At 40.9% G+C, this 72,089-nt stretch overlaps 1 long non-coding RNA gene across 1 annotated transcript; it reads right to left on the bottom strand.

Moving 5' to 3' along the window:
- Positions 1 to 22,041: 22,041 nt before the first annotated feature.
- LOC134356297 (uncharacterized) lies at positions 22,042 to 67,374 on the bottom strand. The gene is made up of 4 exons (XR_010020325.1): positions 67,239 to 67,374; positions 52,249 to 52,306; positions 32,382 to 32,418; positions 22,042 to 22,649 (listed from the first exon to the last, which is right to left on the bottom strand). It is a non-coding gene; the product is annotated as an uncharacterized LOC134356297 (long non-coding RNA).
- Between the last annotated feature and the right edge of the window lie 4,715 nt (positions 67,375 to 72,089).

Here is a 72,089-nt window from a genome sequence, read left to right as displayed (position 1 = left end):
CATTAAAGTAAAAATTAATGCATTTATTCCGTAATCCTGTGTTTTTCTTTCAGTTAGTTTATGGAGCTATAAAACATAATAATGGAGAATAAAGAAAGTAACACGTGTATTGCATATGAAAATCCTACTGAAGATATCTGTTATTCTTCTCCCACCACCAACCTCCCTGCAGTTTTAATCTCATTCTGAATACTGCTAAAGATCCTCAAACCAAAATGTGATCTCAGTTTCTCTTCCCACAGATGCTGCCTGACCTTCTGAGCATTTCCTGTCATGGTCCGGATTGGGGTCCCTTTAAATTTAGCTTGTTTATATTACAATCCGGGCTGTTGATTCTCTGTTTTCCCGTGTCCCTTGACTTTGGTGATTAGAGGCAATTAACACTCGGCTGAACCAGTAGTTTGTAGTCTCTGGCTTTCAGCCGTTCGGTGCGGGACCGTCTGCAAAGTCACGGCATGCCAATGTCATCTGGCCGGAGCAAGCCTTGTCTCCGCCCGAAGCGAGTGCCGGTAATTTGCCTTTCCTCACCGGAGCAACCCTGTCCAGTTACCTCGCCGAAGCGAGCCTGCAAAGTTTCCTCATCAAGGTGGGTCCGTCGGTTAACCCGCCGGAGAGAATCAAGAGCCGCTGTCTACTGTTCCCGGGCCGAGTTGAGAGCTTGGCACTACTCGGAGGTTCCAAGTACCATGTCCTGGCTCCGGCGGCATCCAAGTACCACGTCCACATCCTGGCTCCGGTGGCGTTCAAGTACCATGTCAAGTCCTGGTCCTGGCGGCGTTCAAGTACCATGTCAAGTCCTGACCCTGGAGGCTTCCAGTTCTGAGTCTAGTCCTGGCCCTAGCGGTCTGTGATTCCTGTCCTACCCCCTTGACTGAATCCCTCCTCTGCCCCTCTCGCCTCTAGCCCTCGTCTGCAGCCCCCGCCTGCACTTTGGTCTAGTTCCATCATCGGAGCTAGATAGGTACTGTTTGGTGTTCATTCGTGTTGGTCTTGTCTTGTCCTCACATCCGTGGGGTAAGTCAGGCCATCTTGCCATTGTTCCGCGGAGGGTCATGAGTCCCAGCCCTATGTCCTATGTCCTGTACCCAAGGTGGGGTCCCGGCTCTCTGTTCTATGTGTGAGTCCCGGCCCTATGTCCTGTACCCAAGGAGGCGTCCCGACTCTGTGTTCTGTGTACGTGTCCATGGTTCCATGTACCTGCTCTCCTGAGACCGAGGCTCTGTGTTCCCATGTTCCTCCTCCCTCTAGCCCATGTCATGTCCATGCCTGGTTCTGGGGTCCGAGCCTGAGGCAAGACCCAGGTACTGGGTTCTTGCCCAGTCTCGGGCTCGGAGTCCATACCCTAGCCTCTTCATGTCTCCTCTAGTTCTGGGAGCCGATTCCGAATCCAAGCCCAGACACTTGGTCCCAGCCTAGTCGTAGTTCTAAGTCCTTGTCCAGTTCGCTAATTCCTGCTCCTGCCTTGCTCTCCTGGTATCGAACAATAAACTAAATCTAAGGAACCTCACAAGATGTGTCTTGCACTTGGGTCCACTCTTGCTCCCAAAGCCCCCGCCATTGTGACATAATCAGCCTCTGCTAACAGTAGTGTGATCACTGGCTTACCCTTAATGGAGAATGCCTATGTGCGACTTTGTTTAACGTGGGGAGCCAATGGACGGGCAGTCATGGTACTTGTTACTGGTCCCTGTCCAGTGGCATGGAGAGTAAGACGACTGGGGACCATTCACTGTTGCAGCTTTCCTCTGCCTTCACTGCAGTTGTGATGTGCATTATCTTCCGCCAGCTCCACTGTTGAGAATTTGATTGGATTGATCTTTTTCTGGAACTGCTTCTTTGACCTTACCACCATGGGCGGCCCGATCAGGAGCTAAGCTCTAGACAGCATCGCTCTTGGGATCTCAGGAATTCACAAGCCTCTCCACCATGACAAGGTTATGATCCTTGGAAAGGATAACAGTAAATTACAAGGCAACGATGTCTAACTAGTCACCAAATCTTCTGTGCATTTGCCTCTGACAGAAGTTTGTTTACCATTCATTAACCCTTTTGCAAAACTAGAAAATTAAAGTTTCCAGTTCACTTATTGCTCAAGTTTGTCCACTTATAATGCCATGGGTTTTGCACTCCATTCCCTCCTGTTCCACCAGGATTTTTGTTTATTGTCTTCAGTTCGTCATTTAATATGATCATCCCTTGGAAGCGGGTGAGTATATTGTCCTCACTAGGTCTCACCACATCTCCCTGCAACTGGATCTTGTACTTCTTGACAGAAAGGCCACTATCAGTCTGTTAGTCTGTTGGCTGAAACATCTTTAGCTCCATCATTCTGAGCACCAGTGGCACCCTAGGGCTATATGCTCAGCCTGCTGCTGTTTACGCTGCTAGATCATGTTCAAACCAAATCATTAACAATATAACAGTGTTTGGCCTCATCAACAACAATGACAAGAAGGCTTAGAGAGCGGAGGTAGAGCGGTAGGTATAATGGTGCAAGCTCAAGAACTTGAATCTCTACGGAGATGACCAAAGAAGTGATTGTGGACTTTAGGAAAGTGCAGGCTGACAACTTCTCAGTACACATAAACAGCTCCTCCGTGGAGAGAGTTAGAAACACCAAGCTTCTGGGAGTGCACATAATGGACGATGTCCTTCAACACCACCTCTCTTGTCAAGAAAGCACAGCAGTGTCTGCACTTCCTGAAGAGATTGAGGTGAGCAAGGCCCTCCTTTTCCCCTCCCCCTGCCCCCCAATTCTAACCAATTTTGACAGTAACACCATTGACAGTGTCCAGTCCAGCTGCATCACTGACTGCTATGGAAATTGCAAGGCATCAGACAGCAATTCCCTGCAAATGACTGTGCAGACTGCTGAGAGGATTGTCAGGGTCCCTCTTCTGCACATCAGAGATATTTATCAGGAGTGCTGTTTATGCAGGGTCCTTAGCATTGCCAATGTTCCCTCCCATCTATCCAACAATCTCCAATCTATCCAATAATGCTGTAGCATTAGGACAAGGGCTGTTAGGATGGGAAACAGTTCTTTCCCCGGGCCGTAAGAAGAGTGAACTCCCTGCCACCACCCAGGTCTCATTATATATGAAGCACCAGTAGCATTATACCGTTTACTTGCTAAGTGTGTCATAAATGCACCAAATTATTTGTTAATTTATTTCAGATAATATTACTTTATGTGTTGGGTGCGTGAGTTATATACTCTGTGTTGTATGCCTTGGTCCAGAGGAACATTGTTATGTTTGGCGGTATACATATGTACTGTTGAATGACAATAAACTGAACTTGAACTTGAAGTTGAGTTAAAAGCCAAAAGGTGAATCCAATTCAAACGCAGGAGATTAGAAAGATGAAAGGAAGGCTTGATGATCATCAAGGAGGATCTATGAGGTTACATTTGGGAAACCATCAAATCAGTGAATAAGAGAAACCACTCAGCATGAGTTCAGCCTGCATTTCTGAGTACCGGATTGGGTTCAATTGGGAATAGTTTTGAAGAGGTAATGATGAGGCAGAAGGGTAGAGGAGAAGTTAAGAGACGTGATAATGGGAGGAGTTTGAGCAAGAACCAAAGTGTCAAGTGTCAGACCCAAGGAAACTGGCTGCGCTGTGTTGGGTTTAGTGGAAGCAACCTCGAAGAAACAAAATATTAAATAAGAAGCTACTTGAAAGAAGGTGGCTGCCTCGGGCTCCCCTGCAGCAGCTATGCTAAAGACCAAGTAACTTTTCACTAAAGGTGAAGCAGCCCCAGCTCTCAGGTTAAGTCCTGCTCAGTGTGAAAGACCTCTTGCATTCATGGCACTGTTTGAACAATATTGCACAAGTAAACTCAAAATTCCATTTGACACTCTGCACAACCCCTGTGATCTCTAGGGTTCTGCACTCATACAGAAGGAGGCCCACAACAAGAATGCAAATCAATAATTGAGATTTCAAGTGGACAAAACTTGCTGGATGTACCTGCCAGTCCTGAATGAAACTAACAGTGTTCAGCTAGTCAAACCCAAATAAATCTGAGACTTAGGTGAGCTTATTGTGAGCACACAACTCATAGATTGTACTACTTGGACAGTGACTATCTCACATTTCATATGGCATGACTTCAATACGTTTTTGCCTTGGCTTGTTGGTAATTCTGTTACTTTTATTCACTTTAGAATAATACAAAATTAATGCACCATAGACAAAGAATTGAAAGCCTTAAGTGGTTAAATCTGTTGCTGTTCCCTGACGTTGAATTTCTAATGGAGCCCAACATTTGAGTTCAGTCTCCCTGAGATTTTCCAGCACTACCCAATGAAAATAGCTTCTTAGATTCTGGCATTGTAGGTATTGTGGTGATATCACGTGTCACGTATAAGAACGTGATTGGACAGAGTTCGGAGCATGGGCAGAAATGAGAGAATGATCTAGAAACTTGTATGTTAAAAACGTGGTTCTGTTGCTGTTGTAAATAAAAGTTCTAGTTATAACTCTTCCAGAATATGGTTTGTTCTTAGTAACACACGGTACGTATAAAGAACACAACATGGTGTCAGAAGTCGGTCTGAAAGGATAATACGTTTCGCTAACACGGGAGAAGCGAAGATAATTGAAAAAAGAGTGCAAACTTTTTTGTTGTTTGCTAACAGCTTTAAAAATGGAAGTTTTGCAACCCCCATTGACACTTCAGCTGACCGGAAACGTAGCTGAAAACTGGAAAAGATTTAAACAGCATTTTGAAATTTACTTATCGGAGATCGGAGCAGATGAAAAATCGGAAGAAACAAAAGCTGCAATTCTACTCCACGTAATAGGTGATGACGCATTTGAGGTATATAACCATTTTACTTTTGAGAATGGAGAGAATTTAAATTTCAAAGCAATGATGGACAAATTTAACGCATTTTGTATACCAAATCGCAATGTGATGTATGAATGGTACAAATTTTTCAAATGTCAGCAGAGACCTGGTCAAATGATTGATCAATTTGTTACAGATTTGAGACACCACAGTAAATCTTGCACGTTTGCAGAACTCACAGACTCTCTCATTAAAGACAGAATTGTTTGTGGCATTTTGGATAATGGTCAGAGAGAAAGACTGTTTCGAGAGCAAGACATCGACTTGGAAAAAGCTTTGAGGCTGTGCAAAGCTTTGAGGCTGTGCAAAGCTTTGGAAACTGTGATGTCACAGGCAAAAGAGCTTTTTATTGAGAGCTGCATAGACGCTGTAAAGCGCAAACATATTAGAAAAAATAATGAAGCCACAACGAAACCAACAGAGAGCAAGATGTCATCTGAAAGAAAAAAAACTTTGTGATTGCTGTGGGCGGCAACATCATCTAAAGAAGTGTCCAGCATATTGGAAAATGTGCATCACCTGCAGTAAGAGTAATCATTTTTTGCGCTGTTGCAGAAGTAGAAAGGAAATAAAACATGTAAATGCAGTGCTTGAAAATGAATACGATGAGATTTATATAGATGTGCTTTGTGAAAACGAACAAAGTAAGAATGACTGGACTATTCCATTGCAAGTGAATTAAAACAATATTCTGTTTAAACTGGATACTGGAGCATAAGTAAATGTTCTTGCAGAATCTGAGTTTAATGCATTAAAGCCAAGACCAAAGTTACATCAGACAAATATAAAAGTGATTGGGTATTCAGGTGCAGACATTCCAGTTAAAGGAACATGTGTGGTAAAAGTATCACACAAAAATATAGTGCACACACTTTCATTTGTGGTCATGCCAAAAGATGTACAGGCAATACTGGGTTTACCTGCCTGTGAGAGACCAAATTTGGTGAAAAGAGCTATGTCCTGGATTGTGAAACAGAGTCAGAATACAGTGACTTATTGAGTGAGCAAGAGAGAACAGGACAAAGGCCAAACGTGCCTGTACAGTACAACACTGCCAAAGAGTGACAAGAATCAGGATCCAATTAAAGAAGTGAAAGCACAAGTGAGGGAATTGAGAAGTTTTAATAAAATGATAAAGTCTCAGCATAAAAAAGAGATTACATTGTTAATGAATGAATTCGATGAAGAAAACAAGATTCGTACTTCATTACAAATGGAAGTGGAAGGAATTAAGAAAGCTACAGCACTTGAAGAAGTACAACCCAGATCACACATGGTCCAAACAGAAGAAGGAACAGTGTTAAGAAGAGTCGCAAAGACCTCAAGAAAGAGCCAACTTCAGAGTTTCAATTAACTGATGCAGACCAGACAAAACAAGGAGATAACAATGAAACACAAGGACTGAGACTTAGAAGGTCTATTCATGTTTGTAATCCCCCAGAAAGGCTGATAGAAACATGTTGAATTATGCATTTGTTTTGATTAATGTTGCTAATTGTTTTTCTTTTTAAGGAAAGGAAGATGTGGTGATATCACGTGTCATGTGTAAGAACGTGATTGGACAGAGTTCGGAGCATACGCAGAAATGAGAGTATGATCTAGAAACTTGTATGTTAAAAACGTGGTTGCTGTTGCTGTTGTAAATAAAAGTTCTAGTTTTAATTCTTCCAGAATATGGTTTGTTCTTAGTAACCCACGGTACGTATAAAGAACACAACAACGATGTGCCCTTTATATCATATTCCCTGAGACCTGATCATTGCTTATTATTTGATTTGGAACTTGGAGAGAGTCTGCAAAGTACTCCCTTCAGAGCCAGTCCAGATAAATGGCAATCAGCGAAACTGGGTAGGGGAACTCATCTAGCATGATTTGACCCAATAAAATTCTATCAAATAATTGTGCTACATGATTATATTCAGATTCATTTATTTATAGCATGTACATTGAAAAGTATAATGCAATGTGTCACTTGTGTTAACGTCTAGCACAACCTAAGGATGTGTTAGGAACAGGCCACGAGTGTCACCGCCAACCATAGCATGCTCACAATGCTCGACAGAATACAACAAAGCAGAATACTACAAGCAATAAAACAACAGCAAAACAAGCTCTGTTCCTCTCTCCCTCCCACCCACCCATACACACGCACAGTCCTCCAAACACAGGACAGGCTGTCTCCTGTCTCCAGCCTCCTGTAGAATTGCCGATTCACAGACACTGGGCCTTTAACTTCCTTGGTAGGCTCTCAGGCTCAGGTCTCGGGCTATCCATTGGGCTCCGTGCTCTCGATCGACTTCCTTCTTCTTATGCACTGATATGGATTTTTCTATGAAGATTTTTTTTTGCTTTTGTTTGCTTATATCAGAAATTGTAAAGCGTTCCACACAACCTATCAATAACACCTGTTTGGTGGAAGGCAACTACGTACATGGTAATAATTGCATTACATTAATGAAAGCACTTTTATCTGCCTTTCCAATCAGGATTCAGTTTAGTTAACTTGAAAGCATATCAATGTTTTGAATAATGCATTAATTATACAGCAATAACACCAAGATATTATGACTGATGAATTAGAAGATTGCCCTTTTGTCTGTGTGTCAGTATTGTTAAGACAATAGAAAACAGGCACCATTTGAATAAGCTCCATCCCAGAAACAACATGGACCTAAAATTGAAATGAGCAGCAAAACACATTACTTTCATGACAGAAATTCAGTTCGGATCACAGTTGTTTCTGATGCTGGCCTCATGCCAAGTCAGAGCTGCCTGCTTTTAGACAGGTTGGCAGAATTCTGACAAGTCTCAGGCAGCATGATTGTGTAGGGGTTATTATAACACTATTATAACACCAGTTAACCTGGGTTCAAATCCGCTGTTGAATTGGTTCCCATTGGCATATTCATTCTTCCTCGCTTTCTCCCCTACCTCCTACACCTAATAAAGTGACACTAAGTGTATGTTTACCATTTGAATTTGAATTGACTCTATTACTTGCATCCTTCATATACATGAGGAGTAAAAATCTCTGCATTACGTCTCCGTCTAAATGTGCAATGTGCAATTTATAGTAATTTATAATAAATAGTATGTACAACAGGACAGTCAATATAACAGAAATACAGTTGTATCACCATGAATTAATCAGTCTGATGGCCTGGTGTTCTTCTGCTGCTGTAACCCATCATCTTCAAGGGTTGACGTGTTGTTTGTTCAGAGATGCTCTTCTGCACACCATAGTTGTAACATACGGTGATTTCAGCTACTGTTGCCTTCCTGTCATCTTGTAACAGTCTGGGCATTCTGCTCTGGCCTCTCTCATTAACAAGACATTTTCACCCACAGAACCAACTTGCATTGGATGCTTTTTTGCTATTTTGTTTTTCTCACCACTCTCTGTAAACTCTAGAGACAGGTGTGCGTGAAAATCTCCGGAGGTTCTCAAACTACCCTGTACGGCACCAACAATCATTCATGGTCAAAGTCACTTAAATCACAGTTCTTCCCCATTCTGATGCTTTGTCTAAACAATCAAACCTCTTGACCGTGCTTCCACGCTTTTGTGCATTGAGTTGCTGCCACAAGATAGGCTGATTCGATATTTGCATTAACGAGCAGGTGTACAGGTGTACCTAATAAAGTGGCCACTGAGTGTGTAAACACACATTAACATTTAATATGATGAAATCAGCAATTACGTACAACTCTTTAAAAAATTATGTTCATGCGCAAGTTGGTGTTGCAGAGGCGATGGATTGTGATGTTAATGGCATTTTGAGAATAGAGCTAAAGATGAGGTTGGTTGCAAGCTCAGGCCTTGCGATACATTTTAAATAATTCCAAATACCATTAACTCTAAGGATGATAGATGGAAAACATATGAATGACAACATTCTTTTTAATTCACCCTTGAAGTTTAGTCTGATTTTAACAACACTTTCTAATTGACTACCATCTGTTGGTTACACAAAGACGTTGGTAAATTGAATAATTCAAATCTTATATGGTAAGCGGAGCTGTTTTATTTTTCTTTTAATAAACACCCTGAGAAGAAAAAGTGACAACATCAATATGCTGCTGTCACATGTTGGCAGAATGTAAAATTTGTTTTGTTGCTTGTTACTTCAGTTCAGCTTCCGCTGTCTTCAAAGTATTGAATGTTGTTTCTTACACATTCAGTCATTCATGACGCATCCAGTGGCCTTCGGTGTGCACTGCAGGATATCCCTGTTGATTTGCAGTCTGTAGACTACTGGCTGCAAAATGATTGATGAGTACTCGTGAAGGCAATCTTGTATTACCATATGGCTTCATGAATGACGTGTCCACACTGGGACACATTTTCCAATATTGTGTGAGTTACACTTGAAAGTTGCCTGAATTCTGTCTGTGTTTTAGTACAGGACTATTAAAATTAAATCCTTTTGGTCTGGATTTTGCTAGGTTTTACTTGCAATCCTGTACATAATTGCTAGCATTTATAGATGTAATTACCAAAGAGTTCAGATCTCTGTATAAAACTGTAGGCCCAAGCGTTACTCACTGAATTCCGCCAGTGACTTACAGGTTGGGCTGGTTTCTGCACTGAGTCCCAAATGTACAGCAGGTGTTCGTTGGAATCCCCAGCATTTAATTTTAATTTATTTGGTTATTTTTTGAGTTTTTTTTTCTTGAATGGGTTTTAAGTAATTTTATGTTTTGATTTTTTTAATGTTTCTGAATGCTAGGGGTATTTAGAAGCATAAAAGGTCTTGAGCAACGAGCAAAGCCAGTTCATGGTTTTTATGTGGGACTTAAGGTGACTTATCATCTTGCAATTAATGATGGGTTTCAGGAAAATTTACTTTTATACTAGCTTTCTGCAACATATACAGGAGTGATCTCCTATGCATAAAATCCATTATTTTTCCATTTGCCGATGACTTAACCTCAAAATTCAAGATTATTTAAAATTATTTCCTTTATACAAGTGTGAAGGAGAATGAAACAATTGTTACTCTTGATCTGATGCACCACTAAAAACACAAAAGATAAAGAATATAATAGCACAATAAATAGACAGTAACAACATAACAACACACACAAAATACTGGTGGAACGCAGCAGGCCAGACAGCATCCATAGGAAGAAGCACAGTCGACGTTTCAGGCTGAGACCCTTCGTCAGGACTAACTGAAAGAAGAGATAGTAAGAGATTTGAAAGTGGGAGGGGGAAATCCGAAATGATAGGAGAAGACAGGAGGAGGAGGGATAGAGTTAAGATCGTAGCTGCTTTTTGGAGCTCCTGCTGATTACTGGCAATGTAAGCTCGGCGTTGCTCCCATGGAATTATTGATCCACGGTTTCTGGTTAAGGAAGACCCTGACCAACTTCTGGTGGGGGAAACAACATCGTCCATGCATTTCTGGATGAAGCACGTGACTCCATCCGTGAACTCGGAGACATCCTCATCATGGAAGACATTCCAGTCGACATCATCTAAGCTGTCCTGCAGCACGGAGCCTAATTGATTGAACCAACAGTGGATGATTTTAACTATGGCTGCCTCTTGTTTCAGCTTCTGCCTGTACGTCAGGAGAAGCAGGATTGAAGAGCGATCTGATTTTCCAAAAGCTGGATGGAGGAGCACATTGTAAGCATTGCGGAAGGGAGAGTAGCAGTGTGTCGAATGTGTTGTCTACCCAAGTGCTCACCTGGATTTGCTGACAAAACTTCGGAGAGACTCTCAGAATCAGAATCTGAATCAGGTTTATTATCACCGGCATGGGACATGAAATTTGTTAACTTAGCAGCAGCAGTTCAATGCAATACATAATCTAGCAGAGAGCGAGAAAAAAATAATAAATAAAATAAAACATAATAATAATAAATAAACAAGTAAATCAATTATGTTTATTGAATAGATTTTTTTAAAATATGCAAAAACAGAAATACTGTACAGTATATTAAAACAAAAGTGAGGTAAAGCTTCAATGTTCACTTAAGTATCAGGTGGCAGAGGTGAAGAAGCTGTTCCTGAATCACTGAGTGTGTGCCTGAAGACTTTGTGTGTCAATGCAAGGATCATTCATGACAAGGTGGATGAATTGAATGTGCAGATAATTATTAATAAATATGATATAGTTGGGATCACAGAGACATGGCTCCAGGGTGACCAAGGATGGGAGCTCAACATTCAGGGATATTCAGTGTTCAGGAGGGACATGAAAGAAAAAGAGGTGGGGTGGCATTGCTGGTTAGAGAGGAGATTAACGCAATAGAAAGGAATGACATTAGCCTGGAGGATGTGGAATCGATATGGATAGAGCTGCATAACACTAAGGGGCAGAAAACGCAGGTGGGAGTTGTGCACAGGCCACTTAACAGTAGTAGTGAGCTTGGGGACGGTATTAAACAGGAAATTAGAAATGGGTGCAATAAAGGAACAGCAGTTATAATGGGTGACTTCAATCTACATATAGATTGGGTGAACCAAATTGGTAAGGGTGCTGAGGAAGAGGATTTCTTAGAATGTATGCGGGATGGTTTTCTGAACCAACATGTCAAGGAACCAACTAGAGAGTAGGCCATTCTAGATTGGGTATTGAGCAATGAGGAAGGGTTAGTTAGCAATCTTGTTGTGTGAGGCCCCTTGGGTAAGAGTGACCATAATATGGTGGAATTCTTCATTAAGATGGAGAGTGACATAATTAATTCAGAAACAAAGGTTCTGAACTTAAAGAAGGGTAACTTTGAAGATATGAGATGTGAATTAGCTAAGATAGACTGGTAAATGATACTTAAAGGGTTGACGGTGGATATGCAATGCCAAGCATTTAAAGCTCGCATGGATGAACTACAACAATTGTTCATCCCAGTTTGGCAAAAGAATAAACCAGGGAAGGTAGTGCACCCGTGGCTGACAATGGAAATTAGGGATAGTATCAATTCCAAAGAAGAAACATACAAATTAGCCAGAAAAAGCGGCACACCTGAGGACTGGGAGAAATTCAGAGTCCAACAGAGGAGGGCAAAGGGCTTAGTTAGGAAAGGGAAAAAAGATTATGAGAGAAAGCTGGCAGGGAACATAAAAACTGACTGTAAAAGCTTTTATAGATATGTGAAAAGAAAAAGATTGGTTAAGACAAATGTAGGTCCCTTAATAGTCAGAAACAGGTGAATTGATCATGGGGAATAAGGACATGGCAGACCAACTGAATAACTACTTTGGTTCTGTCTTCACTAAGGAGGGCATAAATAATCTTTTGGAAATAGTAGGGGACCGAGGGTCTAGTGAGATGGAGGAACTGAGGGAAATACATGTTAGTAGGGAAGTGGTGTTAGGTAAATTGAAGGGATTAAAGGCAGATAAATCCCCAGGGCCAGATGGTCTGCATCCCAAAGTACTTAAGGAAGTAGCCCAAGAAATAGTGGATGCATTAGTGATAATTTTTCAAAACTTTTTAGATTCTGGATTAGTTCCTGAGGATTGGAGGGTGGCTAATGTAACCCCGTTTTTTAAAAAAGGAGGGAGAGAGAAACTGGGGAATTATAGACCGGTTAGCCTAACATCGGTGGTGGGGAAACTGCTAGAGTCAGTTATCAAAGATGTGATAACAGTACATTTGCAAAGTGGTGAAATCATCGGACAAAATCAGCATGGATTTGTGAAAGGAAAATCATATCTGACGAATCTTATAGAATTTTTTGAGGATGTAACTAATAGAGTGGATAGGGGAGAACCAGTGATGTGGTATATTTGGATTTTCAAAAGGCTTTTGACAAGGTCCCACACAAGAGATTAGTGTGCAAACTTAAAGCACACGGTATTGGGGGTATGGTATTGATGTGGATAGAGAATTGGTTGGCAGACAGGAAGCAAAGAGTGGGAATAAACGGGACCTTTTCAGAATGGCAGGTAGTGACTAGTGGGGTACTGCAAGGCTCAGTGCTGGGACCCCAGTTGTTTACAATACATATTAATGACTTAGACGAGGGAATTAAATGCAGCATCTCCAAGTTTGTGGATGACACGAAGCTGGGCGATAGTGTTAGCTGTGAGGAGGATGCTAAGAGGATGCAGGGTGACTTGGATAGGTTAGGTGAGTGGGCAAATTCATGGCAGATACGATTTAATGTGGATAAATATGAGGTTATCCGCTTTGGTGGCAAGAACAGGAAAACATTATTATCTAAATGGTGGCCGATTAGGAAAAGGGGAGGTGCAACGAGACCTGGGTGTCATTGTACACCAATCATTGAAAGTGGGCATGCAGGTACAGCAGGTGGTGAAAAAGGCGAATGGTATGCTGGCATTTATAGCAAGAGGATTCGAGTACAGGAGCAGGGAGGTCCTACTGCAGTTGTACAAGGCCTTGGTGAGACCACACCTGGAGTATCGTGTGCAGTTTTGGTCCCCTAATCCGAGGAAAGACATCCTTGCCACAGAGGGAGCACAAAGAAGGTTCACCAGATTGATTCCTGGGATGGCAGGACTTTCATATGATCAAAGACTGGATTGACTAGGCTTATACTCGCTGGAATTGAGAAGATTGAGGGGGGATCTTATTGAAACGTATAAAATCCGAAAGGGATTGGACAGGCTAGGTGCTGGAAGATTGTTCCCGATGTCAGGGAAGTCCAGAACGAACAGTCACAGTTTAAGGATAAAGGGGAAGACTTTTAGGACTGAGATGAGGAAAAACCTCTTCACACAGTGAGTGGTGAATCTGTGGAATTCTCTGCCACAGGAAACAGTTGAGGCCAGTTCATTGGCTATATTTAAGAGAGAGTTAGATATGGCCCTTGTGGCTAAAGAGATCAGGGGGTATGGAGAGAAGACAGGTACAGGGTTCTGAGTTGGATGATCAGCCATGATCATACTGAATGGCGGTGCAGGCTCGAAGGGCCAAATGGCCTACTCCTGCACCTATTTTCTATGTTTCTATGTTTCTGTACTCGTACCTGATGGGAACAGTGAGAAAAGGGCACGCCCTGGGTGCTGGAGGTCCTTAATAATGGACTGAGACACCACTCCCTAAAGATGTCCTGGGTACTTTGTAGGCTAGTACCCAAGATGGAGCTGACTGGATTTAAAACCTTCTGCAGCTTATTTCAATCCTGTGCAGTAGCCCCTCCATACCAGACAGTGATACAGCCTGTCAGAATGCTCTCCATGGTACAACTATAGATGTTTTTGAGTGTATTTGTTGACATGCCAAATCTCTTCAAACTCCTAATAAAGTATAGCCACTGTCTTGCCTTTTTTATAACTACATCGATATGTTGTGACCAGGTTAGATTCTCAGAGATCTTGACACCGAGGAACTTGAAACTGCTCACTCTCTCCACTTCTGATCCCTCTATAAGGATTGGTATGTGCTCCTGCGTCTTACCCTTCCTGAAGTCCACAATCAGCTCTTTCGTCTTACTGACGTTGAGTGCCAGGTTGTTGCTGTGGCACCACTTCACTAGTTGGCATATCTCACTCCTGTACGCCCCCTCGTCACCACCTGAGATTCTACCAACAATGGTTGTATCATCAGCAAATTTATAGATGGTATTTGAGCTATGCTTAGCCACACAGTCATGTGTATATAGAGAGTAGAGCAGTGGGCTAAGCACACACCCCTGAGGTGTGCCAGTGTTGATCGTCAGCGAGGAGGATATTTTATCACCAATCCACACAGACTGCAGTCTCCTGGTTAGGAGGTCGAGGATCCAATTGCATAGGGAGGTACAGAGGCTCAGGTTCTGCAACTTCTCAATCAGGATTGCGGGAATGATGGTATTAAATGCTGAGCTATAGTTGATGAACAGCATCCTGACGTAGGTGTTTGTGTTGTCTTTGTCTAAAGCCATGTGGAGAACCATTGAGAACTGCGTCTGCTGTTGACCTATTGTGGCGATAGACAAATTGCAATGGGTCCAGGTCCTTGCTGAGACAGGAGTTCAGTCTAGTCATGACGAACCCCTCAAAGCATTTCATCACCGTCGATGTGAGTGCTACTGGGCGATAGTCATTATGCAACCCACATTGTTCTTCTTAGGCACTGGTATAATTGTTGCCTTTTAGAAGCAAGTGGGAATGTCTGTCCGTACCAGTGAGTGGTTGAAAATGTCCTTGAATACTCCCACTAGTTGGTTGGCTCAGGTTTTCTGAGCCTTACCAGGTACTCCATCGAGACCTTCTGCCCTGCGAGGGTTCACTGTCTTTAAAGACAGCCTAACATCAGCCTCTGGGACAGAGATCACAGGGTCATCAGGTGCAGCAGGGATCTTCGCTGTTGTAGTTGTGTTCTCCCTTTCAAGGCGGGCATAGAAGGCGTTGAGTTCATCTGGTAGTGAAACATTGCTGTCATTCATACTATTGGGTTTCACTTCATCAGTGATGTTCAATTAAAGTCACAGGCAACGATGAAGGCAGCCTCTGGGTGTGCAGTCTCCAGCATGTGGATGGTCTCGTACCGTCCCTTGAGAGCGAGGTCAGTATCAGCCAGCAGCGGAATGTATACCGCTGTGATGATGACAGTAGCAAACTCTCTAGGCAGCCAGTAGGATCTGTACAGCAGCACCAGGTATTCCAGGTCTGGGGAACAAACGGATTTGAGGGCATGCACATTCCAGTGGTCGCACCAAGCATTGTTGACCATGAAGCATACCCGTCCTCCTTTACTCTTCCCAGAGAGATTTTTTGACCTATCCGCTCGGAACAAGGAGAACCCAGAGGGTTCGATAGCGTGGTCCGGTATCTCCACCGTCAGCCAGCTCTCCACGAAGCACAAAATGTTACATCCCTTTGTTTCCCACTGGTAGGAGATTTTGCCTCTCACTGGGATTGAACACTGAACTGCAGTGGCCTGAGCTGTAGAAACTGCTACACCACTGTCGTGCCCAATACAGTACTTGCCTTTGCTTTTCTGACACCACCTCCTTAAATGTTGACTTCTGAAGACAAGGGAGTCAAGGATGATAGTGCAAAGAAAAACTATCATTGCAAGTCCTCTTCAAATCATATCCAATTGTCTCTTCAGTTGTATTGCTGATCCTTTTTATATACTAGAACTCCCAGCAGCACTTCTGGAGTCCTGTCATCAAAGAACAAGCTGATTAGTTAGAGATGGAAAATAAATGTTAGGGTTGCTAACAACACCAATGACAAGCATTTTGACAGGGGTTCCCAACCTGGACTCCACGGACCCCTCGGTTAATGATAGGGGTCCATGGCATAAAAAAATCTGGCACCCGCTGCATTAAGATCATGGGATAGACTGTATTTTACAGACCGTCCAGGGAAACATCAAATAGTTACTCTGAAATTGACAATATTTTGTAACGGCCCTGCTGTATCTGCATGTACTAGAGATATTAGGAATTCATCATAACCTCAGAAGAAAAGCAATTGTAGGTTTGCCTCTGCTTATTTAGAGTCTGGGTTTTCATTTATTGAATGTCAAAACTGTGAGCATAGGTCACAATGTGTCATCTGCAGTAAACTGTTGACAAATGAAACCTTAAGCAATCTAGCTATAAAGACAAGTCTCTTGACATTTTTAACAATAAAACAGAGATTTAAGAACATCACAAAATAGACTTGAACGTGAAAGTACTGCCTGAGAGTCAGCAATGTAAGTATTTTCCTTGTTGAACGCTGTATTGAGAACTGTAAATCAGCAATGTGCCAGGGAAGTTAATTTTACCTTCTGCAATTGATGTGCACTGATCTGTAGTGAAAATCATCTTCAGATAGTAAAGGCATGTGTTCAGAGCTGAGCAAGAAACAAAAGAACATACAATTGAAGTCAGAAGTTTACATACACCTTAGCCAAATACATGTAAACCCAGTTTTTCACAATTCCTGACATTTAATCCTAGAAAACATTCCCTGTCTTAGGTCAGTTAGGATCACTACTTTATTTTAAGAATGTGAAACGTCAGAATAATAGAAGAGAGAATGATTTCTTTCATCACTTTCCCAGTGGGTCAGAAGTTTACATACACTTTGTTAGTATTTGGTAGCATTGCCTTTATATTGTTTAACTTGGATCAAATGTTTTGGGTAGCCTTCCACAAGCTTCTCACAGTAAATTGCTGGAATTTTGTTCCATTCCTCCAGACAGAGCTAATGTAACTGAGTCAGGTTGGTAGGCCTCTTTGCTCGCACACGCTTTTTCAGTTCTGCCCACAAATTTCCTATAGGATTGAGGTCAGAACTGTGTGATGGCCACTCCAATACCTTGATTTTGTTGTCCTTAAGCAATTTTGCCACAACTTTGGAGGTATGCTTGGGGTCATTGTCCATTTGGAAGACCCATTTGCGACCGAGCTTTAACTTCATGGCTGATGTCTTGAGATGTTGCTTCAATATAGCCACATAATTTTCCTTCCTCATGATGCCATCTAGTGAGGTGGAAAATCTAGTCAGGTGGAAGAAGGCAGCATACATGAGGTTTAGGAAGCAAGGATCAGATGGGTCTATTGAGGAATATAGGGAAGCAAGAAAGGAGCTTGAGAAGGGGCTGAGAAGAGCAAGAAGGGGGCATGAGAAGGCCTTGGTGAGTAGGGTAAAGGAAAACCCCAAGGCATTCTTCAATTACGTGAAGAAAAAAAGGATGACAGGAGTGAAGGTAGGACCGATTAGAGATAAAGGTGGGAAGATGTGCCTGGAGGCTGTGAAAGTGAACGAGGTCCTCAATGAATACTTCTCAGTATTCACCAATGAGAGGGAACTTGATGATGGTGAGGACAATATGAGTGAGGTTGATGTTCTGGAGCATGTTGATATTAAGGGAGAGGAGGTGTTGGAGTTGTTAAAATACATTAGGACGGATAATTCCCCAGGGCCTGACGGAATATTCCCCAGGCTGCTCCACGAGGCGAGAGAAGAGATTGCTGAGCCTCTGGCTAGGATCTTTATATCCTCGTTGTCCACGGGAATGGTACCGGAGGATTGGAGGGAGGCGAATGTTGTCCCCTTGTTCAAAAAAGGTAGTAGGGATAGTCCGGGCAATTATAGACCAGTGAGCCTTACGTCTGTGGTGGGAAAGCTGTTGGAAAAGATTCTTAGAGATAGGATCTATGGGCATTTAGAGAATCATGGTCTGATCAGGGACAGTCAGCATGGCTTTGTGAAGGGCAGATCATGTCTAACAAGCCTGATAGAGTTCTTTGAGGAGGTGACCAGGCATATAGATTAAGGTAGTGCAGTGGATGAGATTTATATGGATTTTAGTAAGGCATTTGACAAGGTTCCACACGGTAGGCTTATTCAGAAAGTCAGAAGGCATGGGATCCAGGCAAGTTTGCCCAGGTGGATTCAGAATTGGCTTGCCTGCAGAAGGCAGAGGGTCGTGGTGCAGGGAGTACATTCAGATTGGAGGATTGTGACTAGTGGTTTCCCACAAGGATCTGTTCTGGGACCTCTACTTTTCGTGATTTTTATTAACGACCTGGATGTGGGAGTAGAAGGGTGGGTTGGCAAGTTTGCAGACGACACAAAGGTTGGTGGTGTTGTAGATAGTGTAGAGGATTGTCAAAGATTCCAGAGAGACATTGATAGGATGCAGAAGTGGGCTGAGAAGTGGCAGATGGAGTTCAACCCGGAGATGTGTGAGGTGGTACACTTTGGAAGGACAAACTCCAAGGCAGAGTACAAAGTAAATGGCAGGATACTTGGCAGTGTGGAGAAGCAGAGGGATCTCGGGGTACATGTCCACAGATCCCTGAAAGTTGCCTCACAGGTGGATAGGGTAGTTAAGAAAGCTTATGGGGTGTTAGCTTTCATAAGTCGAGGGACAGAGTTTTAGAATCGTGATGTAATGATGCAGCTCTATAAAACTCTGGTTAGGCCACACTTGGAGTACTGTGTCCAGTTCTGGTTGCTTCACTATACGAAGAATGTGGAAGCATTGAAAAGGGTACAGAGGAGATTTACCAGGATGCTGCCTGGTTTAGAGAGTATGCATTATGGTCAGAGATTAAGGGAGCTAGGGCTTTACTCTTTGGAGAGAAGGAGGATGAGAGAAGACACGATAGAGGTGTACAAGATAGTACGAGGAATAGATAGAGTGGATAGCCAGCGTCTTTTCCCCAGGGCACCATTGCTCAATACAAAAGGACATGGCTTTAAGTTAAGGGGTGGGAAGTTCAAGGGGGATATTAGAGGAAGGTTTTTTACTCAGAGAGTGGTTGGTGCGTGGAATGCACTGCCTGAGTCAGTGGTGGAGGCAGATAAACTAGTGAAGTTTAAGAGACTACTGGACAGGTATATGGAGGAATCTAAGGTGGGGGCTTATATGGGAGGCAGGGTTTGAGGGTTGGCACAACGTTATGATCCGAAGGACCTGTACTGTGCTGTACTATTCTATGTTCTATGTTTGTGAAGTGCACCAGTCCCTCCTGCAGCAAAGCACCCCCACAACATGATGCTGCCACCCCCATGCTTCACGGTTGGGATGGTGTTCTTCAGCTTGCAAGCCTCACCCTTTTTCCTCCAAACATAACGATGGTCATTATGGCCAAACAGTTCAATTTTTGTTTCATCAGACCAGAGGACATTTCTCCAAAAAGTAAGATCTTTGTCCCCATGTGCACTTGCAAACTGTAGTCTGGCTTTTTTATGGTGGTTTTGGAGCAGTGGCTTCTTCCTTGCTGAGCAGCCTTTCAGGTTATGTCAATATAGGACTCCTTTTACTGTGGATATAGATACTTGTGTACGTGTTTCTTCCAGCATCTTCATAAGGTCCTTTTCTGTTGTTCTGGGATTGATTTGCACTTTTCGCACCAAAGTACGTTCATCTCTGGGAGAGAGAATGCGTCTCCTTCCTGAGCGGTATGACGGCTGCATGTTCCCATGGTGTTTATACTTGCGTACTATTGTTTGTACCGATGAACATGGTACCTTTAGGCATTTGGAAATTGCTTCCAAGGACGAACCAGACTTGACATCATTTTCTGACCTCAATCCGATAGAAAATTTGTGGGCAGAACTGAAAAAGTGTGTGCGAGCAAGGAGGACTCAGCTACACCAGTTCTGTCTGGAGGAATGGAACAAAATTCCAGCAACTTACTGTGAGAAGCTTGTGGAAGGCTACCCAAAACACTTGATCCAAGCTAAACAATATAAAGGCAATGCTAACAAATATTAACAAAGCATATGTAAACTTCTGACCCTCTGGGAAAATGATGAAAGAAATAAATCTGAAATAAATCATTCTCTCTACTATTATTCTGACATTTCACATTCTTAAAATAAAGTAGTCATCCTAACTGACCTAAGACAGGGAAGGTTTTCTAGGATTTTATGTCAGGAATTGTGAAAAGCTGAGTTTATATGTATTTGACTAAGGTGTATGTAAATTTCTGACTTCAAATGTGAGAACTAAAGAAACAAGACAACAAGAAGGCCAGTCAGCTCCTTGAGACTGTCCTCAAGTATTGATGTTGTTTTATTATTGTCACATGTACCAATGCACAATGAAATGCTTTTCTTGCATATCATTTACACATATAAAATTATAGCATGGTGCATTGAGCTAGAATAAGTTAAAATAATAACTATGCAGAATAAAATTTAAAAACTGCCAAAAATGATAAAGTGTAAGATCATAATGTGGTAGATTATGAGGTCAAGAACCTATCTTCTTGTACAACAGGTCCATTAAAGAATCTGGTAACAGTGAGACTGCAACTGTCCTTGAGCTTGGTGCTTCATGCTTTCACTGATCAGGGCTCAATTCTTAATGCTACCTTTAAGGCGCTTGTACGTTCTCCCCAAGGCTGCTTGGGTTTCCTCTGGATGCTCTGGATACTTCCCGCATTCCAAAGACGTTCTGGTTAGGCTTAGTGGGTTGAGGGCATGCTATGTTTGTCACCAGAACATGGCGACACTTGCGGGCCCAGCACAATCCCTGCTGACTTGATTTCACACAAATGATGCATTGCACTGTTTCTTTCAACTTTGGAGCTAAAATCATAAGTCACTCGCTGAAAGATCCTTAGCATCTGCCGTGATCACGCAGACACAATATTTTTTTTTTGTAAGCCCTGTTGCTTTTGATCACAAAAAAGTTGATGTCGGTGCAGACTCAGTGACAGTAAAGCCATTGAATGCCAGAATAGTGCCTGCACTTTATTTTGTTGAAAACTTCCTGACAATTATCTGGTGCAAATATTTCTTTATCAGAGCTGAATATTATCAAATTTGCTGATGATACAAAGATTGGAGGTGTAGTAGACAGTGAGGAAGGTTTTCAGAGCCTGCAGAGGGACTTGGATCAGCTGGAAAAATGGGCTGAAAAATGGCAGATGGAGTTTAACACTGACAAGTGTGAGGTATTGCACGTTGGAAGGACAAACCAACGTAGAACATACAGGGTTAATGGTAAGGCACTGAGGAGTGCAGTGGAACAGAGGGATCTGGGAATACAGATACAAAATTCCCTAAAAGTGTCGTCACAGGTAGATAGGGTCGTAAAGAGAGCTTTTGGTACATTGGACTTTATTAATCGAAGTATTGAGTATAAGAGCTGGAATGTTATAATGAAGTTGTATAAGGCATTGGTGAGGCCGAATCTGGAGTATTGTGTTCAGTTTTGGTCACCAAATTACAGGAAGGATATAAATAAGGTTGAAAGAGTGCAGAGAAGGTTTAGAAGGATGTTGCCGGGACTTGAGAAACTCAGTTACAGAGAAAGGTTGAATAGGTTAGGACTTTATTCCCTGGAGCGTAGAAGAATGAGGGGAGATTTGATAGAGGTATAAAATTATGATGGGTATAGATAGAGTGAATGCAGGCAGGCTTTTTCCACTGAGGCAAGGGGAGAAAAAAACCAGAGGACATGGGTTAAGGGTGAGGGGGGAAAAGTTTAAAGGGAACATTAGGGGGGGCTTCTTCACACAGAGAGTGGTGGAAGTATGGAATGAGTTGCCAGACGAGGTGGTAAATGCGGGTTCTTTTTTAACATTTAAGAATAAATTGGACAGATACATGGATGGGAGGTGTATGGAGGGATATGGTCCGTGTGCAGGTCAGTGGGACTAGGCAGAAAATGGTTCGGCACAGCCAAGAAGGGCCAAAAGGCCTGTTTCTGTGCTGTAGTTTCTATGGTTCTAGTTTCTATGGTTCTTTGCACCTTCTACTAGGCTCAAGTCAAATATCGAAGTAAATTTATTATCAAGTACGTATACAATGCTTTGTAAATGTATTCACCCCACATCCCTATATTCACATCCATGAATATAACAACCAGGGATTTTGATCAATTTAACTGAGAATTTTTATTTGAGAATCACATAATCCTTTTTTTTTTCCACAGGCCCCCAAAACAGGAAAAAGTGTAAATCTGAAAAACTAAAAATACAAAAACTCACTTAATCAAAAGTATTCATCTCCCTTTGCTCAGTACGTAGTTGAACCACCTCTTACATCCATTACAGACCTTTTTGGACAAGTCTCTATCAGTTTTGCACAATGTGACAGAGCAAGATTTGTCAGTTCTTCACAACAAATTTGCTCAATCTTTGCCAGGTTAGTTAGGAAGTGACAGTGGACAGCAATCTTGAGGTCTTGCCGGAGATGTTTAATTGGGTGGTAACGTTTACAGGACACCTGACCTAAGCAGTGTGCTGTGGTTTCATATTTTTCCACTTATTCATGATGGACTACAGTGAGCTTTGAGGTATGGTCAATGTCTTTGAGATGGTCTTGTACCCTTCCCCAGGTTTGTGCTTCTCTGTATTCATTTCCCTGGCTTGTCTTGAATGCCCCGTTGTCTTCATTTTGGTTTGGTCTGTTGAAAATCTACCATACCTTAAAAAGAGAGAATATATTTATTTTTTATGAATTCATTGAAAATAGGTGATCCTTCAATTTTCTACATCCTCCAAAAATTGGTGGGTTGGTAAGGTAATACAACGGGGTGAAAGTTTGTGAATTCTGTAGAAAATCTGCAGAATTTTCTCTACTTCTGCATAAATATGACCTAAAATGTGATCAGATCTCTAAGTAAGTCCTAAACCTAGATAAAGAGCACATAGTTAAATAAATAACACAAAAAACATCATACTTGTTCATTTGTTTATTGAGAAAAATAATCCAATATTACATGTATTTGTTGGAAAAAGTATGTATACCTTTGGAGTAATGCCTTCTACAGAAGCGATTTGGATTCAGGTGTTCCAACCAATGAGGTGAGATTGGAGGTGTGAGTTGCAGAGGTGGCCTGCCCTATAAACACAAACACACACACACACACACACACACACACACACACACACACACGCACACACGCCACACACACGCACACACGCACATAGAGTCAGGTTACTGACAGAGCCTGTTCTTCTCAAGAAAGGGCACCATACTTCGATCAAAACAAGAAGAATTGTAGAGATATATGAAGCTGGAAAAGGCTACGAAAGCATTTCTAACGACCTGAGTGTTCATCAGTCCACAGTAAGAGAAATTGTCTACAAATGGGGAAACTCAGTAAGTTGCTACTCTCCCTAGGAGTGGGCATCCTGCAAAGATCACACCAGGATCACAATGTGCAATGCTGAAGAAGGTGAAAAAGAAAGCAAGGGTAACAGCAAAAGACCTGCAGAAATCTCTAGAACTTGCTAATGTCTCTGTTCATGTGTCCACTATAAGAAAAACTGAACAAGAATGGTGTTCATGGAAGGACACCATGGAGGAAACCACTGCTCTCCAAAGAAACATTGCTGCACATCTTAAGTTTGCAAAAGACCACCTGAATGTTCTATAACACTTTTGGGACAATGTTCTGTGGATAGATGAGACGAAAGTTGAATATTTGGCAGAAATGCACATTGCTATGTTTGGAGGGAAAAGGACACTGCACACCAACATCAAAACCTCATCCCAACTGTGAAGTATGGTGGAAGGAGCATCAGGGTTTGGGGCTGCTTTGCTGCCACAGGACCTGGACAGCTTGCAATTGTTGAGGGAACAATGAATTCAAAATTGTATCAAGACATTTTACAGGAGAAGGTCAGGGTAGCTGTCTGTCATCTGAAGCTTAATAGAAGTTGAATAATGCAACAAGACACTGATCTGAAAGAGAAGAGTAAATTAGCAACAGAATGATTTAAAAAGAAGAAAACTTGTATTTTGGCATGGCTGCGTCAAAATCCTGACTTTAATCCTATAGAGATGTTGTGGAAGGACCTGAAGCACGCAGTTCATGCAAGGAAGCCCACCAACATCCCAGAATTGAAGCAGTTTTGTAAGGAGCAAGGGCCGAAAATTCCTCCAAGCCAATGTGCAGAACTGATCAATAGTTATCTACAACGTTTGATTGAAGTTATTGCTGTACAAGGGGGACACAATAGTTACTGAAAGCAAAGGTTCACATACCTTTTCCAACAAATATATGTAATATTGGATCATTTTTCTTCATAAATAAATGAACAAGAATAATTTTTTTTTGTTATTTTCTTAAGTGAGGCATTTGATAAGGTACCCCATGCAAGGCTTATTGAGAAAGGGTAAGGAAGGATGGGATCCAAGGGGACATTGCTTTGTGGATCCAGAATTGGCTTGCCCACAAAAGGCAAAGAGTGGTTGTAGATGGGTCATATTCTGTATGGAGGTCGGTTACCAGTAGTGTGCCTCAGGGATCTGTTCTGCGACCCCTACTCTTCGTGATTTTTATAAACTACCTGGATGAGGAAGTGGAGGGATGGGTTAGTAAATTTGATGATGACACAAAGGTTGGGGGTGTTGTGGATAGTGTGAAGGGCTGTCAGAGAATACAGCGGGACATTAATAGGATGCAATACTGGGCTGAGAAGTGGCAGATGGAGTTCAACACAGATAAGTGTGAGGGTGGTTCATTTTGATAGGTCAAATATGATGGCAGAATATAGTACTAATGGTAAGACTCTTGGCAGTGTGGAGGATCAGAGGGATCTTGGGGTCCGAGTCCATGGGACACTCAAACCTGCTACGGAGGTTGACTCTGTGGTTAAGAAGGCATACGGTGCATTGGCCTTCATCAACCATGGGACTGAGTTTAAGAGCCGAGAGGTAATGTTGCAGCTATATAGGTCCCTGGTAAGAGCCCACTTGGAGTACTGTGCTCAATTCTTGTCGCCTCACTATAGGAAGGACATGGAAACCATAGAAAGGATGCAGAGGAGATTTACAAGGATGTTGCCTGGATTGGGGAGTGTGCCTTATGAGAATAGGTTGAGTGAACTCAGCTTTTTCTCCTTGGAGAGATGGAGGATGAGAGGTGACCTGATAGAGCTGGACCTGAGAGGCATTGATCGTGTGGATAGTCAGGGGCTTTCTCACAGGGCTGAAATAGCTAGCATGGGAGGGCATAGTTTTAAGGTGCTTGGAAGCAGGTGCAGTGGAGATGTCAGGCGTAGGTTTTTTACGCAGGAAGTGGTGAGTGCGTGGAATGGGCTTCCGGCGGCGGTGGTGGAGGCAGAAACGATAGGGTCTTTTAAGAGACTCCTGGATAGGTACATGGAGCTTAGAAAAATAGAGGGCTATGGGTAAGCCTAGGTAGTTCTAAGGTAAGGACAGGTTCGGCACAGCATTGTGAGCCGAGGGGCCTGTATTATGCTGTAGGTTTTCTATGTTTCTATGTTTCTAAGTGGGTTTCTTCATCTAGTTTTAGGACTTACTTTTTTTTCAATCTTTTTATTAATTTCATAAAAATAAACATAACATGGTAGTAGTACAAAGTTATTGGGAATACATTGTCATAATTAACATAAGTGATTATAAAGCCAGATAACATTTAAATGATAAAACTCCCGATCATATAGGATACAAATGAATAATATAAAACAAAGAAATATATCTAAAAAAATCATGAGAAAGGAAAAAAAAATACCCCCCCCAAAAAAAACTAATCTAAACAGAATTAAACAACTAAACTAAAAAAAAAGACATGGGCTGTTTTGTAACGTCGTTAAAAAAAAAGAGAAAAAAGAAAACCTTAGTGTCGACGACTCCGTTCCTCTCAACCAACATTACAAAGAAGTAAAATAAGTTTGGAAATGGTCAAATTACATCATATGACAATGTTGAATAAATGGCCTCCAAGTCTTTTCGAATTTGATAGAGGGGTCATAAATAACACTTCTAATTTTTTCCAAATTTAAACACAGCATAGTTTGAGAAAGCCAATGAAATGTGGTAGGAGGATTAATCTCTTTCCAATTCAGCAAAATGGATCTTCTAGCTATTAAAGTAAGAAATGCAATCATCCAACGAGCTGAAGAGGTTAAGTGATTTGATTCTATCATTGGTAACCCAAAAATAGCAGTAATTAGGTGAGGTTGTAAGTCTATATTCAAAACCATTGAAATAATATCAAAAATATCTTTCCAATATTCTTTCAACATAGGACATGACCAAAACATGTGAGTTAAAAAAGCTATTTCAGAGTGACATCTATCACATATAGGATTTATATAAGAGTAATAACGAAATAATTTATCTTTGGACATATGAGTCCTGTGCACTACTTTAAACTGTATCAATGCATGTTTAGCACATATAGAGGATGAGTTAACTAATTGAAGAATTTTTTCCCATTTTTCAATCAGTACAGTAATCTTGAGTTCTCTTTCCCAATCAGTTTTAATTTTATTAGATACATCAGGACATAAATTCATAATTATATTATAAATAATTGCTACAACACCTTCCTGAAGAAGATTTAAATCTAAAATTTTTTCCAAAATATCCATTGGATATAAATGTGGAAAATTAGGAGAAACAGTAATTTGAAAGTTTCTATCCTGTAAATAACTAAAAAAGTGAGATCTAGATAAATTATATTTATTAGATAGCTGTTCAAAGGACATAAAACAATTATCCAAAAATAAATCACGAAATCCTACTATACCTTTGATTTTCCAATCTAAGTAAGTTTGATCCATAGTGGAGGGTTGAAAAAAGAAATTAGATATAATAGGACTTGCTAAAATAAATTGGTTCAACCCAAAAAATTTTCAAAATTGAAACCGTATACATAAAGTATGTTTAATTATTGGGTTATTCATTTGTTTATACAATTTAGAAAGAATAAAAGGAAGCGAAGTCCCTAAAACAGAACCCAATGAAAACCCTTGTAAAGAATTACATTCAAGATTTACCCAAAGTGGACTTGAAATTACATCCAGGTCCCGTAACCAAAATTTTAAGTATCAAATGTTAATTGCCCAATAGTAGAACCTAAAATTCAGAAGCACTAACGCCCCCATAGTTTTAGGACTTACATGAAGATCTGATCACATTTTAGGCCATATTGATGCAGAAATAGAGAAAATTCTACTGGGTTCACGAAGTTTCTAGCAGCACTGTATATAGTATTTCACCTGAGGAAAGTTAGCATTGTAATTACAGTACAAAAGGGATGAATACTTGTTTAGCCTCACAATTTTTTTGACAGGTTTTGGAATTTTTTGTTTGATTTGACACATGAGGGAATTACCACTCAATGCCTAACTTACTGAAAAGTATCGATCTCATTGAATGTCTGCTCAGCTCGTGGAAAATATAAATGCTATTCCTCTTGAATGAGAAGGGATGACTTCACTAAACTTCACTCACCCAACACTGAACTGATTCCACAACCTATGGAGTCACTTTCAATAACTCTACAACTCATGTTCTTGAAATTTATTGTGTTTTTACGTATTATTATTTTGTTTTTTTTTTCTTTTTGCATTTGCAGTTTGTTGTGTTTTTTGCACATCGGTTGAGGATACAGATTGTATCGAAGACACACATCCAAGGATACACATTGCATCAAAAGAACATGCAGGTAGGCAGAGGTGGTGGTGTGGCTCTGTTGGTGAAAAGTGAAATCAAGTCGTTAAAAAGAGGTGACATAAGATAGGAAGGTGTTGAATAAATGTGGGTAGAACTAAAGAAATGCAAGAGTAAAAAGATCCTGAAGGGAGTTATATACAGATCTCCAAACACTACTAAAGATGTGGCTACAAAATACAAAGCGAGATAGAAAATGCATGTCAAATGTGCGATGTTATGATCGTCATGGGGGTTTCAATATGCAGGTAGATTGGGAAAATCAAGTTGGTGCTGGATCCCAGGAGGGGGAATTTCTAGAATGCCTATGAGATGGCTTTTAGAGTAGCCTGTGCTGAGCACACTAAGAGAATCAGCTATTTCAGACTGGGTGTTGTGTAATAAACCAGAATTGATTAGAGAAGTTAAGGTAAAGGAACCTTAGGGGAAAGTGATCATAATATGATAGACTTTGCCCTGCAATTTGAGAAGGAGAAGCTAAATTCATATGTATCATTATTACAGTGTGTAAAGGGAATTAAAGAGGCATGAGAGAGGAGATGGACAAAATTGATTGGAAAAGTGCACTGTTAGGGATGACAGCAAAGCATCAATGGCCGAAATTTCCAGGAGCAATTCGGAATGCACAGGACATATACACTCCAAAGAGGAAGAAGTATTCTAAAGGCAGGATGACACAATTGTGGCTGACAAGAGAAGTCAAAACCAACGTAAAAGCCAAAGAGAGGACATATAATAGAGCAAAATTTAGTGGGAAGTTAGGGGATTAAGAAGCTTTTAAAAAAACAGAAGGCAACTAAAAAGGTCATAAGGAAGGAAAAGCTGGAATATGAAGGTAAACCAGTTAATAATATTAAAGAGGATACCAAAAGTTTTTTCAGATATGCAGTATAAAGTGTAAATGAGAGGTGAGAGCAGATATGGGACTGCTGGAAAATAATGTTGGAGAGGATTAATGGGGGACATGGAAATGTTGGATGAACTGAAAAAGTGTTTTGCATCAGTCTTCACTGTGGAAGACACGTGCAGTATGCCAGATATTCTAGTTTGTCGGGGGAAGGAAGTGTGTGAAGTTGCTATTATGAGGGAGAAGGCTCTTGGAAAACTGAAAATAGATATGTCATATGTCAGATAGTATACACCCTAGAGTTCTGAGACAACTGGTTGAAGAGATTGTGAAGGCATTATTAGTGGTCTTTCAAGAATCAATTGACTCTGGCATGGTTCTGGAAAACTGGAAAATTGCAAATATCATTCCACTCTTCAAGAAGGGAGAGAGGCTGAAGAAAGGAAACTATAAGCTAGATAGTCTGACCACAGTGGTTGGGAAAAAGTCGGAGTCGATTGTTAAGGATGTGGTTTTGGGGTACTTGGAGACACATGATAAGATCGGCCATAGTCAGCATCGTTTCCTCAAGGGAAAATCTTGCCTGATAAATCTGTTGGAATTATTTGAAGAAATAACAAGCAGGATAGACAAACTAGAATTAGTGGATGCTGTGTACTGGATTTTCAGAAGACCTTTGACAATCTGCCACACAGAGGCTGCTTAACAAGTTAAGAGCCCATATTATTGCAGGAAAGATACTTGCATGGGTACAGCATTGGCTGATCGGCAAGGGGAAATGAGTGGGAATAAATGGAGTCTTTTCTGGTTAGCTGCCAGTAACTAATGGTATTCCACTGTGGTCTGTATTGGGACTGCTTATTTTTATGTTACTTCAATGGCTCGGATGAAGAATTGATAGACTTATGGCCAAAATTTTGGATGATACAAAGATAGATGGAGGGGCAGGTAATTTTGATGAAGTAGAGAGCCTACAGAAGAACTTAGGCTGATTAGGAGAATGATCAAAGAAATGGCAGATGGAATACAGTGTCAGGAAGTGCATAGTCATGAACTTTGGTAGAAGAAATAAAAGGGTAGATGATCTTCTAAATGTACATAAAATTCAAAAACCTGAGGTCCAATGGGACCTGGGAGTGCTCGTGCAGGATTCCCTAAAATTTAAATTGCAGATTAAGTTAGTAGTAAGGAAGTGAAATGCAATGTTAACATTCATTTCAAGAGGACCAGAATATAAAAGCAAGGACGTAATGTTGAGACTTTAAAAAGCACTAGTGAGCCTCACTTGGAGTATTATGAGCAGTTTGGGTTTCCTTATTAAAGAAAGGATGTGCTGACATTGAAGAGTGTTCAAAGGAAGTTCACAAAAATGATTCCAGGATTGAAAGGCTTAATGTATGAGGAGTGGTTGATGGCTCTGGGCCTCCACTCATTGGAATTCTGATGAATGAAGAGTGGCTTCATTGAAGCATATTGAAAAGCCTTGATAGGGTAGATTTGGAAAGGATATTTCCTATGGTGGGAAAGCCTAAGACCAGGGGATGCAGCCTCAGAATAGAGGGGCATCTGTTTATAATGGAGCTGAGGAGGAATTTCTTTAGCCAGTGGAGGCCAAATCATTGGGTATACTTAAGTTGAGGTTGATAGATTCTTGATTCGTCAGGTTATGAAAGGTTACAGGCAGAAGGCAGGAGACTGGGGCTGAGAGAGATATTGGATCAGCCAGAATGAAATGGTGGAGTAGAATTGATGGGCTAACTGGCCTAATTCTGTTCCTATATCTTATTGTCTTGTGGTTGTTCATCCATCTTTGTTGTGTGCAGTTTTTCATTGATTCTATTGTGTTTGTTTGTATTTACTGTGAATGCACAGAAGAAAATGAATTTCAGTGCAATACGTGGTGACATATATGTACTTTGATAATAGATTTACTTTAAACTTTGAACTTTTCCTAACACCTGAATTGCATCCTGAATTAATCTGAAGACCTATATGGTGGGCAGCCATTTTCAAGTTTACAGATCTTCATCAAATGAACTCACCAAGAGAAAAGTGCCATTAAATAGTCTGAGGGGAATTACAGATTTGAATATTCAAAGTAGCAGTGATATTCAGTGAAATCAGAAGGTCACTTAGTTACAGCTAATTACTGCAAATGCTGGAAATCAGAAATAAAAAGAGGAACTCTGGAAACACTCACACAGCAGGCAACATTTATGAAGCAAGAAGCAGAAGAAATGCTGCAGAACAGTCAACTGTTATCAAAGCTGATGAATGATCATTAACCTTTAACATAACTCAATTTTTCTCTCTACATTTTCTGCCTGACAGGCTGAGCATTTTCTATTTTTATTTAATAATATCTTAATCCAATTAAATATTTACCCCACACCTGAAACTGGTTATTGTTTCTGTTGATTAAGAAGCACATTCATACCTTGTTGATATAATTTGAACCTGCATTGACATCTCTAACTCTGCAGCCTATTTGACGTTTAGATGTGTGCAATTGCAGACATGCAGCATTATAATACTTCAACAGCAATGTTCATGTCTCCATGACTGTGTGAGGTCTCTGTGAAAGAACAGGAGTTGTGCAATAATGAACTTCTAACTCTATCTTTCTCCAGTTCTTCAAACAATAAGTATGCCTGACATTTCTTAAACAGCAAGGAATGAAGCATGAACTGCCCTACTAATGCTTGGCAACTTGCAGTGTCATCACAGTGTGATGATCCTCACATTTCCACTAGTGTAGTATATCAGTGAATACTGACTTTTACTGTGGGAGCAGACTTATGATATTACTCTGATGAACTGTAGGATTTCTGGGGGGAATATTGCTTCAATTGTAATTCACTCTTCATAAATGTTTGAGTGCACAGCTATTATTAAAATTAAATTGTTATACTGTAAGGGAGTTTGACAGCGTTTATTGATCTGTGGTACCAGATTCCACAGAGCAGCCTTGAGTTTTCGAATGCAGCTGAGTTCAATATTGCCCTCTTAGAATAATTGAGAGGCTATCTGAGTAACGGGCAACAATGCACAATAAATGTTTGCATACTCTTATATTTGCTGATGACAAAGGATTAAGATGGATTGTGAGTAGAGATGAGGAGCAGTTTTTGATGGATTATGAGCAGTTAATAGTACACCATTACAATTCGGAGGTGTCAGAGTTTGGAGTTCAATTCCAGTGCCTCTGTAAGCAAGTTTGTACATTCATGCCATGCTCACATGAATTTCATCTGGGTGCTTTGGTTTCCTCCCACAGTCCGAAGTCATACTAGTTAGATGGTTAATTGGTCATTGTAAATTGTTCTATGATGAAGCCAGGGTTAAATAGGTAGTTTGCTGAGCAGTGAAGCTTTTTGGGGCAGAATGGCCTCTGTATATTTAAATAAATAAATAAAACAAGAACCTATCAAACTCCACTTCAAGTGTACCCAACAACTTGAACTACACAGCCATCTGTGGCAATGAATTCCATAGGCTCACCATCCTCTGCCAAAAGAAAGTCGTCCTCATCTCTATTCTAAAGGGCCGTCCCATTCTGAGGCTGTGACCCCTGGTTCTAGAATCTTCCATTAATGGAAATGTCCTCTCCATGTACACTCTATCCGAGCTTTTCAATATTTAGCAATGCACACAAAATGCTGGGGAAGCTCAGCAGGCCAGGCAGCGTCTATGGAAAACAGTACAGTTGACGTTTCAGGCAGAAAACTTTTTTCCATAGATGCTGCCTGGCCTGCTGAGTTCCTCCAGCATTTTGCATGTTGTTTGGATTTCAGCATCTCCTGATTTTCTCTTTTTTTTATATATAGTACAATTTCATAAGACCATAAGACATAGGAGTCGAATTAGGTCATTTGACTCACCAAGGCAGCTCTGCCATTCCATCATGGCACCTACTCCCTGCACACAAACAGAAATTAAAATGGGAGAATCAAGTACAGAAAGTCATACAGTGCTGGTCTCAGAAAACAAAAGCTTTTGCACAACTGCTTTGAGTCAATAGGTTGGTCTATGTTCAAAGATTCAGCTGCCAGCCTTGGTGAGCATGTCACTATGATCACATACCTCTTCAACTGTGTTGAGGGCTGTGTACCAAAGAGGATAATCCGAGTGTTTCCAAACCAGTAACCATGAATCCAGTCTCTTCTGAAGTTTAGGTCTGCAACATTTAAATAAATTGACACCTATCTATACAAAGTACCAAAATTTGACCTCTGTAAATCTATCAGAGATTGCTAAGAGACAGTACCAGTCCAAAATTGAGTCCTAGTCCAGCTGTCAGCCATGGCAGGACTTACAGACTTTAATGCATTACAAAATGAAGACAGGCATTGTTGATGACAACAGCGCATGCCTTCAAAATGAGCTTAATGCATCCTATGTATGTTTTGTACAGAAGGGAAGAGGTGTAGTATATCACCACCCTCTTTGACAGTCACCAGTGTAGCAGTCATCATCATGGATTTAAGATCATTCTTCTGGAGGACGAACCTGTGGAAAAGATCAGGTTAGGATGGTTTTCTTGGCTGTGTAGTAGATCCCATGCAGCTCATCTGGCAGGGGCATTTGCAAACATTTTTAACCTCTCCCTGCTTCAGACTGTGGTCCCTTCCTGCTTTAAGAAGATCACTATCATCCAATACCCAAGAAAAACAAGAGAACTTATCTAATATTGATTTGTGCAAACAGTGGGGCAGAATTTGTTAGGTGGGTCCAGGAAGAGGAGAGGCCATACTGGATCAAGTACCAAGCAATGAGCCTATCTCTTAGTGGGTGAGTATTTTAGAGACAGTGACCACATCTCCCTGACCTTTACCATAGCCTAGGACAGGGATAGGAGCAGACAGTATGGGAAAGCATTTAATTGAGGGAAGGACTTGGAATTGTAAATTGGAAACAGACGCTTTTAGAGAAACGTCCAATGGAAATGTTGAGGTTGTGTAGGGAACACTTGTGTAGGCTTCTGAAAATGTTTGTCCCATTGAGGTAGGGAAAGGATGACAGGGTGCAGGAATCATGGTTGACAGGAGAGGTGGAACATATAGTCAAAAGGAAGAAGAGAGCATATTCAAGGTTTAGGAAGCTAAGATCAGACAGGGCTCTTGAGAATTATAAGGGAGCCAGGAAGGAGCTTAAGAAGGATCTTAGGAGAGCTAGAAGGGCACAGGAGAAGGCCTTGGTGAGTAGGATAAAGGAAAACTCCCAAGACCTTTTACATGTATGTGAAGAACAGGAGGATGATGAGAGTGAGGATAGGATTGATCAGAGATAAAAGAGAAATTGTGCCTGGAGGTGTCGGGGAAGTCCTTAATTAATACTTTGCTCGGTATCAACCAACGAGAGGGACCTTGATGAAGGTGAGGTCAGCATAGAACAGGCTAATATGCTGGATTATGTCATGGGTAAGGAAGACGATGTGCTGGAACTTTTGAAAAACATTGGGATAGATAAGTTTCCAGTGTTATGTTTTATAACTCCAAACCATAAAAAATAAATGAAAGGAAAAACAGAGTCAGGAATAATGTCTTAGTTTTGTTTTCATGTTAAGCAAGGCACATATGCTTCAGGTGGTAGCGTCATGTCATATGCAATTCATGTATTTTTACGTATAACCCATTATAAATTATTTAAAGAAATAAAGGAAGTTTAATTAACAACATATTTACAATATTACTCAAATATTACTGAAATATTAAATACACAACACTACTCTCTGCTTAGCCATAAACTTCAACTCAGTAGAGAATGCATCTCAACTATATACACAGTATACTATATAATACAACTACTATATACAGACATCCACATCATGGTAAATAATAAATTGTCTCATTTAGGCCTAAAGATTTCATCGCTATGCAGGATTTCTTACTCTTGTGGGATAACATCTTTCCTGACTGGCAGGGTGGGGGTTGGGGGGGGATGGCTGTGAAACAATGTCAGGTTCTGGGACCTCCTCCATGATGGTTGTAGGTTCTGACAGCTCTGGACAGCTTTCTCCTGGACGTGTTGGCATCCCGAACAGTACATGGCCAGCTTCACTGGACGATGTGGATCACAATGTGTGAGTACAGTATGTGATGTCAGCATTTCCTTTATCTTTGGGAAAGCCACCTCACACTGCTTGTCCATTGCCGTTTCTTCCCTGTGTGAAGTAATGATTTCAAGGGGTGGAGCACAGTAGCCAGGTTTGGCAGGAATCTGTTATAGTAATTGACAAATCCTAAAATGGACTGCAACTGTGACATGCCCTTCGGCCTTGGGGCATCCACCACTGCTTGAATTTTCTCAGCACATTTATGTAATCCTTGTATGTTGATGGTATGCACACAGAAAATGATGCTTGGTTTAAATATTTCAGACTTATGTTGTGCTCTAAGCCCATAATCTTCTAACCTTTTTTTAACACTGTCCTGAGATTTTGGAGATGTTCCTTGTCATCCTTACTGGTAGGAATGATGTCATTCAGGAAACACTTAGTGCACAGACAGCCTTATGAATGTCATTTCCACTGGAGTTATCTTTTCTCCTGTATAAGTTTTTATTTAGATATCTGCAGGCTTCAGTTCAATATGTTTATAATGCCACTCAAACTCATTTTGTGAAATGACTGAAACAGTTGAGCCAGTGCCCAATTTATTTTACTTCTATTTACTTGCCATTTACTTTGGTGTAAGTCAAATTGCTTGTCTCTTGTTAGTTTTCACATTGTAAATCTCAAGTCCATGTCAGACTTACCATTTTCAGATTTTTCATTAACAGCATATCAGATTAGTGCTCGTTTTGAAACTCCAACTTGACTGTTTAACTTTTTCTCTTCTCTGTGCAGTCCATTGATTTTTGTCTGCTTGACATGCTCTTTGTATGTGTTCTACCTTGCTGCATTGCTCTGATGTACATCAGCCCTGCCACAATGGTAACATGATTTGTTCAGCCAGGCTGGTTTCTGTTTAGACATTGCAATTTTGTTCATGCTCACTTTCATTCCTGACTGTAACCCAATTGTGTCAGTCTGCTGTTTACATTGATACAGCTATTTCAACTGCTCTTTTAAATATAACTTGTGCTTCAGTTAGGAGCCATTTTTGAATGCTTTCTTGTAAGATTTCACAAACTAAATGATCTTTGAGTGTACGACTAAGCCAATTACTGAACTGACAATGCTCAGACAATCTCTTCAATTCAGCTACATAAGTTGAAATGGACTCATTTTCCTCTTGACTCTGTTTATGAAACCTAAAGCATTCTGCAATCAACAGTAGTTTCAGTTCTAAATGTTCCTGCATTACTTTCATAACATCTGCAAAGTTAATTTTGACTGATTTGGTTGGAGCAGTTAAACTTCTAAGCACATTATATGCTTTTAAATCCAATACATGGAGCAAAATTCTATTTACTTTAAAATACTGCTCAATTAGCTCAGAATACATGAACGAGTAATTTCTTGAGCTACAGACTGCATCTATCTTTCTGGTATAGTCTGCTCCCCAGATCAAATCTTTTTAGCCTGGTCAGAATTTTGTGAGCTTCTGATAATGACACAGAAGGAAGTTACCTGATCTATCAGTTCTCTGGTGAGTATCATATTCGCCATGCTCTTCCCACCCCATTTCCCTGCACCCTTGTAATTCACTTTTCCTCACACATGCCCATTGTTGTATCTGTGCACAACTACATATCAATTAAATAAAAGCACGCACGTGGGATATGGCTTTATCTGGTTCATTTACAGTACATTGCACTGAGAGAGAGAACAATACATATGTGTAGACAACAGAGCAATACATAGTGCTAAGGGGAGGGGTGGTCATTGCTCTAAAAGAAATAGATCCATACATTACACTTCCTTCCTCTTTTGATTAGTACGACATAAAACCTTATATGTTCAGAACATTCAATTTCCCTTTCATAAACCCATATTCAAATAAATATCCTTTCACAATAACAGTCCACAACTAACTTCACTGTTCTAAAGATTCAGTCTTTTGGGTGGCACTCTGATTCTTTCAAGATAGCACCTCTGGACCCGAGGAGTGGCAATAGGTTTGGCAAGTGTCTTGTCAATGATAATGCTCTTGTTGCACCTCTGGACCTATGGAGAGGTATCAGGTTTGGTAGGTGTCTTTTCTAAGACAATGTTTTCAGTTTCCCATGTCACTTTGCTGTCAGTGACATCATAAGACCGTAAGACCATAAGACAAAGGAGCAGAAGTCAGCCATTCGGCCCATTGAGTCTGCTCCGCCATTTTATCATGAGCTGATCCATTCTCCCATTTAGTCCCACTCCCCCGCCTTCTCACTGAGTGGTAAGTCTGGTGATTGTAATTTGTCTGTCTTGTTGGATGCCATCAACTCAGGTGTGTTCTTTGGTTGAGCATCCTGTATCTGGTCCACATGACATCTCCATGTCTGATCTCTAACATCCACTGTGTACATCAATGGTCCAGTTGTCCTAGCTATCCTACCAGGTGTCCACTTGTCTTCTCAGTAATCACGTGCTAGGACTTCCTGTCCAATCTCAAAGCTCCTTGCTGCTTTACTTGGCAACTGGCTGAATTGTTTATTCTGCACTTCCCTCCATAGATCTGGTTTCAGGAGGTCTATGCGAGATCTCAGATTCCTGTTCATGAGCAGCATTGCAGGTGTTTGATTTGTCTTCGCATGAACAGAGTTCCGATACACAAAAAGGAAGCTGTCCACCTTGTGCTGTAGAGAAATGTCCTCCTTGTCCATCACTTTAGTGGACTTCTTGAAGGCCTGGATAAACTTTTCAGCTAACCCATTTATTGCTGGGTGATGAAGAGTTGACTTGAAATGTCCGATACCAGTTTTCTTAATGAACATTCAAAATACTTTTTACGTGTATTGTGATCTGGTGTCATGCACAATTTGTTCTGGTAAGCTGTTTCTGGTGAAGATTGTTCTCGGAGCAGAGATAGACTTTGTTGAGGTGGTTAGCTTCATTGGTGTAAAGTCTGGCCACTTTGAATGAACATCCATAGCAATGAGAAACATGGAGTCCATGAATGGCCTAGCAAAGTTAAAATATACTCTTTACCATGGTGATGATGGCCACTTCGATGGGTGTAATGGTGTCTGGCAGGGTACATTTTGAACTTTTTGGCCAAGTCTTCATTCTGTTTATCTATTTCCTGCTACCACATGTAACTCCAAATGAGACTCTTTATTTTGACTGTACCCAGGTGTCCTTCATGCAGACTTTTTAACGTTGGTGTGCAGTCTAGATGGAACCAAAACACAAGACTAACATATTAGCACTCTTTGACATACCAACAGTTGGTCTTGTCTCTCTGAGAACTCTAGAAACATAGAGTTACCATGAGCTGGCCATCTTTGCGTGGTGATTTCATAACTGTTTGACCACGTTTGCTCATTCCATGTTTCCCTTTGTATTTCAGAACTTGTTACTGGCAACTGGTCCACTGATGCAGTTTGGAACACTTCTGCTGGGTCACAGTAGGAAGAATTTTCTTCTTCAGTTGCCAATAGTGGAAGCTGTTACAAGCCATCAGCATTGCTGTGTTGTTTGGTACCTTTGAACTCTATGTCATAAGAGTGGATTTCTAGGAATAGTGCCCAATGTTTTAACCAGGTAGCAGTCGTCACTGGAATTCCCTTCCTGGGTTTGAAAATAGACACAAGGGTCTGGTGATCTGTCACTAGAGTAAACTTTTGTCCATAGAGGTAGTGGTAGAACTTCTTTATTCCCCATACAACGGCCCCTTAATCAATCTGTGTGTAGTTGTAATCTGCACTCGTCAGTGATCTTGAAGCAAATGCAATAGAATGTTCAGATCCATCTTCGTAATGTGTGACAAAATAGCTCTAATACCATAAGGGGACACATCACACCCCAGTCTGATGGGCAGCGATGGGTCATAATTAGTGTGCGTTTCATCTAATGTTATTAGTCTCTTTGTTTCCTTGAATGCTTTTTTCACATCTTTCTGACCATTCCCACTGTGCTCCTGTCTGTAACAGTGGGAATGGTCAGAAAGACCACAGTGTGTTCAATGGCTGCAACACTGTAGCAATATTTGGGAGAAACCAGTGATAGTAGTTTGCAGGCCCAAGTATGACCTGAGCTGTGACATATTTTCCAGTTTGGATGCCTGTAGCACTGCTTCAGTCTTCTCTTGTGACGTATGTAAGCCATGCTTGTCAATGGTGTGTCCAAAATATGAGATATCATTCTTGAAAAACTCGCATTTCTCTCTCTTTGCGTGCAGACCATACTCACTCAGCCTGGTAAGCACTTTACCAAGGATCTGGAGGTGCTCTTCATCATGATGATGTCATCAATGTTCCTGGGATATCTTGGTGCACTTGGTCTATTGGTCTTTGCCAAACTGCTGGAGCTGATGCGCTGCCAAAGGCAAGACGACTATACTGGAATAGTCCCTTGCGATTGTCGATTGTGAGGAACTTCCTGCTTGACTCCTCAAACTCCACTTGTAGATAAGCTTGTGACAAGTTAACCTTTGAAAAACTCTCCCCACCTGCCAAAGATGCAAAAATGTCTTCTGTTCGTGGCAGGGGATACTGCACAGTACGCAGCACCGGATTGATGCTCACCATGAAGTTCCCACATATGCAAGCAGCTTCAAGCTTCTCTGTCTTGATCACTGGGACAAAGGGCATGGCCCAATTGCTCCACTCAACCTTGGAGAGAATTCTAGATGCCTCCAAACTCTGTAGTTCAGCAACCACTTTAGGACGTACAGCCTAAGGCACTGGATGCGCTTTATGGAATATTGATATTACTGTTTCATCCAGTTCAATTCTGGCCTTCATGGCTTTGAATTTATCAATCTCCTTCTCAAACACCTTCTCATTAGCAGCTAATGGATAGTGCTACCATTTGGGCTGCCGTTGCCTGTTGATGTCATATTGAGAACTTCAATTGAATGCCATTTGAGATGGATATTTCTCAATCATTCATGTCTGAAAAGTATGGGCCCTCCACTTCTCAATACATAAATATCTAACTGTTGTGTTTGGCCTCAATACATCACACTTAGTTTGCCTTTGGGAAATACCTTTTCACCTTTTCAGGTCTTTAGCATCACTGAGGTCTTCTCTAATGGTATCTTAGAAACAGTCTGTTGCAGTCAGCCTCTGGACAAAGCAGACCCTGTATCCAGCTCTATTTTCCGTTTTATACCAGACACATCTAATGAGATCCAAATAATTTTGTCATCTACTTTAGTAATGGTATGCATTTCAAGGCATGACAGTTCATCTTTGTCAGACTCTGTGTAGTCTGATTCTGTTTTACATTCGGTAACTTTATGCATTTGCTTAGTTTTGTGTTTGAGATTTTTCACTAGGTTGTACTTTTTGTCCTCCTTCCATATTCCCTCATTGTGACCTTGTCTGTGACACTTTCTGCCGACTTTTCTTTAAACCAGCAGTCATTTGCATCATGGGAGGTTTTGCCATATTAATAACATTTTTGGCTTTTTACACCATTTAGGGGCATTTTGTGCATTTCACATTCTAACCTCCTTTTCTGTAGTTCTCTTGCATCCTTTACTGCAGTCTCTAATGATATCGCAATGGTCAATGCCCATTCTAAGGTTAGGTCTCTTTCAGACAGTAGCCTCTTTTAAGTGCTTTGACTAGGCATGCCACATACACGCCTGTTCCTTAATGCATCAGAAAGTCCATCTCTAAAGTCAATGTACTGGGAAAATTTGCTCAGTTCCGCAATGTATTGAGAAATGCTTTCATCTTTTGACTGGTTCCTTTTGTAAAATTAAAATCTCTCAGCTATTGCCAGCAGTTTAGGGCTCAAGTGATTTTGTAAAATTGTAACGATTTCAACAAATGTCTTTCTAGCTGGCTTTGCAAGGGTTACTAAATTGCATAAGAGACTATATGTGCATGTTCTTGGACCCATTAAGCTAAGAAGTGCAGGGGCTTTCTTTTGCTCCTCCACGTTCTTCACATTACAATACTGTTCAAGCTTCTTGATGTATGACTCCCAGTCTTTATTAGTGCTATTGAATTTGTCAACTTTCTCGACTGAAGCCATTGCCACGTTATTTTCACTTTAAATTCAATGCATCTTTCACTATTACTCACGGGACTTTCAGCTTTCTCGTACTATTTAACTCTCACTGTAACTGCTGTTGCAGTTTATGATATTTTCTGACATTCACGTTCGTAGTCATCACCAATTCGTTGTGTCTGTGCACAACTACATATCAATAAATGCACACATGTGGGAGATGGCTTTAACTGGTGTATTCACATTGCAACGACAGAGGAACAATGTGCATGCTTAGACAACAGATCAATACCCATCATTCCGCTTTGATTCTTTTTGCCTTGAAACTACATGAAAGAGTAAGTTAGTGTAGCCAATTATAACACCAGCACGTCTTTACAATGTGTGAGAAAATCTAAGTTCCCAAAGGAAACCCGTGAGATCACATAGAGAACATCCAAACTCTGCACAGATGGACAATAGAACAGTACAGCAGAAGAACAAGTCCCTTGGCCCACAATGTCTGTACACACTATTTGCCCTCAAGTGGTCTATATCCTTCCATTTCTTGTCTATTCATGTGTCTGCCTGAATGCCTCTTAACACTGAGGTCAGAATTGATTCCAGGTTGCTGATGGGCTGTGTCATTGTGCTATATGCTCAGTTATATTCCCTCCGACATCTAGGAATTCCTAACAGACTTAATTCAAACCTAATAGACTTCAAGTGTCAAATTTTGCCTACTCCCTCCATTTGTTTGTCATCACGATTCATATTCCAATGCCATCAACAAACTTTAAAAAATTACATTTTGCACTTTCCTCCAAATGATTGATAGTATTATGAATAGATCAAGTCCAAGCAATAATTCCTGTGATACTTCATTACTTATCCTGAAAAAGACACATTTATTCCTGTTTCCTGTTTTGTGTCTACCAAACAATTTTCAATTTATGGAAATGCATAACTCATAATACCATCCACTTTAAATTTGCACGGTAAACTTCCAAGTGCAACTTTAAAAAAAATGCAAGTACACTCAAGCTGCTGGTTCTCTTTTATTTATTCTATCAGTTATTTTACAAGAAAAAAAATTCCAGTTGCTTGTTAAACATAATTTTTGTAATATATGGATCTATTTCTTTTAGAGCAATGACCCCTGCCTCCCCCCGTACCACAGATTAATCTGTTTTCTGCGTATGCGCTGCTGTCAACATGAATGCATCATTTAAAGCCAACTTTTGCATCGTGCGTGCTTTTATTTAAATGTAAGTAGTTACGCGCACAGACACAACAAATGGAGGATGAACACAAACCTGAATGTCAGAATATCTCGTGAACTGCACCAACAGTTATGCGACGAAAGAGCGATAGTTAAACAGCACAAGGAAACCAAAGGACCCATGAGTAACTGTGAAAGACATGTTGAATTTAAAGTGAAAATAACATGCCGATGGCTTCAGTTGGGAAAGTTGATGAACTCGATAGCCACTAATGAAGGCTTGGAGATGTATATCGAGAAGATTGAACTGTATTGTAATGTGAACAATGTGGAGGAGCAAAAGAAAGCCCCTACAGTTCTTAGCTTAATGGGCCCAAGAACATACAGTCCTATGCAACTTATTAACCGCTGCAAAGCCAGGAAGCAAAATGCTCGACAAAATTGGTACGATTTTAGAAAATCATTTGAGCCCTAAACCGTTGATATTAGCTGAGAGATTTAGATTTCACAAAATGAACCAATCAGAAGATGAAAGCCTTTCTGAATACATTGCAGAAAGCCACAAACTTTCTCAGTACTGTGACGTTGGAGATGGACTTTCTGATGCATTAAGGGACAGGCTTATATATGGCATGCACAGTCAATGCACTCAAATGAGGCTACCGTCCGAAAGAGACCTAACCTTAGAAAAGGCATTGACTATTGCAATACATTTAGAAGCTGCAGCGAAGGATGCAGCAGAACAGGAGTTTAGAGTGTGAAATGCACAAAATGACCCTGAATTGAGCAAACAAGCCAAAAATGTTATTGATATGGCAAATCCTCCCATGATGCAAATGACACACACAAAATGCTGGAGGAACTCAGGAGGCCAGGCAGCATCTATGGAAAAAATACAGTCATCATTTCGGGGCGAGACCCTTCGGCAGGACTGGAGAAAAAAAGATGAGGAGTAGATTTAAAAGGTGGAGTAGGGTAGAAAGAAATACAAGGTGATAGGTGAAAATGGGAGAGGGAGGGACGAAGTAAAGAGCTGGGAAGTAGGTTGTTGAAAGATATACAGGACTGGAGAAAGGGGAATCTAATAGGAGACCATAGGCCATGGAAGAAAGAAAAGCGAGGAGGAACACCAGAGGGAGGCAATGGGCAGGCAAGGGGATAAAGTGAGAGCAGGTAAAATGAATGGGTAATAGTGAAGGGGGAGGGGCGGCAATACCAGAAGTTTGAGAAATCGATATTCACGCCATCAGGTTGGAGGCTACCCAGAGGGAATATAGGGTGTTTTTCCTCCAACCTCATGTGGCATTATCATGACAGTAGAAGAGGCCATGGATTGACATATTGGAATGGGCATGGGAAATGGAATTAAAATGGGTGGCCACTGGAAGATCCCACTTTTTCTGGTGGACAGAGCACGGGTGCTCAGCGACGTGGTCTCCCAATCTATGTCAGGTCTCGCCAATGTACAGGAGGTCACACCAGCAGCACCAGATCCAGTATATGACCTCAAAAGACTCACAGGTGAAGTGTCACCTCACCTGGAAGGACTGTTTGGGGCCTTGAATGGTAGTAAGGGAGGAGGTGTAGGGGAAGGTGTAGCACTTGTTCCCCTTGTAAGGGTAAGTGCCAGGAGGGAGATCAGTGGGGAGGGATGAATGGGCAAGGGAGTCGCGTAGGGAGTGATCCCTGCAGAAAGCAGGAAGTTGTTGGGGGGTGGAGGGAGGGATAGATGTACTTGGTGGTGGGGTCCCTTTGAAAATCCGGAGGTTCCAGAGAATTACGTGCTGGAAGCAGAGGCTGTTGGGGTGATAGGTGGGGCAAGTAGAATCCTATCCCTGTTAGGGTGGCAGAAGGATGGGATAAGAGCAGACATGCATGAAATGGAAGAGATGTGGTTGAGAGCAGTGTTTTTTCCTCCAGTCCTGTCGAAGGGTCTCGGCCCGAAACATCAACTGTACTTTTTTCCATAGATGCTGCCTAGCCTGCTGTGATCCTCCAGCATTGTGTGTGTGTGTTGCTTGAGTTTCCAGCATCTCTTGTTTATGATGCAAATGACTGTTGGTTCAAAGAAAAAGTCTGCAGAAAGTGTCACAGACAAGTTCACATTGAGAGAATGTGCAAAGCAGACTAAAAGCATAACCTAGTGAAAAGTCTCAAACACAAAACGAAGCAAATGCATAAAACAACCATGTGTAAAATTGAATCAGACAACATAAAGTCTGACAAAGGTGAACTGTCATGTCTAAAACTTCATAGTATGTATTACTGAAGCAGATCACAATATAATATGGATCACAACAGATGTGTCTGGTGCAAAAATGTAAATGAAGCTGAATACAGGGCCAGCTTTGTCTATAATGCCAGAGGCTGACTACAAAAGACTGTTTCCTAAGATACTATTAGAGAAGAACTCAGTGATGGTAAAGACTTACACAGGCAAAAAAGTGTTCCTCAATAACAAACTGAAGCTGTATGTGATGTATGAAGGCTAAATACAGTAGTTAAAGCTTTACATATTGAAAAGTGGAGGGCCACTACATTTCAGATGTGTATGGTTGAGAAAAGTCCAACTATACTGCCAGTCATCGATGATCTCAATGTGGCATCAACAGGCAAATGGTAGCACTAACCGGAGACTGTCACATCTGCTTAATGCTAATGACAAGGTGTTTGAGAAGGGAATAGATAAACAGATTGAAAACTTCGCCAAAAGGTGTTTGGGATGCCAAAAAGTTCAAAATGCACCCCCATGGGCATCCATTACACCCATCGGAGTGGCTGTCTTCACCATGGTAAAGAGAACATATTGACTTTGCTGGGCCATTCATGGACTCCATGTTCCTAATTGCTAATGGATGCTTATTTGAAGTGGCCAGTGGTTATACCAATGAAGTCAACCACCTCAATAAGAATGTCTCCACCGTCACCAGAAATGGCTTACCAGAACAACTTGTGAGTGACAACGGACCACAATATACATCAGAAGAATTCTGACTGTTCATGAAGAAAATTGCCATCAACATTTCAAGTCAGCTCATCAGCCAGTAACAAATGTATTAGATAAAATGTTTATCCAAACCTTCAAGAAGTCCATTAAAGAGATGGACAAGGAGGATATTTCTGTACAGCACAACGTTGATGACTTCCTTTTATGTGTATCGGAACTCTGTTTATGTGACGACAGACCAAAAACTTGCAACGCTGTTCATGAACAGGAATCTGAGATCTTGAGACCTCCTGAAACGAGGTCTCTGAAGGGTAATACAGAATAAACAGTTCAGCCAATAGACAAGTAAGGCAGCAGGAACAATAAGATTGGACAGGAGGTCCTAGTGTGTGGTAACTGTGAAGACAAGAGGACACCCGGTAGGATAGCTACAAGAACTGAACCATTGATGTACACAATGGATGTTGGAGATCAAACATGGACACGTCATGTAGACCAGATACTCGATGCTCAACCGAAGAACAGAGCTGAGTCGATTACATGCAACAAGATGGACACATTACAATCACAAGACTTGCCTCTCAGTGATGATCATGCCATTGACAGCAACATGACATGGGAAACTGAGAATGTTGTCTTAGACAGGACACCTACCAAACCCAATCACACTCCACAGGTCCGGAGGGACTATCCTGAAATAAAAAAGAGCGCCACCCAAAAGACTGAATCTTTAGAACTGTGAAGTTAGCTTCAGACCATTATTGTGAAATCATGTTTATTTGGAATATGGGTTTATGAATGTTGTGTACATATTCAGTTTTATGTTGCATTAATCCAAGGGGAAATGCAATGTATGAATCTATTTCCTTTAGATCAATGACCCGCCCCTTATCACTATGTATTGATCTGTTGTCTATGCATGTGCAGTTATCTCCCTCTCTCTCACTGCAATGTGAATACACCAGTTAAAGCCAGCTTTCACGTGCGTGCTTTTACTTAATTAATATCTAGTTGTGCACAGACACAATTTCCTTTTCAGATGTCCATATTGACTTTGGAAAGCTTAAATGCAAAGCAATACATGTTTGGTTGTCCTTCAGAAAAGATCACCCGCAAATATTAAACTTCAGCCTCAAGCATGTCCCTATTGACAGTGAGATTGCTTGTAGTGTACTACAGCCTGCAGCTTTCTGGAAGTGTAGACTTCTGGATATATCGGAAAGGACCATTCATTATGCTGAAAGAAGTGGCACTGTTGGCTGTCAGTAAGGGACTTATTTACAGGAAATAAGTTTTTTCAATGCAGATTACTATCATCTGTGATTATCGAAGTTAACAGGTATGTATCCAATTTGAGCAGGTCGTGACAAAGCAGCCATAGTAAGAATTCTCATAATGCAAAAGCTGTACATGACCTATGTCCTATATGGTGTGTCTCCAGTATCTTTCACATCCCATGAGAATGGGAGAATGCCATGAGTATATGTGCAGTCGGATTTCAGCACAAGGTACCTTTATGTATTACATTAATATATATCTTCACATATTAATATATTTGTAGAGATATATATTAATGTAATACATTGGAATGGAGATTTAACTGTTTGCTAAATGCTGGATTGCGTATGAAAAGCTGATACGTGGAAGTACCACAGTGCTGTAATACACAAACCTGTAATTATTTTAGGATGTTTGCTTGGGAAAGTGCAACTCAATGATACATTTCCCTCAGGCAATTATTTGCACCAGATTATTAAGCAATTTTAATTTACAACTGAAGTTTAAGTGTTTGCATTTATTCAGAGTGTTTGTAAATACCCTTCGTTTGTATGCAGAGGTATAATACTGGCAGATAAAACGCCTGCCATTGATGAGTGAGGTGGTGCTAACTGGAATGAAGGCGAGAGGCAGAAGTCACAACTGTGTGTGTGTGTGTGTGTGTGTGTGTGTGTGTGTGTGTGTGCGCCTGTGTGTGCATTTCTAATGTAAGTATGAAAAATACAAGACTTATAGAATCTTCTGAAGGTTTTGCTTTTCTACAATGAGTATTTCTCAGTCTCCTGGAATCCTCACAACTCTGACAAATTGTACTCTAGCTCCTGCATGCAATTTGCTTTATACCATTGTGAGGATCAAAGGCTGTCTCATTTATGTAAATATTAAAATGATTTGGCAACTTCTCCTGGAAAAAATAATGATACATGGCTGCTCATGTTGCATATATGGCAGATATATTTGATCAGATTTGAATCCACCTTTACAGAGCAGAAGGCATAATTGCTTTCAGCAACTGCAAAATTGCTGCATTAAAATAAAACAATTTTCTCTGTGGATCAAACATGTTTGAAATAGTCATGTTTCATAATGGATTCTGTCTGCTGAAAAGCAGTGCAAAATATACCAGTAATTGACAAAATCAGACACAAGATTCTGTGATTACTTCAAAGATATGAAACTCAATGGGAAAGAATGGATTATGGCATTCTCTTGAAGCTGTACTGGAAATTATGAACGCATGAGGTAGAAAGAATTTCAACTGACCACTTTATCTTGTATTTCTGACTTACTGAAGAAACATTCTAAGATGGTCCTTTCAGCCTTTGGCATGGAGCTGCTTCTGATATCCTTCTGATATCCTACTTTTGCCTTTCCTCTGGAGAATATACTACTTCTGTTTCTCATTCCATAATAATCACGTTATTTTTCAATGCAACATTCTTGTTGAAAATAGGATTCACTGCCTTGACTCAAATAAAGAATAAAATCAGGGCAAACTGAATGCGTGTGACCTTCAGTTTATGTTGATGACAAACCAAGCTACAAGAAACGAGTCAAAGAAATTCAAGATGAGGTATCTCATAATATGTAATATCAAATTTATTATACAACAGAAATTGTACCAGATATGAATATATAGTTTATATTTTATAGCAGCATTTAATCTTTTAATGTTGTGTTTCTGGTGTTCTTTTCAAACTGCACAATGATAAATGTTGCTTAGGGCTAATGGATGTTTCTATTGCTGGTAGTCTTTTATTTTTGTTATTTATTGTTGCCTTGTTGAGCTGTTTACCAATTTTGAGGTAGACTGTTCCTATTTGTTTTTGCAATTGGTATAGGTTATTAGTGTTAAGAAATTGGGCTTTGTAAAAAAAATTGCTGAGAACTATTGCATTGGTCTATTGAACCGGTCAGTCTTTTCTCACAGGATAAACATTATTCCTAACATATTCTTGGTTGGTTAGGGCATATTTTCCAGTATGCCAGGTAATAAAATTACTTTATAATGTAATATTAATAGGGTTTTTAAGTTAATGTATGAAAAATAATTCATATAAAATGGGATGACTTTCCAAGTAAATAGAGTAAACAATATAATAAAATAGTCATTTCTGCTGAATTTTTATTGTGGTGATTGAAAAAAATAAATATATCAGAAAGGAAGCAATATTTATTGGTGCAGGAACATATGTAAATACTACACAAACACAACAGAAAGATGGACATCTGTTCTAGCTACATATATTCCTAAAATACATTTAAATTATAAGCTAAATGTTAGAAAAGTACAGATTTTTAATACTTCAATTTTTAATACTAATCACAACATTAAAGACATTTTGGGGACAATAAACTATAGTAGGTCAGGGAAAGATTATATTTAGTTCTTCATATGTTTCAGGTGTAATCATTTTTGAATTAAGATTGAATAGCAAATAAACTGACATATTTGCTACACCAATACTTCCTTTGCTATACCAGGCAATTGTATGGTCTCAGATGTTTAATGCTGTTCATTCCAGAAATGTTTTTTCATCTGTACACTTTTCTTTACTCTAGTGAACAACATCTAACCAGCACTTATTTTACAAACGACAATCTATGCATTGTCAGAGGATCATTCAGATGAGAACTAAAACCAAGACACTTTATTCTCTGATGTAAAAGATTTCTTGGTTAGGTTGTGAGGAACAGTGATTGTACCCATTCCCCAGGCAGTGATTATCCCACATAGCTACCAATGAAAGATAACATTAAGAAATCTGTACAATTAATGTCTCACCCTATGTTGTGTTAAAATATCCTTATATAATACACTGTAGTGTATTTTTGTCTCATTTAACAGCATTGCTGTTTAAAAGATCAGTTATAATTTACAGGAAGCCTGGAGTTTATGTTTCCAAAGACCACTGAGATCCAAAATACCACCAATATACTAATTTATTTGAAGATATAACAACTAATTATGATACACTGCCTTATTATGGTGCATCATAACTCCAATGCACCAACACCTGAATTGAACATCGATGTGTTTAGAACCAGAGTCCTGGATTTACAATAAAATTAGACACTACAGAAATAGCCAGCAGAGCAGGGTGTCTCGTGACAGAAAAACAGAGTTAACATTTCAGGTTGATGGTTCTTTGACAGAACTTGTTTCATCGGATAAAGATTTTGAGTAATTAACCTGAAACGTTAGCTGTTTCTTTCTCTACAAATGCAGATTAAACTCTTGAGGATTCCCAGCATTTTAATTTTAATTTCATGTTTTCAACTTCTACTGCAACTTAGTTTTTCTGCAGGACATAACAAATGGATGCAAGTAGGTACTTTGTTGGTTAATATCATGACTGAAGCTGATTAATGAGCATTTTTAAAACAGCTTTTAAAATTGTTTTTTAATGAATTTAAATTTAACTTGAGTTCCTGGGAAACTGACCAGGGAAATGGTGAAATATCATTTCTAGTGGGTTTTACAAATTATTATAGTCCCACCTGACTAAAAACTCAATTGCACCTGGTGTCTCAATGCCCTCTGGCAAACAATTGAAAGTGAGTGCTTGTGAAGATGGAGCTTTGTTCAGCCTCTGAGGATTCTGAGCTGACAAGATTCAGATGAAAGACTACTTGGCATTACGTATGAGGAAGGCACTCAGCATCTCTAGCACCAACAACTTGTGTGGTGACCTATGCACAGGCAAGACACAATGCAAGAGAGGTTGATATTGAGTTGGCACTCAGAAAGAATAATGGGCAAGATATGAGGGTGATACTAAAACATAGTCCATTTCAGCATTACTGTATTATCTAATCATAGTTCAAACAACATAGCTTTTTCTCAGTGCATAAAAACAAAAAGAAAACTGCAGATGTTGGAAATTCTAAGTAAAACTAGAAAAAAATGCCAGCGGGAGGGGAGGAGAAACTGGCGGTGCGACGCAGTGCACGCGGCCACTCCAAATTGATATCGTATTTGTGAAGTAGGATGCCATGCACAATCCTGATTTGATGGAGACAGCCATGGGAAGTACAGAGGAACATCTGGAGAAACTTCTGAAATGCCTGCTGCTACTGTGTGATCAAGAATCTCCGGAGGGGAAGGCCCCAAACCCTTGGCTTTGCCTACTGCCTGTTGACGGGGCCGGGGTCGAAGCGCTCGGCAGAGATGGTGCTCGGTGCCTGGTGTCAGAGAGCTGGTCGCAGACTCAAGTTTTTGGACGGACTCGGAGTCGGACTGTGGTCGGGTGCTTCCAGGATGCTGCATCGGCAAGTTTGCGGTGCTGGAAGCTCATGGCAGGAAGAGTTTTCTTCCTTCAACCATCTGCGTGAGATGATGGGACTTTCGAGAGACTTTGAGACTTTCTTTACCGTGCCCATGGTCTGTTCTTCTATCAAATTACGGTATTGCTTGCACTGTTGTAACTATATGTTACAATTATGTGACTTTTGTCAGTTTCTTTAGCCTTGGTTTATCTTGTGTTTCTGTGATATCATTCTGGAGGAACAAATTGAATCATTTCTTAAAGCAAGCATTACTAAATGACAATAAAAGAGGACTGCGCATCCTCATAATCTAATCTAATAATTCAAAATATCAGACAGCTTCCATAGAGAGAGAAAAGAGAGTGCTTTAGACAGATGCCTTTGCATTAGAACTTGGCCATCAGTCCAAAACATTTTCTCTACTCTCTTCTTTATTCCTGCTGCCCGATCTATGGAGTATTTCCCCTTCTTCTTAAGCCCATCAGCCCTACTGGGGCATAGGCTGCCGACAGCAGCTCGCCACAGTCCTCTGTTTTGGGTCGAAGGTTGATTGGCCCTGTGGATTCCATTTTCACCACATGACTTCATACATCTAAGCAAAGATCCTTCTCTCTCAGGGATGTGGTCTGGGGTCATATGGGATGGATTTGCTAGCCCCATGGCCATCCCACCTCCTTTCTCAGCCTGGCTTGGGACCATCTATGGCAGAATTAGTATTTCCTCTTCCTTTTATTTCAATTTTGCATTTTTGATTAAACACTCATATGCATTTCATTTCTCTCACCTTTTTTGCCATGTGACTCATCTTGTGTCATTTGGAAAGGGACAGATGCTCTCTCGTGGATCATTGCACTGGCTACAGAAATGCCTCTGACTCAACTTCCTGCCTTTTCAAGACCTTGCCCAACTTGTGAAGTGTATCAGCATGCAAAAGCAGAATTGATAATGGAATACAAGGTCATGTTTTCAGTATTGGTTTAGATCTAAGCAGGTGAGAAGCAAGAAAACTGAGTGGCATTTTCTCTAGATTAAGTTTATTGTCATCTGACTGTACATATACACAGCCAAATGAATTAATATTCTCCCAAACATAACTTTTCCTATCCTCCCTCTCTTGAAACAATGTCTGGGTTAGGTTACAGACCAACTATGATTTCCCTGTAAAGTTAATCATGCTTAAGGAACTAAATGTTCTAAATCTGTTTCTATAGCTTGCTATCATGGAACATGTTGTGGCACAATGGTCAATACCTAAGTTTATAATATTGCTCTAATATTGTCAACAAAAGCCTCCATGGTTCAAGTTTGGTGACTAGCTAAGTGTTTTCTCAGGTGTGAGTATCTGTTCTTATTTATTTTGACTCATGAATTACCAAGTGAGAACTTAACTAATTGTCTAACTAGACTCCATGGCATCTGACTGTTGCACCTCAAGGCTCTAAGCTCTGTGATGGAAAAAATAAAGTCACTGGCAAACTGTCCTGATGGCTGTCCTGTGAAGCTTGCTATGCATAAAGATCAAAGAAACAAAATTAAGGTAATTAATTACGACAAAAGTTCGTCCATAAACTCAAGTTCTAGGTGCCAATAAGTGGGAGTTGGGTGGGTGTGTCTTAGAAATTATACACTGCTATGTTTGTCTAATAAAATTGATCTTTGTAGCTGTTGAATTTTGTTTGTCAGAAAACTACTTTCATGTTTGCTCATGTTTTATTAAATGAAACAATTAAAATGTAAAACATGACACAGTACAAGATTAAAGAATTAAACTGAATTTCAAAGTTAGAACTTTATTCATATTGCTATAAAGCTTAAAGGAGAAATGTGGAAGATACTTCACTTTAATTTGAAAGGTCTATCCAAAAACTAAAGACTACAAAATAGAAGTGCCTTATACAGCAGGTTTTAGGGTACTCATCACAATGTTACTCAAACACTAAACTCAACTCCTAAATTTGATTTTCAAATTATTATATCACTGATCAAATGAAAGTAGCATACCTGAGTCAAGGTACTTGTCATTCTGCCAGAAGTTTTCTGCAAGGTTTTTCTCTCCAGCCTAAAGGGCAATAAATATTGTCTCATTCCAGGATATTAACCCTCTACTTCTGTGAACAGAACTGATGTCAAGGTTTACCTGCAGATTTAATGCTTCTCCTTGCATTTTGTACTCTCTTACACAAAGAAAAAAAATAATGAGCCTGTAAGCAACTCCAACAAACTTCTAGGCAATCCTCCAAAATCCAGTACGAAACTAATTTTAGCCATATGAACAAAATGGTCTGCCTAGTGGTATGAGTATAAATTGGCTTCAATGCCAGGGATGTTGGCTTAGCATGAGAATATTTATATTGGTTTGTGTTATGTTTTATAACTCCAAAATATAAAAAGTAACTGAAAGGAAACTCGGAACTGGAAATGTATGTCTTAGTTCCATTTTTACTTTAAGCATATGTATGATGTGGTGGTGTAATGACATATGCCATTCACGTACTTTTACTGTACATATAGTATAACCCATTATTATTTAAACGAAGTATGTTTAATCAAACAGTATATTTATATATCAACTCAATATAGAATGCAACCACCAGAGGCTTGGGAGCTTGAGGGTTTGACACTGTATCCTTGTTGTTCCTAGTCGTGCACTCTTCTGGTCTGAAATCTCAGATGTTTTTCCCGGGACTTGTTGGAGCCACTCATTCTGTCCAGGTGTCACAGCTCCAAGTGTTCCTATCACCACTGGGATTACTCTGGCTTTAACCTTCCACATCCATTCTACCTGCTCTTTCAAGCCCTGGTATTTCTCCAGCTTCTCATATTCTTTCTTCCTGATGTTCCTGTCGTTAAGGATTGCCACATCTATTACTATTGCTTTCTTCTGTTCCTTGTGCAGTATTACTATGTCTGGTTGGTTGGCCAGTACCTGCTAATTAGTCAGTATTTGGAAGTCCCACAGGATCTTAGCTCTGTCATTCTCCACTACCTTCTCGGGAGTTTCCCATTTGGACTTGGGAGTGTCCAATCCATATTCACCACAGCTGATACTGTACACAATTCCTGGAACTTGGTGGTGCCTTTCAGTGTATGCTGCCCATGCCTGCATCTAGCTCCTTCTACAATGTACTGGATAGTTTGTAATACACAGCATACTGTACAATACAACCACTATATAGACATCCTCCCAGTCAAGAAGGCAACTGTGTACAATACTCCCACGGTCAACATCTTCTGGATAGACTATGAAACTGTATATTTCACTCCTTTTATGTCTTTGACATTTGTTTTTCATCTTGAATGTGATCCTGGAACTTTTGGAGCCTGTGAGTTGCAGTTTGGTGATTGTCTGAGTGTTTCAGTGCTCTGCAGTCTCCGAGAGGATTCTGGGGAACCTCACGGCGAGAAGGCTGCAGGACAGGGCACGAGTTGATGTTCAACTACATTTCGCCGATTAAAGCAAAGAGGGAGATTGAAACTGAGACAAATGCAGAAGGTGAACACTAGCTGCCAGCCTTTAGATGACTGGTGGGATCGGCCTGCTGCTGGAGATGGAAAATTGCCTTTTGATCGCTAGTGGGATTGTTCTTCTGCTGCATAGGGGAGCGTGCCGTTTGATCACTGGTGGGATCGTTCTGCCGAGGAGGGAAGCTGCTGCTGTGCCTGGAGAATGTTAAGCAAGTTTTCTATGTTTTATAGTTTTAATATTCTGTTTTTCACCCGACCTTTTTCGTGTTTTATGTGCAGGGAAGGGGGATTTGGGCGGCGATTTGCCTGTTATATTTTTGTTTAATTTTTGGGCAGGGAAGGGGAATTTTGCAGTTGATGATTGTTCTGCCATCCTTTTCTTTCTTGGTTTTGTGGTTATCTGGAGAAGAAGAATCTCAGAGTGATATACAGTGCCTATGAAAAAGTATTCACCCCTTCCCCAGAAGTTTTCATGTTTTATTGTTTTACAACATTGAATCAGTGGATTTAATTTGGCTTTTTTGACACTGATCAACAGAAAATGATTCTCAAGTGTCAAAGTCAAAACAGATCTCTACAAAGTGATCTAAATTAATTACAAATATAAAATACAAAATAATTGATTATATAAGTATTAACCCCCTTCAAGTAGATGTACCTTTGGCAGCAATTACAGACTCAAGGCTGTGTAAATAAGTCTCTATCAGCTTTGCACATCTGGACACTGAAAATGTCCCTGTTCTTTAAAAAACTGCTCAAGCTCTGGCAGATTATATGGGAATCGTGAGTGAACAGTTCTTTTCAAGTGTCGCCACAAATTCTCAATTGGATTGAGGTCCGGACTCTAACTTGGCCACTCCCGGATATTAAGGGATCAGAGATTAAGGGAGCTAGGGCTTTACTCTTTGGAGAGAAGGAGGATGAGAGGAGACATGATAGAGGTGTACAAGATAATAAGAGGAATAGATAGAGTGGATAGCCAGCGCCTCTTCCCTAGGTCACAAGAGGACATGGCTTTAAATTAAGGGGTGGGAAGTTCAAGGGGGATATTAGAGGAAGGATTTTTACTCAGAGAGTGGTTGGTGTGTGGAATGCACTGCCTGAGTCAGTGGTGGAGGCAAATACACTTGTGAAGTTTAAGAGACTACTAGACAGGTATATGGAGGAATTTAAGGTGGGGGCTTATATGGTTTGAGGGTCGGCACAACATTGTGGGCTGAAGGGCCTGTAATGTGCTGTACTATTCTATGTTCTATGTTCCATGTTCTATTAACTTTATTGGTTTTTAAGCCATTCCTCTTTAGCTTTGGCTTTTAGCTTGGGATGATTGTCTTGCTGGAAAACAAATCGTCTCTCAAGTCATAGTTCTCTTGCAGACTGCATCAGATTTTCCTCCAAGATTTCCCTGTATTTTACTGCATTAATTTTACCCTCTACATTCACAAGTCCTCCAGAGCCTGCTGCAGTGAAGCATCCCCACAGCATGATGCAGCCACCATGCTGCGCAGTAGGGCTGGTGTGTTTTTGATGAGGTGCAGTGTTAGGCTTATGCCAAACATAGTGTTTAATCTGATAGTCGAAAAGCTCAATTTTGGTTTTATCAGACCATAGAACTTACTTCCAGCTGACTTCAGAGTCTCTGACATGCTTTCTGGCAAACTCTAGCTGAGATTTCATGTGAGCTTTTTTTTAAACAGTGGCTTTGTCTTTGCTGCTCTCCTATAAAGCTGCAACTGGTGAAGCACCCAGGCAATTGTTGTTGCATGCACAGTCTCTCCCATCTCAGCCACTGAAGCTTATAACACATCTAGAGTTGTCACAGGTCTCTTGGTGGTCTCCCTCACTAGTCCCCTTCTTATATAGTCATTCAGTTTTCGAGGACGGCTGATTTACAGCTGACTCATATTCTTTCCATTTCTTGATGATTGACTTAACTGTACTGCAAGGGGTATTCAGTAACTTGGAAATTTTCTTGTATCCATCCTGATTTGTGCATTTTTTAACTTTTTCACAGAGTTGGAGTGTTCTTTTGTCTTCATGGTGTAGTTTTTGCCATGATACTGACTCAACAGCAGTTGGACCTTCCAGATACAGGTGTATTTTTGATACAATCAATTGAAGCACCTTGACTGCACACAGGTCTCCAAAAACAAATCTCAATTTACCTAATTATGTGACTTCTATAACCAATTAGCATCAAATATTTTGTGTTTTACAGTATATTTGTAATTAATTTAGATCACTTTGTAGAGATCTGTTTTCACTTTGACATGAAAGAGTCTTTTTCTAGTGATCTGTGTCAAAAAAGCCAAATTAAAACCATAGTGATTCAATGTTGTAAAACAATGAAACATGAAAACTTCTGGGGGCAGGGGGGTGATACTTTTTATAGGCACTGTAGTTTGATAATAAGTGAACCTCTGAACATCCATAGTATAGTAAAATTTTAAGTGTTCCATTCCATTCAGATCAAAAGATTTAGTCGCTGTGAAGGATTTCTTACTCTCGTGGGACAACATCTTTCCAGACCGGAGGGCAGGGCGGTGGGCGGGGGGGAGGTGTCACTCTGCTTGGCAGGAGAGACGTGTCTGTGAAGTGATCTCAGGTTTTGGGTCCTCCTCCATGGTGGTTGTAGGAGTTGGCTGTGGGGCTGCAGGAAGTGGTTCTGACAGTTCTGGACACCTTTCTTCCGCATGTGTTGGCATCCCAATCAATGCATGGCAGGCTTCATTGGACAATGTGGATCATGATGTCTGACAACACCATTTCCTTTAGCTTTTGGAAAGCCACCTCACGCTGGTTTGTCCATTGCTATTTCTTTCTGATGTGTAGTAATGAGTTCAAGGGGTGGAGCACAGTAGCTAGCTTTAGTCGGAACTTATTATTGTAATTGAAAAATCCTAAAAAGGATTGCACCTGTGACGTATCCTTTGGCTGTGGAGAATCCACCAATGCTTGAATTTTCTCAGCACACTTGTGTAATGCTTGTGCATCATTGGTGTGACCACTGGTGTGATGCCTGGTTTTGATTTTAAGCAAGGCACATATGTATGATGTGGTGCAGTGATGATGTATGCATTCAATGTACTCTTACATAAAACCCGTAGTTAATTATTTAAACAAAGTATGCTCACATGCTCAATGGAGCACCAATGAGAAGGTCCTGACGAGTTGCCTCGCTATCTAGGAGTAGTCGGACATCAGACTGGAAGTCCCTGTACAGGACTCTGAGAACAGCTGGGAGCTCCCTACCATCTACTGGGGATATTTATCAGGAGCACTGCATGTGCAGGGCCCTAAGTATTATTAAGGAACACACCCATCCACCCAGGAATCTTTCTACCATCAGGCAGGAGACAACGACGCATAAAAACAAGAATGGTCAGGATAAGAAGCAGTTTCTTCTCGCAAGCTATTAGGCCTCTGAACTCTTGGCCACATCGTAATTGAAGTGTCATTGGTTAATCTGTTCCAGTACAATATTTAATTTTAGTGCATGTTTGTTTGTTATTTATGTGTGATTCATCTGTAGATTGTATCCTTACCTTCCTAAGTTGTTGTGTGTTATGTGTGTACTACTGTGGTTTACACCCTGGTTCAGAGAAATGCTGTCTCGCTTCTATATAAATTATATGGTTATACATGTTATATAAATAAATAGTTAAATGACAATAGATTAATCAAACAATATTTTTACATTACTCAAATATTACTGAAATATTAAGTACACAATAGATTGCATGTAATTTCAGTGAATTTGAAGCATTTTGCTGTGACAACATATTTTCCAGTGCCTTGAGAGGCTGCTGTTGTCAGTCCAGGATCAGATGCATTTTAAAGGGCAGAGATCGCTATTGTCCAGTACACCATGAGCTTTGTGCTGGGTCTGAGGTCCTGCTCTTCAAGTATCCTTTTCTTCAATTCCCCGTAAGCTGTGCTAATGCATTGAAGACAGTGCTGAATTTCTTATTGATGAGATGTGACTCCCTTGATATTGGAAGTGGTCCATTTTTTCCTAGGGTCTCCATCTGTCGCTGGAGGGCAGCATGGTTCAGCAAAGGCAGATTGGCCGAGAGTCTTTATTATGGGAACACTGAGTTGAACTTTCAATGATAGTTTACACTTCGGCCTCTGAGCAAGCAGTCAGCAAGGCTACCTCAGTAGATTCACTATTTTTAATGAATGTGACAATGAGAAAAGTAACATACCCATAAGACTTCTTGGCACCGTCTGACTGCTTCACCATTGAAAAATGTGCTTGATCTGCCATCTTATTTCCACTTTCCAGTGCTAACTTCACATCCCTCGATTCCATCAATATTCAAAATTCAATTTATTTCTGTATTGAATAAACTCAGTTTCTGTCCCTCCTACACACTCTTGGGTCGAAAATGTCAAATATCTACTAGTCTCAGGGTGAAGGCATTTCTCTCAGTTCCATACTGAACAGTTAACCCGTTAATTGGGGACTAGACATCCTAAGAAGGGCACCTGCATCAAGCCCTGTAGGAATTTGATACGCTTCAATGAGATAAACTTTCATTCTTCTCAAACTACATAGTATAACCCAGTCTGTTTAAAGTTAAAGATTTTGATATTCAGACAGTAAGGCTGCAACGCTGCTGAAACAAGAGTTAAATCCTAAGCTTACATGGAGCATCATGGCAACAGTGTAGAAAATGGAGTTGCCTCCACTACTGCCAATGCTACCACTTTATCCTTCATGGTCACCTTTATTTCACTGAGGCTAAAAGCAGCCTTACTGAGTAGATGTTTTTTTGCAGGGCAGCTTGTTTATTTCGTTCCATATCACCTCATCCCCTGCCTGTTCATGCCTGTCTAAATGCTTCTTAAACATCGAGAAGCGCGGAGGAACATCTGGAGAAACTTCTGAAATGCCTGCTTCACTGCCACTGCGACTGTCCAATCGAGAATCTCCGGAAGGGAAGGCCCCAAATCCTCGGCTTTGCCTACTGCCTGTTGCTGGGGCTGGGGTCGAAGCACTCAGCAGCGATGGTTCTCGCTGCTTGGTGTCAGAGGGCTGGTTGGAGGCTCGAAGTTTTCGGACGGACTCAAGAGTCGGCCGTGGTTGGGTGCTTCCAGGGTGCTGCATCGACAAGTTTGCGGTGCTGGAAGATCATGGCAGGGAGAGAGTTTTTCTTCCTTCTACCGTCTGCATGAAATGATGGGACTTTTGAGAGACTTTGAGACTTTTTTTTACTGTGTCCATGGTCTGTTCTTCATCAAATTACGGTATTGCTTTGCACTGTTGTAACTATATGTTATAATTATGTGGTTTTTGTCAGCTTTTTAGTCCTGGTTTGTCTTGTGTTTCTGTGATATCATTCTGGAGGAACATTGTATCATTTCTTAATGCATGCATTACTAAATGACAATAAAAGAGGACTGTGTGTCCTCATAATCTAATCTAATCTATCACATCTACTTTCACCACCTCCCATGGCAGCACTTCCCGGCACCTACCATCCTCCGTGTGTAAAAAAAGATACATTTGCTTATAAATCTCCTTGAAACAAAATCAAATATCAAATTTAGAGCTGTCAATAATTTCAGCAAACACATTAATTTTCCTGCTCTCAGAAAAAAGGACAGTGCTTTCCCTTGGAAATCTCCAAAATGGGAAAGAAAGGTTTTAAGGGTCTGCTTCTTTTAGGCCTATATTTCAGTCAAAAATATTGACCTTTTCTAGAACAATGTTAGGGTTTGGCCAGAATCATTGGCATACAGCGGCAAAGAAATCCTTAACTGCTTCACATAAGCATCAAAGGCCTCATGTTGCAGTTTACTCTCCCAATTGCCCAACTATTGCATAAGCACAACTGTTCTGGAATCACTGTATAATCATAACAATTATCTTTCATCTACTAGTCCACCTAATCCAGGTTCATGCTCATCTCTGCTCCTTCAGCCTTGAAATAAAACTAGCACTCCAAGTTCGTCCTCTAAGAGCACTGATAAATCCCTTCATTGGTAGAAATAACTTCTAATAAAATCCTTGATCCCATTTATCTTCTTTGTCAAACTACATATTTTCTTGGGCCACCAGCCAGAATCTGAATAGTAAATTAGTTTATGCGTGTATTTAGGACCAATCACAGGGATTGCTGGACCATCCAGGCTCTCAAATAAGAGTGGACACAACTAATAATTATTAAATATAAAACAAAGATAAATTATTCCTCTTGCCATCACAATAATCTGAGGTTGGATAGGAAACTTGACTGTTAAAAACAGAATCCAAAAGTGCAGATACTAGAAATCTGAAATAGCAAAAACGTCGGAAGCACTCTGTAGGTCAGGCAGTATCCGTGAAATGAAGTTAATATATCAGACCAAAAGCCTTCCTTAAGAATGACAAAAGAGAGAAAGGAGGTTAGTTTTACATTGTCAAGAAGGTGGGGTGGGGGTGATAGGAGAAACAAGTGGGTGTGGGGGAAGAGCGTCTCTGATGGGGTGAAACGTTTGTAAATTGACTAAATGTAATAGATTGTCTGTCATGTCTGGTCTATAGCAGGGTTGTGGGATATGTCCACAATATAGTATATATAAGGGATAGCTATAGAGACTCAAAATCACTTATGGATAACTGGATAAATGGCCAGTTCTGCTACAGTAAGAAAGAGCAATTTACTGAAGGTAACTTCAGCAGGATTGAAGTTACTGACTTTAAATGCATGTAGCTTTCAGAAGAAGGTGGATGAACTAATGGCGCAATTAGAGGTTGGTCGGTATGACATTGTGGGCATCACTGATTCATGGCTGAATGAAGGTCATAGTTGGGAGTTTAACATCAAAGGATATACAGTACTTTGTATCAAAAGGACAGGCAGGAAGGCATAGGCAGTGGTGTGACTCTATTGGTAAGAGGTGGAATTATGACATGGGGTTGGAGAACGTCGAATCTTTGTGGGTAGAGCGAAAAAACTGCAAGGGTAAAAAAAAAACATTATGGGAATCATATATAGGCCTCTAAACAGTAGCCAGGACGTGGGGTTGAGATTGCAAAGGGAGCTGGAAAGTGCATGTAATAACGATAACATCACAATTGTTATGGGGTACTTCAATATACACAGGGATTGGGAAAATCAGGTTGGTGTCAGATTGCAAGAGGGGGAATGCCTACAAGATGGCTTTTTAGAGCAGCTTGTGTTGGAACCTACTAACAGAAAGGCCATCTTAGATTGGGTGTTGTGTAATTACCCAGATTTTATTAGTCAGCTTAGCGTAAAGGAACCCTTAGGAGGCAATGATCATAATAGGATTGAATTCATACTGCAATTTGAGAGGGAGAAGCATAAGTCAGATGTATCAGTATCGCAATGGAATAAAGGGAATTACAGAGGCATGAGAGAGGAGCTTGCCCAGCTGGATTGGAAAGGGATACTGGAGGGGATGACAGCAGAACAGAGGTGGCTGAACCTTCTGGGAATAGTTCACAAGGTGCAGGATAGATATGTCCACAGAAGAAGTTCTCAGATGGCAGGTCTAAGCAACTGTGGCTGACAAGGTAAGTTGAAGACCGAATAAAAGCCAAGGAAATGCCATATAAGGTGGCAAAAGTGAGTTGGAAGTTGAATAATTGGGAAGCTTTTAAGATCCAACAGAAGGCAACTTAAAAAGCTATAAGAAGGGAAAGGATGAAATATGAAGGCAAATTAACTGATAATATTAAGCAGGATACTAAAAGTTTTTTTCAGTTATATGAAGAATAAGAGGGAGGTGAGAGTTCATATTAGATCACAGGAAAATGATGCTGGTGAGGTAATAATGGGGGAAAGAAATGGCAGATGAACTTAATAATTACATTCCTTCAGTCTTTACTATGGATGACACTAGCTGTATGGTATAAGTCTGTGAGTGTCAGGGAGTGGGAGTGAGTGCCATTGCTATTACAAAGGAAATACTTCTAGGCAAACTGAAAGGTCCTGAGGCAGATAAGTCACCTGGACTAAATGGACTACAACCCGGAGTTCTGAAGGAGGTTGCTGAAGAGATAGTGGTGCATTGGCCATGATCTTTCAAGAATCACTTGATTCCGGCATGGTCCCAGACGACTGGAAAATTGCAAATGTCATGCCACTCTTTAAGAAGGGAGGAAGACAAAAGAGGCAATTATTGGCCAGATAGCCCAACCTCAGTGATTTGGAAAGTGTTGGATTCCATTTTTAAGGATGGGGTTTCGGGTTCTTGGAGACTAATGATAAAATAAGTCAAAGTCAGTATGGTTTCCATGAAGGGAAATCTTGCCTGACAAATCTGTTAAAATTCTTCGAGGAAGTAACAAGCAGAGTGGACAAGGGAGAGGCAGTCAAGGCCATTTGCTTGGATCTTCGGAAGGCATTTGATAAGGTGCCTCACATGAGGCTGCTTAACAAAATAAAGTCCTCTGATGTTACAGGAAATATACTAGCATTGATAGGTGAATGGCTGACAGACAGGAGGCATCGAGTGGGAATTACTGGTTGGCTGCCAGTGACTAGTGGTGTTCCTCAGGGGTCAGTATTGGGACCGCTACTTTTGACATTGTTTGTCAATGATTTAGATAGTGGATTTAGTTTTTGGATGATATGAAGATAGGTGGAGGGTTAGGTAGTACTGAGGAAGCAATGCAATTGCAGCAGGACTTAAACAAATTATAAGAATGGGCAAAAAAGTGGCAGATAGAATACAGTGCTGAGAAATGATAATGCATTTTTGGTAAAAACGAACAATAGTTCAGACTATTAACTAAATGGGGAGAAAATTCAAACATCAGAGATGTAAAGGGAGTTAGGAGTCATCCTGCAAGACTCCCAGAGAGCTAATTCACAGATTAAGTCTGTGGTAAAGAAGGCAAATGCAATATTGGCCTTTAATTCAAAGGAGATAATGCTGAAGCTTTATAAGATACTAGTTAAACCGCACTTAAAGTATTGTCAACAGTTTTGGGCCCTGTATCTCAGAAATAATGTATTGTCATTGGAGAGAGTCCAGAAGAGGTTCATGAGAATGATTCCGAGAATGATGAGGAGCGTTTGGCATCTTTGGGCCTGTACTCATTGGAATTTAGTAGAATGTGTGGGGATCTCATTGAAATCTACCAGATGTTTAAAGGACTAGATAAGGTGAATGTGGAGAGGGTGTTCCTTCTGGTGAGGGTTTCCAGAACTAGAGGGCACAGCCTCAAAATTGAGGGGCGATCTTTTAGAACAGAAGTAAGGAAGAATTTTTTTCAGCTGAAGAGTGCTGAATCTGTGGAATGTTCTGCCATGTCCGTGGGTATATTCAAAGTGGTTGATAGATTCCTGATTGGTTGGGGCATCAAGATATATGGTGAGAGGGCAGATGTACGAGGTTGAATGGGATCGGGGATCAGCCACGATGAAATGGCAGAGTGGACTCAATGGGCTGAATATCCCAATTCTGCTCCTATATCTTGCATGCTTATGGATTCTGAAAGATGGAGAATTTGATAGTAGAACATGACAGACTGGCACAAGAACAGGACCTTCTACCAATGTAGTGTAACCATGATGCCACTTGAAATTAATTTCAACTGACAGCACATGCTCTGCATTGCTCTATTACCTGCTTGTTCATGTGCCAATCTAAATGCCTTTTAAACATGGCTGTCACATCTGCTTCCAACAATTCCTCTGACAGTGCATTCCAGGACATAAAATAAGTCTCAGCAACCAGCAGAACATCCATATCCACTGCTTCCAGCCTGGAAGCAGTCTTTCTGTCTGAACACTTAACTATTGTATCTGCTCTTACTTTTTACTGTGTAAAAATCAGTTGCCTCACAGATCTCCTTCCCCCTTCACTCTATGATATGACAGTTGCACCCTGAGACAAAGATTTATTATCCTTCTCACCCCATTCTCCTGCCTTTTCCCTGTAAACTTCCACAGCATGACTAACTAAGAACCTATCAACTTCTGCTTTAAATATACTCAGTGACTTGGCTTTCACAGCTGTCTGTGGCAACAAATTCCACAGCTTTACCACCCTCTAGCTGAAGAAATGTCTTCTCCTTATTGTTCCAAATCGACGTCCTTCTATTGAGGTTTTGCCCTCTGGTCCTAGACTCACCCACTATAGGAAACATCCTCTCCACATCAACACTGTCTAGGCCTTTCAATATTCAATAGGTCTCATGGGATTCCACTTCATTTTTCTAAACTCTAGTGAGTACAGACCCAGAGCCATCAAATACTCCTCATACATTAACCCTTTCATTCATGGAAACATTCTTGTGAACCTCCTCTGGACCGCCTCCAATGCCAACACATCTTTTCTTAGATAAGGGGCCCAAAACTACTCAGATAATGCCGAGCGAATCCTTACCAATGCCTTATAAAGCCTCAGCATCACACCCTTGCTCTTATACTCTAGTCACTTAAAATGAATGCTAACATTGCATTTGCCTTCCTTACCACCGATTCAATCTGCAAGTAAAGCCTTTAGGGAATCCTGCACAAGACTGCTGAAATCCCTTTTCAGCTCTGATTTCTGAATTTTCTCCCCAGTTAGAAAATAGTCTATGCCTTTATTCCTTCTACCAAAGTGCATGACCATACAATTCCTTACACCATATTCCATCTGCCAGTCCTCTGCCCTTTTTCCCAATCTGTACACATCTCTGCTTCCTCAACACTGCCTGCCCCTCTTCTCTTTGTATTGTCTACAAACCTGGCTATAAAGCCATCAATTCTGTCATCTAAATCATTGATACATAACTTGGAAACAATCAGTCCCAATACTGACCCCTGAGGCATACTACTTGCCACTGCCAACCAACAGGAATAGGCCCCCTTTATTTTGACTCTACCTCTTGCTTATCAGCCAATCTTCTATACAGATAAGTATCTTTCTTGAAATTCCAAGGGCTCTTATCTTGTAAAGCAGCCTTGTGTGCAGCCCCTTGTCAAAGGCTTTCTGAAAATCTGTGTAAGCAAAATCCACTGAGTCTCCTTTGTCTATCCTGCCTGTTAGTTCCTCAAAGAGTTCCAACATAATTCCAGGCAAGAGTTTTCCTTAAGGAAACCATGCTGACTTTGGTCTGCTTTATCATGCGCCTCTAAGTACTCTGAAACCTCATCCTTAATATTGGATTCCAACATCTTCCGAACCACTGATCAAGCTAACCTGCCTATAATTTCATTTTTTCTGCCTCCTCCCGTCTTAAAGAGTGGAGTGACGTTTACAAATTTCCAGTTCTCTGGAACCATTTCAGAATCTAATGATTCTTGAAAGATCAGTACTAATGCTCCACAATCTCTGCTACCTCCTTCAGAACTCTGGAGTGTAGTCCATCTGATTCAAGTGACTCATGTGCCTTTATACCTTTCAGCTTCTCCAGCACGTTCTCCTTAGTAATGGCAACAACACTCACTTCTGCTCCCTGACACTCAAATTCCTACCAAACTGCTAGTGTCTTCTACCAAAAAATATTTTCTTAAATTTGTCTGCCAATTCTTTGCCCCCATTGCTGCCTCTCCAGTGTCATTTTCCAGTGGTTCAATTATCCATTCTTGCCTCTCTTCTACTCCTTGTGTATATCTGAAAAAAAAACAAGTTTGGTCTCGCTTTGATACCATTGGCTAATTTATGTACCTTCATATTTCATTTTTTCTCCTCATGTTTTTTTTTGTTGTTTTTTGTTGGTTTTTAATAGCTTCCCAATCTTCTACCTTCCCACTACTTTTGCAATATAATATGTTGTATTTGACTTCCCTTGTCAGCCATGGTTGTCTCATCCTCCCTTACGTCTTTGCAAAGCATCTATCTTGCATCTTCTAAATTTCCCCCCAAAACTCTAGCCATTGCTTTTCTGCCATCATCCCTGCTAGTGTTCCCTTCCACAACATTAGCCAGCTCCTCTCTCATGCTTCTTTAATTCCCTTTACTCCACTGTAATATTCATACATTTGACTTCATCTTCTCCCTCTCAAACTGCAGGGTAAATTCTATTATATTATGATCATTGCTTCTCAAAGGTTTCTTTATCTTAAGTTTCCTAATCAAATCTGGTTTATTACACAACAGCCAATCCAGAATTGCCTTTCCCCTATTGGGCTTGACCACAAGCTGCTCCAAAAAGCCTTCTTGGAGGCATTCTACAAACTCCCTCTCTCGGGATCTAACACAAACCTGATTTTCCCAATCTACCTGCATATTGAAATGCTTGACTATTGTAACATTCCTTTACTACATAGTTTTTCAACTTCCCATTGAAATTTATATCCCACATCCTGGCTACTTTTTGGGGACTTTTTAGTCTTGTAGTTCCTTAACTCTACTCACAAGGATTAAATATCTTCTGATCCTATGCTACCCCTTTCTAAGGACTTGATTTTATTTTATTTTTTACCAACAGAGCCACCCTGCTTACCTACCACCTGTCTCCCTACCTGTGTGCCCTTTTGATACAAGATGTATCGTTGGATGTAAAGCTCGCAACTATGATCTTCTTTCAGCCACGTCTTTACTGTTCCCTCTACAGTGCACAGGTATGCCACCACACAGTAACTGAAATGCTCCCGCACACATAGCCTTTATTGCCACTCGGCTGACATTGTCTTTTATATAATGTTAATATAGAATGCCTTGTAAAAGTATTCAGTCCAAATCCCTTTGTTCACACAAATGAGTATTGCAACCAGGAATTTAACTTAGAATTGAATTTTTATTTATGAATCACCTGCTCCTTTTTGCACAGTAGGGCCAAAAAAGGAAAATTGTAAAGTATTAAAAACTAGTAATTCAAAAGCTGAAATGACAGCACTTCAAAAGCATTAATGCCCCTTTACTCCGTCCTTAGTTGAACTATCTCTCACATCTATTACAGCCAGTAATCTTTTTGGATAAGTCTCTATTAGCTTTGCACAATGTGTTGGAGTAAGAGTTGCCCATTCCTCTTTGCAAAATAGCTGAAGCTGTGCCAGGTTAGTTGAGGAGTTTGTTCAGGTCATGCAATAGATGTTTGATCAAATTAAAGTCAGGACTCTGACTGGGTCATTCAAGGACATAAATTTTCTTCATTCGAAGCCACTGTATGTTTGCTCTGGCAGTGTGCTTTGGGTCATTATCCAGCTCATTTTTATCCAGAATCTCTCTATATTTAGAAGCATTCATCTTCCCATCAATCTTGACTAAATTTTCTGTGCACTCAGAGTGACTGTTGCCATCACAGTTGCTTCTCTTACAAGTGCGTGCCATTGTTCCCCAGTGACCAGGTTTAGAGAACCAGCTTGACCAAGGCAGTGTGGCTGTAGCTTCATATTTTTTCCACCTTTTCACGATGAACTACACCGAGCTCTGAGATGTGTTCGGTGCCTTTGAGATGATCTTGTACCCTTCCCCTATTTGTGCTTCTCTATTATCATTTCCCTGATGTTTTGAAACAGGCCTTTTGGCCCATCCAGTCCATGGCAAACCATTTAAACTGCTTACTCCCATCGATCTGCACCTAGACCATAGTCCTCCATGCACCTACCATCCATGTACCTACCCAAACTTACCTTCAAATTGAAATCAAGCGCACATGTACCACTTCTGCTGGCAGTTCATTCCACACTATTATACAACTTCAACAAAATCCAAGCAGTATACACAATTTGCTGCAGGAACTCAGCAGGCCAGGCAGTATCTATGGAAAAGAAGAAAGAGTCGATGCTTCAGGCCAAGACCCCTCATCAGAACTGGATAAAAAAGATGAGAAGTCAGAGTAAGAAGATGGGAGGAAGGGAAGAGGAAATACAAGGTAGTAGGCAATAGGTGAAATCGGGAGGGAGGGCGGTGAAGTAAAGAGCTGAGAATTCGATTGATCAAGGAGATAAGGGGCTGGAGAAGGGGGGAATCTGATAGGAGAGGACAGAAGAAAGGGAAGGGGGAGGAGCACCAGAGGGAGATGATGGACAAGTAAGAAGATAAGGTGAGAGCAAAATGGGAATGGGAATGGTGAAGGACACACCACCAGGGATAGGGTTCGTCTTGTCCTCACCTACCACCCCATCAGCCTCCACATCCAGCACATAATTCTCCATAACTTCCGCCACCTCCAACAGGATCCCACTACCAAGCACTTCTTTCCACCCCACCCCCCTCACTTTCAGCTTTCAGCAGGGATCGCTCCCTATGTGACCCCATTGTCCATTTATCACTCCCCACTGATCTCCCTCTTGGCACTTAAACTTGCAAGCGGGACAAGTGCTACATCTGCCCCTGCACTTTCTCCTTCACTACCATTCAAGGCTCCAAATATTCCTTCCAGATGAGGCAACACATCACCTGTGAGTCTGTTGGGGTCATCTACTATATCCAGTGTTCACAGTGTGGCCTCTTGTATGCCAGCAAGATGCAATGTAGATTGGGAGACTGCTTCACTGAGCTCCATCCACCAGAAAAAGTGGGATCTCCCAGTGACCACTCATTTTAATCCCACTTTCCATTCCTATTTCCTCTCTCACCTTATCTCTTTTCCTACCCAACACCTCCCTCTGCTGCTCCTCCACTTTCCCTTTCTTACAAGGTCTTCTGTCCTCTCTTATCAGATCAGTTTCCCCCTTCTCCAGTCCCTTTCATCAATCAACTTCCCAGCTCTTTAGTTCACAATCCTCCCCCCACCCCCCACATTTCACTTTTCACCTACTACCTGTATTTCTTCCTCTTCTCACCCCATGTTCTCCAGTCCTGATGGAGGACCTCGGCCTGAAATATCAATTGTTTACTCTTTTCTGGAGATGCTGCCTGCCTGGCCTGCTGAGTTTCTCAAGCATTTTGTGTGTGTTACTACCTCATCTTGAATGCATGGAGACTGAACCTTGACCAAGCTCCCATGTGGGACTTTATCAAATGTCTTGCTAAAGTCCATGCAGACAACATCCACGGTCTTGCCTATATCAACTTGCTTGGTAACTTCCTCAATATTGGTTAGACATGACCTACCATACACGAAGCCTTGCTGACTATCCCTAATGAGTCCGTGTCTATCCAAGTACTCATATATTCAGTCCTTTAGAATACCTTACAGTCACTTTCCTACTACTGTTGCCTGGCTCACTGGCCTATAATTTCCTAGTTAATTTTTAGAGCTTCCTTAAACAGCAGAACAACATTGGCCGTCTCCAATCCTCTGATACGTCTCCTGTCACTATGGATGATTTAAACATCTCTGCTAGGGCCCCTGCAATATCTACACCTGCTTCCTGCATGGTCTGAGGGAACACCTTATCAGGCTCTGAGGATTTATCCACCCTAATTTGCTTCAAGACTGCCCAACACCTCCTCCTCTAATCTGTACATGGTCCATAAAGTTGATGCCACTTTGCCTCACATCTATAAACTCTGTGTCTATCTCCTGTGTAAATATAGATGCAAAAAAATTATTTAAAATCTCAATGCAACACACACAAAATAGTGGAGGAACTCAGCAGGCCAGGAAGCATCCATGGAAATGAGTACATCCAATGCTTCAAACCAAGACCCCTCAGCAGGAGTGGAGAAAAAAAGATGAGGAGTAAATAGATTCTTTTTTTCTCCAGTCCTGTTGAGGGGTCTCAGCCCGAAGCCTTGACTGCACTCTTTTCCGTGGATGTTGCCTGGCCTACTGAGTTCCGCCAGTATTTTGTGTATGTTGTTTGGATTTCTAGCATCTGCAGATTTTCTCTTATTTAAGATCTCCCCCACCTCTTTTGGCTCCACGCATGGATTAACATTCTGACCTTCCAGAGGACTAATTTTGTCCCTTGCAATTCTTTTGCTCTTAACATACCTGTAGAATCCCTTGGGATTCACCTTCAATTTGTGTGATAGGACAACCTCATGCCTTCTTTTCGCCATCCTGATTTCTTTAGTGTTTTCCTGCATTTCTTACACTCCATAAGTGACTCATTTGTTCCTAATTGCCTATATCTGCTATGCACCTCCTTTAATCATTAACCAGGGCCTCAATATTTCTTGAAAACCAAAGTTCCCTACACGTCTTATATTTATATTTTATTCCGACAGGAACATACGAGCTTTGTACTCTTGAAGGCCTCCCACTTACCAAGTACAACTTTGCTAGAAAATAGACTGTCCCAATCCACACTTTCCAGGACCTCTCTGATACGACAAAAATTGGCCTTTCTTCAATTTAGAATATCAATCCATGGACCAGACCTATTTTTTTTGCATACAGTATTGACTTTGAAACTAATGACATTGTGCTTACTAGATGCAAAGCGTTCTCCTGCACAAACTTCTGTCACTTACCCTGTCTCATTCCTTAATAGCAGATACAGGATCGCACCCTCTCATTGGGACTTCTACCTACTGATTAAGGAAGATTTCCTGAACACATGTGATATTTTCTATCCCATCTAGTCCTTTTACAACCTTACGTTTCTTGAAACAGTCTGTGATCTCCCTACAAATTTGTTCCTCTAAATCCCTCGGACTGTTGGGTAGTCTGTAATACAGCCCCATTAACCTTTCTTATTACTCAATTCCAACCAAAATGCCTCACTAGACAAGTTCTCCAACCCGTCCTAGCAGCGCACTGCCATAACATTTTCCCTGACTAGTAACACCACCCCTCCTACTTTAATCACTCCTGCTCTGTCACATCTAAAACAACGGAACCCCAGAATATTGAGCTGCCAATCCTTCTCCTCCTGCAACCAAGTCTCACTAATGGCTAATTCCAGGTGTTGATTTCTTGCATTGAAATATATACAGCTCAGGACACTAGTCACACCATGGTCAACATTATAATTCCTGACTGACATCTTAACAACATCTCCACAACCTCTCTGTTCTGGCACTCTGGTTCGCCTTCCCCTACAACTCTAGTTTAACACCCTCCTGTGCAGGACAAGCAAACCTTCCTGCTAGATTATTAGTCACCATTCAATTCAGGTGCAAACCTTTTCTTCTGTATAGGTCCCACCTTCCCTGGAAGAAAGCCCAATGATCCTAGTATCTGATGTCCTCCCTCCCACACCAACTCCTTAGCCATGTGTTAAACTGTTTAATCTTCCTCCTTCTGGCCTCAATGGCATGGGTAGCAATCCTGACATCACAACCCTGGAGGTCCTGCCCTTTAACTTAGCACCTAACTCCCTGAACTTGCAAAACCTCATCACTCTTCCTAACTATGTCATTGTTACCTACATGGACCACGACCTTAAACTGTTCACCCTCCCATTTAAGAATGCTGAGGACTCGATCTGAGATGTCCCAGACCCTACCATCCGGGAATCTCATTCTTGTCCACAGAGCTTCCTTTCTGTTCCCCTAACTAACGAGTCCTCTTATTACCACAGCCCCTCACCTCTTCTCCCTCGCGCCCCCCCCCGACTTCTGAGTCACAGAGTCAAACGCAGTGCCAAAGACCTCTGCTGGGTCATCCCTTCCAACAGTATCCAAACTGGTATACCTGTTGTTGTGGGGGTTGGCCACAAGGGTAGGCTATACTGTCTGTTTAGACCCTTTCCCCTCCCTGAGTGTCACCCAGTTTCCTGTGTCTGTATTGTCAACCTATTCTTGCCCTGTTTAACCTCTCTTTATAGCAAATACTCTCTAATCCAGGGAGAATCCTGGTGAACCTCTTCTGCATCCTCCCCAAAGCTTGTTGATGTATTGCATTTGCTGACCATGAAGCTATAAACTCAAAGAGAGATCTTAAGCCCTATCTGATGTAGATTAGCAATGAGTAACTCACTAAAGACGAGGTCACTCCCGTTTATCCTCCACAGTGAGTTTAGCTGACAATACTCACGATTTGAGCAGTGAGTCGAGTCCCCCCCTTACCAAAGAGATACTTACAGCCAACAAGAGTTTAAACACAGTTCATTTATTGATACCCGTCTCACCTCCTTACCAAGAGATGCTTCCAGCTAACAAAGTAGTTTCAACACAGCTCATTTAATTTTAGTGATACACATTTAAATTTAGATAAAGTTCTCAAAATACGTTTAAAAACAGCCTGGTCTGCTGAGCCCCTCCAGCATTTTGCGTGTGTTGCTTGTTTAAAAACAGAAGATTTGTACCTCATAAAAGAATTCCAAATTCTAAACAATTTCTAAAACATAAAGGATTTCCAAAACACAGGTCCAATCCCTATAAGCTAAAGACATACCAATGAGTCGCAGCTGAATAAGTCATTCCTCACAGAAATCGGAGGCAGAGGAATGGCTCACAGGACCACTTTGCAAACAAACAGCACTTTCTATAGAGCATTCTTCTTGATGTTCCTTGACCATTCTTATCAAGCCTGACTCTTTTATTACATTTATACTTGTTTTGCCACTTGATTGACTTCAGACACGTATTCTTTCTTTAAGATGCCTTTTCACACATATGGTCTAAAGAACCTCTGGAAACAGAGT

This window comes from Mobula hypostoma, chromosome 14 (genome assembly GCF_963921235.1).
Source record: "Mobula hypostoma chromosome 14, sMobHyp1.1, whole genome shotgun sequence".
NCBI classification, from domain to species: domain Eukaryota; kingdom Metazoa; phylum Chordata; class Chondrichthyes; order Myliobatiformes; family Myliobatidae; genus Mobula; species Mobula hypostoma.
The sequence above is the reverse complement of the archived record's forward strand: the minus strand, read 5'-3'. Positions and strand labels throughout refer to the sequence as shown.